We start from the raw sequence: 72,089 nt of genomic DNA on the forward strand, positions 1-72,089 counted from the left end.
GGTCCCAGCAAGTCTTGGTGAGGCTTGTCAACAGGAAGAGGAAGGCAGAAAGAGGGAGAGAGGAAGTTCCTAGAAACTTCAGGAGAAGGCCACACCCACAAGGCAGCAGCATAAGGTTGGGTACTTGATTGATAGGCTACACTCCACCCCATTTACTCCTAATATCCTCAGGCCGACACGGGATTATGTAACTGCCACATGCTCAGTGCTCACCTACGATAATTCAATCAATTTTGTTAATTTTCTTAGTTCAGCTCTATTTACTTACTGATATTTTGCTGATTTTGGTATCAGGCATTGAAAACAAAATGTTAAGTGCTAGGACTATGACTATAGATTTGTACTTCTTTTAATTCTATGAAAATTTAACTAATTTGTGAAACAATGTTAAGTATATATGCAGAATTAGAATAATGGAATTTTCAGTTAAGATGACATACTTCATATGGGAAAAATTTACCTTATGGAATGAAAGAAAGAATTAATTGTGATGTTAGCACAATGAAAATGCCAGTATTAATTCTTTATTGCAAAATAATGTGAATCCTCTCTATTAAAAAAATTACATAGTAGATATGCCATCCTACCAATGTTGCACTGCTAGATAAACATGACCACTTACCCTTAGTGTCCAGTTTATCACGATTCCCCAAAAAGGACCACGACTTTCTTCTTGAAGTAACTCAAGATAATTCTCCAAATTTTGTACTTGAAGAAACAAATCTTTTAGGTAATTTAATGGTGTCAAAGAATGAATAAGCGAACAGGGGAGTTCAAGGTCAAACCATGAATTCTAATCCATGCTCTAACCCAGGTGCAGATTTTCTCCCAGGTTATAAAATATTACTTTCAAGTATAATGGAAATTTCCTCAAGATTCAATACAAAATAAGATCCACTATCTTTCTCTGGATCAAACACAATGAAAAAAATCCTTCTTTATAAATTTGGTAATGACTAAATTGTTTGCTTGCATCTGATTGTTTCTGAACAGATTCACACTGTCCTTTATTAGTGTACATCATGTTTTATCTAAAGAAAGCAACATGATGAACATAATTTAATGTCACTGAATTGTACATGCCAAGAATGTTGAAAAAGTAAATGTTTTGTTATATATGTATCACATTAAGTAAACCATATTTAATTTTTAAAACAGACTTGGTTGTGTTCTTATTAATCTCATTCATATGTCTTCTTTATATTAAGCTTTCAATCTAATTCTTGAGGTAATCTGAAAGGATAAATAAATGATGATAATTAGAAAAATAAACCTAAAAGTCATGTCCAAGGAAGGGTATGACTTAAAATTCATATTACAATGCTTTTGTGTGACAAAGCTGCTTCCTTAATTACATAATTAATCTAGTGTACAGATACCCAAATTAATTAGGTCAGTACAATTTCTAAGCTATGGACATAAATCCTTGTTTCATACCTAATGCCCAGGTACACTGTAATTGCACAAGAACATTAAACAGTTTTCAAATGATGTGTGGAGTCTGTACACTAATGATTTTTCAGTAATGCAAAGTGGCCGAACAGTATGAGGCCAGACCAATAGGGTGAAAACTGATTAAGTGAGTAGCATTGAATAAAAAAAATTATCTGCTATGAAAACTGATCTTACATGAGTCTAGCTTCTTAGAACAGCACAATTAAAATTGGCCCTATATGACCTTTTTAGCCCCTCTTCCCATAAGATGGAATAGAAATTTAAATCCAAAATATCAATGATTAGACAAAATCCATATATAATAAATTCTTTTTAAAAATTCCATCCTTAAATACTAAAGCCTTTTTTTCCCTACAGAGAACCATTATTTACCTTATAGATGAAAAGTGAAGGGGGCTAATTAAGAAAGCTTTAATTGACCTTTACAAATGTGAGGCATATGTGATAATTTTAGAAAGTTCTCCTTAGATAATATGAAAAAGACGTTTCACAATTTTCTACTCAATGTCTATTGATGGGGAAAATATCTTACAGATAGCTAAAGCACCTAAAAGTTAAGCATAACATTTAAATGTCATTAAATATTACAATGGAGGCTTGAGTCAGGTTATAGTATTGTTTTGAGAGAATGTTAAAAGAATATGCCAGATCCTGCAAACATCCAACTTAAAGTTTCTCTCTGTTCTCTTTTAATCACAATTTGCAGATTTTCTGCAAAGTTCTTACCCCACTTTTTTATAGAGTAGTGTGATGATTAAAGTTTTGTATCCACTTAGCTGGTCCAGGATCCTCAGTGGTTTGGCAGTTAAGACCTAGTGATCTGCTATGTTGAGATTTCCTAAAGCTTCTCTGAAGGGTGATGCTGTGGAAGAGCTTGCTTGCTTGCTTTCACTGCATCAAAATACTGCATCTTGCTTAGCATATTGCCTGCTGATTCTGAGAACATTTAGGAGGTTTCCATATTACCTGGATTCATTCTGTTATCCAGCCATATGCCTGTTATTTGACCTCCTGATCTTTGGAGCCTTTGCAGTTATGTGACTCAGGAGGTATCCAACATGACATCTGATCCATAGACTTGGAGCTTACCGGCCTCTAAAATTGAGTAAGCCATTTGCGTAGTGCAAACTGTGGTAGGTACATAACCTGGTGTCAATTGGAGAATTAAGTGTGTGGGGCGTGGGGAGTCTAGCCTGTCAAATAGGATACAGCCAATTAGGCCTCTTTGTGGGCATGGCCTTCTCCTGAGGATCCTGGGAAATCCTGTATTTTTCCTTGGAGAAGGGAGAGACTCTTTCTCTCACCTCAGTCCCTGTGAGACATCTCTGTGGAGAAGACACATGGAGAGAGGCTGATAGAACCAGACCTCTGGAGCCAGAGAAGCCACATGGAGACCCCTGCCAGTGTTGCGATGCTTACAATGCCCCTGGTTCTACACTTCCCACCCACTGGCCTGCGACACATCATTGCATTTGTTTCATGAGTCTGAAGATGACTTGGATTGGTATCAGACATGTGGGTTAATATTGAACTTATGGACTTGATCTGGACTGGGATGTTTTCTCAATATTCAATTTCTCTTGTATGTAAAGCTCTTTCCTATATACATATGAATGTCTATGAATGTGTTTCTCAAATCTCCCCAAACTAATACACTCTCTGTGTACATGCTTTACATATATATAGGTACCACTGGTTTTGTTTCTCTATAGAAACAATCAAAGACAGTTACATAACCATGTTAATTAATTGTATGGGGTGCATTTCCTAGGCTATAGTGCCCAGCTGTTTGGTCAAACACTAGTCTAGATTTTTCCATAAATATATTTTGTATATTTAGGTGACATCCAGTTAATCTTAAGTAAAGGTGACTATATGCCATGATCTGGATGGTACGCATCCTATCATTTGAAGGCTTTAAGGGCAAAATTGTTTCTGGGAAACAAAAATCCTGCCTAACATTTTTCACATAAAAAATCTGACCTGCATTTCTGTCCTCTCAGCCTGTCCTACAGATTCAGACTTGCCTAAATCATGTGATGCTATTCTATTATCTCTCTCTCTCTCTCTAACATATATATACGATTACCTATTATCTATATCTATCTATCTATCTATCTATCTATCTATCTATCTATCTATCTATCTATCTATCTATCATCTATGGAGCCTTAGTAACACACAATGGCTAAACCCTTGATTGCTAACCAAAAGGCCTCCCACAAACTACTGTGTGGTAGAACTATCTGATAGTTAGCCTCTATGGGGCATTTCTATCATATAAATAGAATCATTAATAATTATAATAGAACTCCACATAACCAGTCTCTATCATCTATCTATGGATATAATTAGATTGAGATGTGATATAAATGTGAACACATCATTTTGGTACTCTCAGTAGAGGACTTCACCATAAAAAGACAGAATGATTTGTGCTTCTGTCAACTAGTAGTTGGTTCCTCCAGGAGGATAATTTACCCTAATAAAAATCATATCACAATAATATTAAAAACAAAACTGTGTTGTCATGGTCTTCTATACACATAGTATCATAATTTTTCTTTTCATATGAGTTTTTAAGATATCAATGAAATCTTATCATCAAAGAGCTACTAACAAGTAGCCATAAAAATTTTGTTTCAGAGGATTTGTCTAGGCCAAGAATGGGAGACATGAATTTTCCCTTTTCTTGTCTTGACTCTTTTTTTTTTAACATTTTATTAGGGGCTCATACAACTCTTATCACAATCCATACATACATCAATTGTGTAAAGAACATCTGTACATTCATTGCCCTCATCATTTTCAAAGCATTTGCTCTCCACTTAAGCCCTTGGCATCAGAACTTTTTTTCTTGGTCTTGATTCTACTGAATGGCTGAAACCACTCAGCAATTTTTTTTAAAGATAGTATCATCAGTATAGTTCACATAAACACATACTTAGTTCATTTAGGTGTAAAGCAAATAAAAAAGAGTTTTCTTAAATTATAGATGAAGAGCCACATGAATAAGAAAATAGACATGGGTTTTTATTTTTTGTTATGTTTCTCATAACCAGGTTTTCTATATAGCTTTTGAAAACTTGGTAAATCCAGAGACATATGTACTGTATATACTCAAGTATAAGCTGACCCAAATATCAGCCGAGGCACCTAATTTTACCACAAAATTGCATTAAAATTGTGCTAAGGAACTTGGCTTATACACGAATATAAATATAACATTCTACAAACCTACACCTTAATCCTACAGTTTTATGACTATATTCCAACACCTATGATGCTTTAAGCCTACCACTACATGCCTTTACCCTCCCCATTTGGGGTATTCAATTTCTATACTGCCCACTTACATCAACCCAGTGCTCTTAGGAGACAATCATATCTTTCTACGTGAAGCATCTTCATTCCACTTGGAACCATGTGAAGTACACATCCATAAGCAAAGTCAGATCAGGATAGGTCATCCATAAAGTCAGCAACAATATGCACTAGTGCACAGATTCAAAAATCTTCTCTTCATTTGGTTGTGTTCTGGTCAACTCAATGTGGGCGGTCTCGCTAAGCCTCACCAGGGTGCCAGTTGCTTGCCTCACCTTTAGACCATAGGTCCCACCACAAATTCTCAACAACTCTACCCATCTGGTGCCAGGTCATGCATTTCAGACCAGTCAACCTGCTCTCCTCTTTTCCTCTACTCCCTGTGAACCAGGTCCACAGGGGTCAGTGACCAGACTGAACTCATCTCTTTACTGTTGCAGTTATCTCACTTCCACTCAACAAGTGGATCCAGGTGATCACCTAGCAAATATTACAGCCTGCCCATAGACTCCTTGCATCATTCAGTCCTGGAGAGTCCAGTTTCTTCATGGTTCCTTCTTGTTACAATCAGTTTCCAAACATTCTTTTTATACACAAACTCTTTGACAGCATCTCCCAATTACCCCACTCCTGCCTCTGTATCCTCCTCCCCGAAACCTCTTATTCTACTTGCTGTCCTAAAGATTCATCAATCCTGGGTTTCATAGACTGACAAATTGAAAAACAGGCAACACAGCTTCAAAGGTGCACCTCCACTGACATAACACCTATGAGATACACCCTGATATGAACAAACAAAAAACAAACAAAACTATGTAAACCCAAACCAGAAACTTTTGGAAACCAGTGTAGGTCCAACCCAAGCCTACATGGAAGAAGCACACCATGATCAGTTACCAAAAGCTTGGAATCCATATAATTTGAAGTTGAAGGAGGGATAAGTACCAAAGTCTAAATTGTGAGAATTTGGTGTGTCGAGGCGATGGTTGACAGTGGGAGCTCAAGCATCATCTGTGGAACTACAGAGGGACTAAGCCCTTCTTTCTTGAGGGCCATAAGACTCTTATTTCTGACATGGCTCACTTTTATACCTTGCAGAACTGACAAGTCCGTATTAGAGTTTTCAGAGCTCATGTAGCACGTTACATGCTTGGTTGCTTACCAAACGGTCAGCAGTGGTTGCTCACCAACTGCTGCTGGAAGAAATATGAAGCTGTCTGATCACATCAAGATTTACAGCCAGAGAAAACTATAGGGCCAATTCTACTCTGTCCTTTAGATTGCTAAGAGTTGGAGTTAATGTGATGGCAGTGAGTTTTTCTGTGATATTTTATTTGTATGAATTCAACAATTTGGTCAGAGTTACAAACACTATGTATATACGAACCAGGCCAAATAATTTCACTTCACAGCAAAAGCCAAGTGTTAAGCAGGTATAATGCAAATAGAAAAAGGAGAGTTTCTTTTTTTTAAAATTATAGCTGAAGAGCCGCATGAGTGAGAGAATAGACACTCTGGTTTTTGCTTTTTGTTATGCTACTCTTAACCAGGTTTTCTATTTATAGCTTTAGTACACCTGGCCAGTCCAAAGACAAAGCTATTGAGCCATAAGTAATAAATATTAATTTCTCTGAGTGATTCTCAGAAGAAAATATAAAAAATAAATGAATAAAATAAGAGAAGTTAACCACAATCCATAATGCAGCCATTTCAGGGTAGACCAGTGAAAAGTGCCCTACCTATAGTGGTCAGAAGCAAAGTACAGAAAGCACAGCATGTTTGTTAAGAGCTTGGGTGGGTCTTGCAGCACTATGCCCACTCCCCAGAAGCCCCCCAGCCCCAGCCCTGCTCCTACATCATAGGATAATTTGGGGACTGAGATTGTATAGCTATGTTCTACATCTGGGAAAATGACTGCCATTTGCATAGCAATATCCATGTGCCAATAAAAATTCTTTATCATTTCAAATCAATACAAAATTTCCTCAAATTGATGTGTTAATTCATCAGCTGATGTAACTCAGAAGTAGTCCAGCACTTGCTCTGACACAGATAAAAGTGAATATAAGGTTCAATAATGTTATCATATTATAGATTTCTATCATCCTACATTTCTACTCTCACTCTTATTGGTTTCATAGGGTGCTGTTTATTAATCCCACAACACTCTCCTTCTAATGTCCAATTACTACATCTGCCCCAGTTCACATATCTTCTCCGTTAAAATTTTCTGGGAAAGAGAGATAAATACTGTTTCTCAACAATTATGAAAATTGTTCCAGCCTGATTGCCTTTACCAAAATTGGGGTGGGTGCAGGTAATTCTCTAAATCTGTCTCTAAGAGTAGTAATACCTAAGAGCTGGTAGGCAAAAGGCATTTATAGAGGTCTAGATAAGGACATGTACATATGCAAATATATTTACATATGAGGATGGGGAAATAGATCTATGTGCCTATATTTATAGGTTTAGTATTAAGGTAGCAGAAGGACATTGGGTCTCCACACAAGTATTCCCTCAATGCAAAAATACTTTCTTCTATTAAATTGGCATTATATGATGCTCACCTTCCCGACTCAACCGCTGAAGACAAAGCTGGTGAATAACAAATGTGGTGAAGAAAGCTGATGGTGCCCAGCTATCAAAAGGTTAGCATCTGGGGTCTTAAAGGCTTGAAGATAAGCAAGCTGGCTATCTAGCTCGCAAGAAACAAAGCCCACATGAAGAATCACACCAGCCTGTGTGATCACAAGGTGTCAAAGGGATCAGGTATAAGACATCATCAAAACCAACAAAAATCTTACAATAGTGAATGAGGGGGGAAGGGAGTGCAGAGTGGAGACACAAAGCCCATTTGTGGGCCACTGGAGATCCCCTTGCAGAGGGGTCTAGGGGAGGAGACAAGCCAGTCAAGGTACAATGTAGCAACGATGAAAAATACAACTTTCCTCTAGTTCCTAAATGCCTCCTCCCCCTGTACTATCATGATCCAAATCCTAACTTGCAAGTCTGGCTAGACCAAAGAATGTACATGGTACACATAAGAACTGGAAACACAGGGAACCCAGGGCAAATGATCCCTCCAGGACCAGTTGTGTGAGTGGCGATACTGGGTGGGTAGAGGGAGAGTGGTTTGGAAAGAGGGAACTGATTACAAGGATCTACATGTGACCTCCTCCCTGGAAGATGGGCAGCAGAAAAGTGGGTGAAGGGAGACATTGGACAAAGATATGACAAAATAATAATTTATAAATTATCAAGGGCCCTTGAGGGAGGGAGGAGCAGGGAGGGAGGGGAAAAATGAATACCTGATGCCAGGGACTTAAGTGGAGAGCAAATATTTTGAGAATGATGAGGCAGTGAATGTTCAGATGTGCTTTACACAATTGATGTATATATAGATTGTGACAAGAGTTTTATGAGCCCCTAATAAAACAATTTTAAAAAGAGTAGTAATATAAAAAGACAAAAATAAATAAATGTGTTTTTCATACAGAAATTTGGATAATCATTGAAATAGAAGATGGATTGATATATATAGGAAAGTAAGTAACACAGTAACACTATAAGTCACACAGTGAAGATAAATCATCTAGATATGAAGGAGTACATTACCTTAGTATTCCAAAAGATCCCAACCACTGCCATGTGTGTTTTGATTTCGACTCATAGTGACCCTGCATAAGATTTACAAGGATATAAATCTCTTTATGGGACTAAATAGCTTTTTTGGGGGAAGGGGGTTGTCTGCAGAGCAGTTAGTGATTTTGAACCACATGCTTTAATAACAGAGATCTTTACCTTGGTATTGGTAGGGTATAAATGGAACTTTGGCAGTTAGTACCCCATCTGTCTTCACTACACCTACAAAATGCTTCTCTTCTGTGCTTTAAGATTCTGGAGACAGATATTTAATTCCTTCCAAATAAACAGGCAATTTATGTGGAACGGTAATGTGATTACTTCACAGGGATGACTCATGGTAGACCTGTGATGTGTTATATTTAAAAGTGGGGAGGGGCTCCATAATAGTCACAGAATTAAATGGATAGTCCCCGTGGTACATGAAAGATTCTCCCTCCTCTTACCCAGCCTCTCTATCACTAATCTAGTCTCTGATCACTGACCTTCTCCTTAGTCTTTCAACTTCACAACTCTCTCTGAATAAACTCATTTCTTTGATTAAATATATTTTTGTGTGTATGTAATTCCTCTACCTGATCTTGGGGAACAAATGTACTTAAATTTTCAAGCACTAGATAAAAATTTACTTTATAAATCATGATTTCAACTATATCTAGTCATCCACTCTAGTATTTAAATTTTGCATTTTGTTCATCCCATCTTATACCAATTATTTATTGAATTATAATATATTCCTTTAAATATTCATCATCTAAATTGAACTCAACATCCCTGTCCAAAATACTTTATTCAATTGTGTATCCTTCAAACCAGCACCTGAATGATGTCCATAAATATATATGTAACGAATAAAGACATAAGACCTATGCCAAACACTGGAAATGTTTAGAAGTGTTTGACTAGTGTGGAATCCCTCTACATAGCCAAAAGTAAATAAATGATTCTGGCTTTGTATTATTTGTACTAACCAAGTGGAAAGTTAAAAGTGGTGATATTTTAATTCATGATATTTTTGGAAGCTATATTCCAGCTGTTTCATACATCTCAGACTAAGCTTATCCAGGTAATGGCAATCCCAATTAATATTAACATGACATACATATAATTATTTAAATAAACCCACTGGAAAAATATAAACAGCCTTTGAATTGTCTGGATATTGTCTTCCATATGTTGATATTAAAGTATTATTTGATTAATGCTTAACTAAAATTTCTAAAATATAGGAACATATCATTGCTTAAATTTTTAATAATTTTAGGTGAAGTGTATGTACATATATTTTATTTCCTGTTTGGAAAACTCTTATCAAATATGTTGGGATTATATACCACATGGCTATTTTGAAAGACTGTCCAAGTTAACTTTTCCTCCACTGACAGCTAACTTTCTAATAGCTGCCTTATCTGGAACTCTGTAGTAGCTTAATTTTTGAATATTCAATATAAATGTGATCAAGCTACAGTGGAAAACAGTTCTAGATGTCTTTGTACAATTGTTTGTTTTCAAACCCATTTGGATCAACCTCAACACATTTATTTTTCAAAAATGGGCATTACTGATAGGAATTTAAATAATACATTCTGTAAAATATTTTTCATTTGAATATAGGTTTTCCAAACTCACAATTTTATTTGACATTTTGAGAAATTATTTTGAGCAATAAAAAGGCTAACTAACGAAACAAAATAGTGTAGTCTCAGTATTCCTTGGTTAAAAAGAAAATTTTCTGAAAGAAGACTTGTGTTTTCAATCTTCTTTACCTGAAACATCTGTAGCTTGCAAGCTGTAGTTTCATATTAAGAACTTATTTATTCATTTATGTATCTATTGAGGTATTCATATTATTTCTTTAATCATGCTCAAGAATGGTATCTGTCTATCCAGTGTATAATATGAGATAAAAAACTGGTTTAAGGAAAATCAACATAAACAAAATTGTATATCTTTCCCAACTTCCTTCTTTGTCATATAGATTTTTCCAAATTCTAGGCAACAAATGGTGTAGGTTCTATTCCTAGTTGTGACAAGAATAAATTCTGTGATCTTGCTGAAATTATTTATTTTTGCCTGGATTTAATATCATCAACTGTAATTTTCTGTGACTATACTAGATAATACTAATGCAGTTTAAAATAATATTGTATTTTAAATTAATGTTTTATAATATTACTACAGTGCAAGGCATGAATACACGTACTTCTTTTTTCCAACCATAAAGGGTAAATAATATTACAATTCCCACATTTCAGAGAGAAAACTGAATTTGGAGCTTAAGTAATTTCTTTACAGTACCCAGCTGGTTACTGCTTTAGTTGGGTTTCCTAGTTACATGAGTTCAAAGTTCGTGCCTTTGCCATTGAACCAGAGCCAGAGAAAGCCATTTTCAACAATAAAAATGCATCCATTTTTAAAGTTACTACTTATTTTTCTAGAGTCTATGTCGAAGGTCATAACACAAGCTGAAACTGAAACATTATTTTGTGTGCAAACTAAAATTTAAATTGTCTTATAGCAATCACACAAGGGTTGCAGAGACCACCCACCGAAGATTTTTATTTCAGTGAAATTAATGACAGAGAAACAGGATGATGTTGCAATCTTCTGATAAACTGCCAACGAGCAGCATAATGGCAACTCGGATGGCTTCTGTGATTCTGTTCACTGTTCAGTAAAAGTATGTGGATGAGATTTTGGATATGTGTATGAGTGTAGTTATTATCTCACAATAGAAGCTAATAAGACAAGAATCACTAAACAGTTTTGAAACTTGTTTTCCTGTGTACTAACTCATTGTTTTTAATAAAAGCCACACTTTAATTACTTTGACTTTCTGGATTACAAATTTATAAATAGATGGCACTGGAGCCAGTAATAGTATGCCTTTTTGAATAGGTATATGAAAGACCTACCACCACTTTTATGCAGTTATCTTTTTTCCATTCACATTGATTGCACATTTCCAAATATAAATAAATGGTATATTTACTTGGAAAGAGGAATAATTTAAAGGTAGGAATTAAGGTTAGTGTACCCTTGCTTCTTTCAACACTCTTACTTCTAAGTCTGTCTGCCCCCCTGTCTGCACCCCTCTTTACCATCTTCCACTTGTTTTCTTGTGTTTCCCCATAGCCAACACCTCGGGTTTTTGTAAGTGAAAAAAGGACACTGAATTCTTAATCTATTAAGTTTATAGGCAGCTACAATGGTATCTCTTCACCCTGACTTCTTTTGCCTAAATGAAGTCTGATGAATGTGCTTCAGAGTGATGCTGACTACTTGTAGGAAATCACTATTGGGAAACATGAAGAATTATGCAAGAGATAATTTGTAATACAAATTCTACAAATACAGACTTGCATTCTTGTTTTATATATTTCAACAAACCATGTATAAGATCATGGATCAGGGTCTGTTAAGGGTTGAATCTACAAACATAAGGGTACTGATTCCCTTTTATGTTGTTAGATGCCATTGACTCAATTTTGACTCCTGTTGAGCCCCTATCAATGAACAGAACTGCCCTACAGAGTTTCGAGGCTGTAATCTGTACAGAAGCAGAGCGCCAGGTCTTTCTCCCCCGGGGAGGGCCCGAAAATAGAATGTATTGGTGTGGGGCATAAAGCACATGAAGAAAAATCCACTGTAACAGGTTAAGTAGGATATTTTTGAAGAAAAATAACAATGTGTGTAAGATAGAAATATTTTATATAAAGACTAACATTTTATGTTGAAACAATTGCTTCACGATTAAATTTAGATCACATTTTAAAAATATGGTACAACTTCTATGACAATGGTTCATTGAAGGATCTTACTGTTAGTTGGAATGACAATTATTAAATTATTACTTAGGTACCAAATATTGTATATGTGTTCTGTTTCATATACTATATAATTCTAAGTGCTTTGGGGCAAGAAATAGGGCAGATTTTCAGTAACTTTCTTTACTGTCTATCCTATCTTTGACCATTCATTTTTATAAGCCTAAGTTTAGGAATTATTAATTTTATCTAAAAGCTTAATGAGTTGAATATTCTTATATAAATGGCAATTTTTCTAATAGTTTGTAAAATTTAAACATGAGATGCAAAAGTCTTCATTAAACCAAATTCTGAAAGTCATGAAAGTAAGTAAATTAGAAAGTTATGTCTCCCCCAACAACTGTAACTCAGCTCCAGTGCACAGATGGAACATTTTGGCAATGCATATGCACTATAATGTGTATATCTTTTTTTATCTACTATATGTAGCCTGCCAGAGCTATTTTCACTCTGGGAACCATGAACTGAAATTTTCTGACCCATGTGTATTAATAATCAGTCTTAAAATCACAGTAATATACTTTTTGGCTAACATTTCCTTTTTTGTTTTATTTTCAAAGACTATGAAGAAAAAGTGTTATAAAGAAAAAATGCTATACTGAACGCACAGAGAAATGAATGTTTGAAATTGTTTTGAATAAATGTACATTCATAAACATATCTTCTATCCTGGCATAAGACATATAGTTTCAGTTGGGAGCCCTGTAACTTATCATTTTAATCAATAACAGTAAAAGTATACACTTTATGAAAACAACATTTCCTAGTCATCTAATATTTTGAGCTCTATATTTTCAGAACAATAATGATCCTTACTTGTTATCTAAAAGAAGATAATAAAATTTGAGGTTCACAAATATTCATTCCTGCTTCTCCCCATTCTTCTTTACTTTCTCTCATAATGAATCTGAAGTAGAAAGATCATTCATCTGACTGAATGTGGATGAAAGGGATACTTTTATTTTTTGAAGGTTTTCTACAAAGGCATTCTACTGTACAGACCAAGATAAAGTATGGATTGATAAGGATGGAAATTCCAGAATACTTCTTTGTGCTCCTGCGAAACTTAATATGGACTAAGAGGCAGTTGTTTGAATAGAACAAGGAAATATTGAGTGGATTAAAATAAGGAGGGTATGATAGGAAGGTTGGTCTAGAAAAATAAAACCAGGGCATTTGTGATTATATATATATATATATATATATATATATATATATATATATATATAATCACAAATGCCCTGGTTTTATTTATAAATGTGGATATATATATATATCCACACAGAAGAACAGAGGGCTCAATTCTACTCACTTTCATGGAACAGTTAATCTACAGGAAGTCCTTGAATACATGTGGGCTGCCAGGCCAGGTCCAAGGTCAAGGAAGTAGATGGTGGAGTCTTAACCTCAGGCAAAGCAGGCAGAGTAAGCCCACAGGCAGTGGAAAGCAGAGTGGATCAACAACAGTCAGTAGCATTAGTTGGGTAGACTAGAAAACAGATTCATAGACACTCATATGTGTACAAGAATGAGGTTTACATACGAGAGCAATAGAATATTGAGAAAACATACCAGCCCAGTCCCAATCAAGTCCATAAGTCCAATATTAGCCCATATGTCTGATACCAATCTATAAATTTCTCTTCAGACTCATGAAACACCTGCAATGATGTCAAATGCAGGAAGATCACAGGCCAAAGGGTGGAAAGTCTTGTGGACCCAGAGGCATCTCAGCACTGGCAGGGGTCTCCACATGACTCTGTCTGCTCCAGGGCCCTAGTGTAGCACCAACCTCAAGCTCAAGTAATGTACACACAAGCAGCATGGTGAAGCAGGTCTCAAAGGAGCCTCAAGCTCTAGTGACATGATCCACAGGATGACTTGGACCACAAGTAGTGTAGCACTGAGGTTGAGGCAGAGAACTAACTAAAGTGGGTCTTGCAGAGCCATTTATCTCTTTGTCTTCCAATCAAACTGCTACCTGATTAATCTCTACCCACATATTCCTATTGGCCAGGTTGGCACAATGAACCTAACTATTATGGAAGGATATGTGTCAGAATTTTATCCTTTTAACAGATTTATTACATCTGTATGCTAAACAGATAATCTGAGAAGATAAACTATATGAAGAAGAAGGTGCATTTAAGATGGAATAAAGACTTATTTAAAACCTCTGATATGCCGATAACACAAGTTTTCTTGCTGAAAGCCAGAGAGGCTTGAAAAACTTCCTGGTGAAGATCAAGGACCACAGCTGACGGTCTGGATTGAAATGTAATGTAAAACAAACAAAACTTTCACAAGTGAACTGATAGATACCATTATGATAAAAGGAGAAGATATTGAAGTTACCAAATAATTTTTTTTCTGGACTCTGCAATCAAGGCTTATGGAAGCAGCATTCAAGAAATCAAACACATTATTGCAGTGGGCAAATCAACACAAGATATCTTTAAAGTATTGAAGAGCAAGAATGTCATTTTGAGGACCAAGGCGCTCCTGCCCCAAGTCTCATGGCATTTTCAATGGCTTCTTATGTGTGTGAAAGTTGGGTATAGAGTGAGGAAGACCAGCAAGAACCAACACACTTGAGCTGCCTTGCTGGTAAAGTTTACTGGAAATATCATGGATTTCTAGAAGAACAAACAAATCTCTCTTGGAAAAAGTAGAACCAGAATGTTCCTTGGAATTGAGGATGGCAAGACTTCCACTCAAACTTCAGTGATTTTATGAGGAGATGCCAATCCCTGGAGAAAGGAGCGGGTCCTTGAAAAATAGGAAGCCATTCAGAAGATGGATGGACACAATGATGGTAACAACGGGCTCAAACATAGCAATTGTGAGGAGGAAGCTGGACTGGGCTGTGCTTCGTTTAGTTCATGCTTGTTTGTTTTGTTTTGTTTGTGTGTGTTTGTTTTGTTGTGCATAGGGTCACTGTTGGAACCTGCTTGAGGGCATCTAACAATAGCATATCTCTTCCCCACTTGCAGAACCTGGACAATGTTGAAAAATGTTGTTCCTGGGTATGAAACCTGGCCAAGATTATAATCCTACCATGAAGCACAAGAAAATGCTATTGACTGTCACACTAGAATAGTCTTATTTGGTCACTAATATAAAGCTAGAATTGGCTGCAATGGTGTGCTGGGAAATGCTTAGCAATCAGCTCTTGATGTGGAATTTTTTTCAAAAGTCCCTGGTTCAGTGATTTTCATTAGGTAAATATGCACATCAAGGTAAATATTAAGCTCAAATAGCATGACATTTCACTTTATTGTGAGTGGTGCCTTAGTACTGACTTTAGCTCACCACTGATTTTTTGTCCCTTAAAACCAAATGAAAAACTCAATTTTGAACAATATCATTTTAAAGCAACTTACTGCTTATATCCACTAAAAACCCCAAAACACGGTAACACTTGATTTGGCCTACACATGCACTGTCAATGAGGCCTTAGCTGCCGCTTTTCATGGACCTTCATTCTTACAGCGTTGAAAGCATTCTGAGAGCTGGTAATGGAGGGGGTGATGTTGCGCTGCTGACCGCTAGGTCAACTGTGTGAAGCCACGAGTGGCTCAGCATAAGGACGAGACTGTCTACTCCCATAAACAGCCATCCACAGGCATGATGCTGCTCTGGCCTCGCAGGATCACTCGGAGTTGGAGTCATTTTATGCCAGTGATTTTTGTTGTTGCTGCTTTTTGTGAAATTTAAGAAAATTTCAATTCTATCTCTAGTTGAACATTCAGAATATATGATAGCTGAGAAATGTTTTAAGATACATTTTACTTGAGCCAGACATTGATAAAAATTATTCCCTTTCATCATGGCGAGTTGTAGACTTCCTTTATATAATACACCCCTTGAGTGCAGGAGCCAGATCAGATTTATCTCTATTGTTCTTGGTATCTCATATATGCTTCTAAAACAGTGCGCTCCATGAACTCACTCAATTTTGAATAAATGAACAGATAAATGGATAAATAAACAATTGATTGAACTTTTTGGCATTCTTAAAGCAAATGTACAACAAAGAATAAGATTTGTTCCTTGAGCAATGAATCTGAAATAATTGACTTTTATCTTTCTCAGAGTAAAGCAAATTTAATCTCTGATCTTTTATTTGTTTTAAAATTAAGAACTATTTGAAGTCGGTAGACTCTGCAGTTGTAAAGACATTTATAAATATAAGTTGAACAGGCAAAGGACTTATTGATTTAGTGATCATTGCTTTGTTACAGTTAGTTGAATTGCGGGGTTCCACACTAATGCTGTTTGATGAAGAAGAATGGGGAAATGGACACAAACATTGCTATCTTGGAATATATATCTTTAAGCCCTCCGTGTGTAGGGTATTCCATTACAAATTCAGTGAGCTGTGTGCATAATCAGACATTCCTGCTTTCACAATGATTCACCTTTAGGACCACGCGGATGCACCTTGATGTGGGTAGCTCAAGCTGGCTGGTTGGCCTCTAAAGAAGGATTTGCTGACTCACTCGCAAACTTCTCTTGCATTTCTGATAGATTCAGAGGGACACCTTTTTCACAAACAGGCGCTGTAAATAAGAAATGCCTTTCGTTCAGCTATATTGCTTCTCATTGTAGGGATTCCAGAAATGGAAGGGTCATTTTTGTTTCAAAAATGACTGGGATTTAGTTTTGTGGGCAAAACCCAGGCGAGGAGGTGGAGAGAGATGCCTCATACCCTCATATATACACGAGCCCCCACATTCTCTCACTGCTCTGGAGTGCTTTCCTACTCCGTATAGAGGAGTTCTGATACTTTGTACAGATAGCTTTATCTGCCTCCCAGGGAAAGGCTGGCGGGTTTTGAACATCTAGCCTTGCTGTTAGGAGGCTAATGACTCCCCAAAAAGCACCACCAGGGCCCTTCAGTCCTGCTCAATCCGAACTTTTCTGTTCAAACTGCAAATAATGACTGTAATCGTCAGCTTCCAAAATGGCCCTCAATTGTCTCAACATCTGCATGTGTTCAATTTTGTGGGGCTCCTGTATGATGTGAGGGCAAGTCAGAATTGACTTGAGGGCAGTGAACTTTTGGGAGAGGGTGGTAAGTTTTGGGGGGTGGTAGGTGCTAATTTTCATCCTGGTAGAGAAATTATTAAGTTTTCTTCCACTAACAAAAAGGTCAGCAATCTCAACTCACCAGCCTCTTTTGGGGGAAGTATATGTTAATCTGCTTCTGTAATGATTTACTCCCGTGGAAAACCTTTGGGATCATTCTCTGTCAGGTTTCATTATTAATTTTTTTATTTGCATCCCACACTTCTCTCTCTCTCTCTCTCTCTCTCTCTCTCTCTCTCTCTCTCTCTCTCTCTCTCTCTCTCTCTCTCTCTCTCTCAAGCCAGCATCCCTACCATAAGGACATGCAAGGTGCCTAAGGAAAGATCCACATACCAAAGAATGAAGATCTTTGGGCAACAAACCTACGGGAAGTCATCTGGTATTGGAAAAGCTGAACCGATAACTCTAGTTGTCCAGGACTGGGAAAGCCACCTGACCACCTAACTGATAAGGCACCATGTACCTGAAACTGGGAGACTGGAGGTCAAGAGTCTGACCACTCAGGATATTGGTTCTTAACAAACCAGGGACAGCCACCATTTTTTCTGAAAGTCGCCAGCCCTGAGCTTGAGGGCCCGTGCCAAACTTATAAAAGAGCTTGCCAGCTGTGGGCTCGGTCTCACTCCCTTCCCCCTTTTGATAGGGCAGACCTGCTGGGGGACTGTCCCAAGTGAATCCTTATTGCACTACTCAATACACCTGCTGTGCTGCTGCCTCCCACCTGTTTGCCTGATCTCGGCATGGCTGTCCTGCTGCTGCTCCTTTCTAGAAGCCCATGGAGTCGGGATCTGCCCAGAAAAGGGGCCATGTACTCTAACTCAATTGAGTATTCCTATGACTCTCTAAGACCCCAGTCCTGACCAGAGTCTCATGAGGCCCTGAGCCAGAACCACCCAACTGAAGTGCCAATCTTTTTTTTTTTTTCCAGTCTCCCAACAGTTCTAATTGCAAGTTTTTTCAAATGTAAATGTTTGGCACTCAAAACATTGAAGGTCCCTAACCTTTTCAAACAAAAAGTCTCCTTTATCAGTGGATTCCTAATAACTGATCCAATTGTAAAGGCTGAAGGCAAGGGCCTTATAAACTTTCTCCAATCTCCGATATGCATTTCTCCAATATTAATATTCATTAATCTCCAATTATGTGTTTCCATCACACATTATGTTGACGGCAGTAGGTACGAAAAATCAGTATAACCCTACTACAGCCAGATTCTAAACCTATTCTTCTTAGAACACTCAAATTGAATCATTGCAGTGGTCCTCAAACTTCCTAATGTGTACAATTCCTAATGGAGGGACCCCCAACCATAACATTATTTTCATTGCTTGTTCATCACTATAATTTTACTGCTGGTGTGAATCGGGGCCCCTGTGAAAGGTTGAGAACCTCTGATCTAGATGATCCCATTCATTTGCAGTATGGCCTTAAACCCCAGGCAAGATCAAACCAGTCCCTATATTTTTGTCAACCATTTTGACTAGTGTAAAAACTTTCCTTGGATTTTACAATATTGGTCTCATGCCATTTTTATTGTGATCTTTTATTAGGAGATCACTGCTGTAAACATTCAGATAAAATACCTTTAAAAAGAAAAAAATTCTTTTTTAAAAATAGATAAATAGACATGTCTATTTTCACACACACACAAAGAAAGGGTTAAAATTTCAGGGAAATGGATTTAAAAGACAAAAATGTCCACATATTATTTGGAGTTCCCTTGTATTTTATATGTCTGTGTGCATATACATTCAAGGATAATTAAAAAAAAGTATTGGCTACCTATAGTCCATACCTGCACAGATTGAGTCTACATAAAATGTGTTGGATAATCTCCCTGTAATCAATAAAATGCTCCATAATGCATATCATAGTCTTGTTAGGTTTTGTCAGCATAATATCCTATCAAAATAGTAGATTTTGAGGGAATCCGTTGAACCCATTAAATTCAAGGCAGAGAGATTGAATTTGGGGATGACAAAGGGGTAATACTGAAAGATTTTCTGGAGGGACACAATGTGATCCAGGGATTTATTAGGGAAAACACTCAAGACCATTGAAATCCTCATTGATTAGAAACAGGCCAGGAAAATTGTACTGATGAATGGCTCTTCCCTCTCAGCAAGATGGCTGCACCTTCCTGGATGGGGGGGGGGGTAATCAGGCTGAAGATTTCATTGGAAACCTCACCCTATCCACCATACAGCCCTGTCCACCATATCGCCCTAATCTTGCCACGATTCATCTTTCTCTTCCCCATTTCAAAGACACGTCGACAGAGATTACAATTGGAGGCCCTCACTGGTGCCATATCTGCTGTTTAGATACGTTGTGAATCAAAGAGCCCAGAATTCTTCTGGGAAAGGTTGTTGGATCACTGGAAAGACAGCCTCTAGAAGTATGCAGGTTTAGGGAGATTTTACATATGGAGACATCTAATTTTGGTTTGAATTTTGAAATCCTTGGTATTTGATCTGTAAAATAGGATTAAGAAAATATTTCCTGCAGGGTTATACCTAGGTCTTTGGAATATTAAATGAATTCACTTATTAATGCTTCCAGAACTCAGGTTTTAGATTAAAAAAACTGGCTTTTCAATTATGGGCAAGTGATAGGGGTGTTGAAAAAATCTTGTAAATGATGGGAAACTGGTTGCAGGGGCATCTCTCCTTCTTTCCCTCCTGCCTTCTCTCTCTCTGAGTACATGTGTGTAAGAGTGTGCTTAATGTGTTCGTAAGATGATATGCCAGCGAAGGCTGCCAAAGCTTGAAGCACTTACTGTCGCTAGGTCTCTACAGTTAGACCCATGAGCCCCCTGACAACAGCAGCAGGGACAAATGCGGAGGGCAGTGATTGAGTGGGGGATCTCAGGCAAGAGGACCTGCACTGGGGCCAGAGCCTGCACATGGCTTTGGTCTTAATAACTTTCCATTATACACACTTCCTTTGGCACCGGTTGAACAAGGTTTGATTTATTTTTGATGGATCTTCTCCATATTGGAACTCTATTGCTTTCAAAGCTGTTGCTGCAGCAACACCGGAAGTGATTTTTATCACTGCCATAAAAACGTTAAATGATTTCAGGTACCAGAGACCTTTTTCAGGTTCCGCTGTTTGATAAGTGAAGTCAGTTGTTAAAAAAATGTTTTTCTGCTATTTTAACTTTTGACATGACCCTAGAAAAATCTATATTCTGCATCCAATAGGCTGATACTTTATAAATGTGGAGAACTACTGACAGATTAAGATTTGTGAGGTATTTGTTATCTCCTATGAAAAATACAAAGGGCCTATAAGCCAAATTATGTTGATAAATTGTTATTGTTATTTTCTTGTTGTTTTTGTTTTATTTTTTTTTTTTTTTTGCTCATAGGTGGTTTTAATGGTCTGAGTCTTTTGGGAAGGAGGTTGTGGGAGGAAAAGTGTGCTTTTAATCTTACTCCCAATTTAGAGAAATCTATTATAGTATATCTCTCCGTAATTAGGATAACTATACCTAAACAAATAAGGAGCAATTTTTCATGGAATTTACTATAATGTTTCCTGGTGTTGGCTATTTAATTTATCTCAAAAATAGATATTAATGCCTTTGCATATCAGATCAACTTATAGGAAGTAATAGTACAAATTAAAGAGTGTGAGGATAGAGAAACCTAATTCATAAACACCAGGAAAGAATTAATGGAGGCACCTTTAACCACAGCGAAAACAAATTCAAGACATTGAAAGTTAATATTTAAAGAATCTCTCTAAAATGGAATTGTGTAATCAACTCTAACTTTAGTAACTTTTCCAGAGGATGGTATGTCTCTATCTCCAACAAACCATAAATGATGCTCTGATGTCTCTTAAAGGCAAAAACGAATGATTCTGTGGACGTTTCCTAATCTTGTGTCATTTTGGGACTTGAGAGAATGAACTGTGAAGGGGTGGAGTCTAGTCTGTCAAGCGGATCATAGCCAACGAGACCTCTGTGTGGGCGTGGCCTTCTCCTGAGAATTCAATTCTGGGAACTCTGAATTTTCCTCCTTGGAAGTGGAGACACACACTCTGCTCACTCCCTGAGAGATTCTCTACTTGCATGACACATGAAGCTATGCGGATGGCAGTGAGAGCTTGGGAGTTGGAGAAGCCACTTAGAGCTCCCTGCCAGTGCTGAGATGCTTACAGCACCACTGGATCTACAAGACTTTCAACCCACTAGTCTGTGATCCTCCTGTATTCAGCATAATTGCATGTATTCTGTGAATCTGAAGAGGTCTTTATAGATTGGTATTGGACAGATGACTAATATTGGACTTATGGACTTGATCTGGACTGGGCTGGGACATTTTCTCAATATTAAAATGCTCTTGTATGTAAACCTCTTCCCTATATACCATATATTCTCAAATATAAGCCAACCTGAATATCAGCCAAGACATGTAATTTTACCACAAAAACTGCATAAAAATGTGCTGAAAAACTTGGATTATACACAAGTATATATGGTACATATAAGTGTCTATGAATTTGGCTCACTAGTCTACCCAGACTAACACAGACTCCAAATAATCCAAACATACATTTTAAACACCATATTGTATGCAAACAACAGACATTGGCAAATATTTGGATATTGTGACATTTCTGGTCATAGAAGCTCCAAATTTGTTCCAGCAATCATTACTACTATATAGATCCGGAGGATGTACATTGGTACATATAAGAGCTCACACACAGAATCCAGGACAGATTAACCCCCACCCCCAGGAACAGGAATGGGAGTAGCAATACCATGAGGGTAGGAGAAAGGTGGGGAGGGGTGTGAAAGAGGAATCTGATTGCAATGATCAATGTATAATGCCCCCCACCCCAGGGGGACAAACAACAGAAACGTGGATTAAGGGAGACAGCAGATGATGTGAGATAGGAAAATAATAATCTATAATTTCTCAAGGGTTCACGAGGAGAGGAGTGTGGGGGAAAAGTGGAACTGATACCAAGGGATCAAGTTGAAAGAAAATGTTTTGAAAATGATGATGGCAACATATGTACAAATGTACTTGATACAATTGATGTATTAATTTTTATAAGAGCTGCAAAAGCCACCAATAAAATGATTTACTTCAAAATTGTAGATCCATAGTAACGAAGTATTTATATTTTCACCTCATTGCACAATGTATTTCTGTTTTGGGGTTTTGTTGTTGGAAGAGACTTTACTTAACACGGTATTTCATTGACTTTTGGTTTTGATGCCAATAAAAGCTTGGTTTAGACAGGATTTGTTAATAATCCCATGACAGCAAACAAAGAGTGACCCACATTTGTAAGTTGAAATAACACCTGTAGTTAGAAGCCAGCCCAAGAAAGCAAACCAAGACGTTCTTGGGATTAAGCGTTGAGGCAATACTAGAATAGTGTTTAATAAGTATAGGTATGCAAAGTTAGATTTTACTTTTATGCTTTATTTAAATATTTGTCAGTTAAAAGTGTGTAGCACGTACCTGCTGAGGGAAAAGATTTGTACACCAGTTATTACTTTTGGCCTACTATACATATAAAACAGAGCTGGCCAGATTTATCATTGTGTACTTAATAAAATGTATTATGTGCTGCATTAATGTATATGATTTCTAAAAATTAATGTCAGTATCACTTTTTCTTATTGTAAGTCTATGAGAAAAGAGATCCATCTTCTTGCCCCCACATAATGATTCTAACACATACCAGTACCTGCCTTTTAATATGCTCTCAATAAAGTAATATTTTAAATGAAGTTCAAAACAAAAATCCTTAGTCCTTGAGTGCAGACAATAAGTTTCTGTAACTATAGAAAAATACCATTACCAAAGCTTAATTATTTTATGTACCTATTTTATAATTATTTTATGTTATAACGAAAACCCTATATTCAAGCCCTGGTGGTGTAGTGGTTACACATTGGGCTGCAACCTGTAGTGTTGGCAGTTCAAAACCACCAGAAACAGTTATAGTCTCTTCTGACACTCACAGAGGAATCACTGTAAATCAATATTTACTTAAAGGCAGTGTGTTTGGATGATTCTCTATTTACACTTGACTCAAAATCATTAGCAACAAAGCAAATGCTCTCTTTGTATTGCCAATTTGTATCAGAAATCATAAACAAATGTAATCTGACATCATGATCACGTGTGTAAAAGTATTAACATATTTTAAAAGCATTAAGTGAAAAAATTATCGTATATTGTTAACATCAAAAGGAAGAGGACTCTCAATTAAATGGATTGACACAGTGACTGAGACCATGGGCTCAAACATATGACCAATTGTGAGGGTGGTCGGACTAGGCAGTGTTTGGTGCTGGTGAATATAGGATAATTATGAGTGAGACCTGACTCAAGACACCTAACAATAACATGGGTGTCTTTTTTGGTTTTTAATATGAAGCTTTTTTCATTAGTTTTTATAAGTGGACTAAATATCTTTATATGTATTATATCTTGGGATCAACTTTCCTAAGAATATCCTTAGAATATTCTGAGTTAATGACAAAGTGAGATTCATAGGATGATAATCTTGACAGCATTACTGTACACAGAGAACAGAGTTCAGCATTATATAGCCACTATGGGAAACTTTTTTGCAGTTTCTGATAAATTCAAATACATGCAATACAACATACCAATTGCATTCATTTTCATTTATCGAAATGGAAAATTATGTCCAGTCATTTCATTTTATTCATTTCAAGAGTCCATTTAAGGTTTGATGATCGTCTCTCCCCTTCTGACGCAAAGGAAAGTGAAGAAAATCAGACACCTAGAACAGTTGGTCAAAAGAATTAACGGCCCATTTGAACCTCAGCAAACATGAACCTGAGAACAGAAGAACTAGATGGTGCCCAGTTAACCCTGCTGGCTGCTCTGAGAGGAATCACAAATGAGATACCCGGCTATTTAAGATTATTCAAAAAAATTAAAGCCCCTACTGGTCGTTTAAAAGGCTTACTGGTATAACAGAGGCTTCTGAAACCTCTGAATCACTTATCCTGAAATAAAGTTCTGAAAGCAGGAATATATAGTAAACAAATGGGGCTAAAGATGAAAACATAAAAGGAAGTGGGAAAGGCTCATTAAGGAATTACAATTAATATCATGAAACAGAATAAGTATATGGTATTGAATAGAAAACCCATTTGCTCTGTACATTTTCTCATTGATCACAATAAAAAGGTGAGTGTTTTCTTTTAACCAAGTGTTTGAAGACAAACCAAACCAAAAAAAGCATTTAATGTTTTCAAAAACAACACTCAAATGTTTACAGTAGTTTTATAATCTAGCCAATAACAAGAAAACCAAATCAAACTTTTTCAGTGGGTGAATGGTTAAATACACTGCATTGCATCTCTAGAATGGAAACACCACTCAATAATAAAAATAGTTAAACAATAATAAGAAAGGTAAGTGCAGCAACTTGGATGCATTTCCAGAGAATTATGCTGAGTGAAAAAATACTAAAAGCTTATTAACAGCATGATTACATGAATATAACATTCTTCTAATGATAAAATTTGAGGAATGGAGATTAGATTAGTAGTTAATTAAGGATACTGGAGGGAAAGTATGTGTGGTTAAAGAAGATTAACTTGAAAGATATCTATGGTAATGGAAGTGTTCTGTATCTTAGCTAGAGTCGTGAATTCATGAATCTACATTTGCAATAAAATTGCAGAGAACAAAATATGCACAAAGACCTACAAATGAATACAAGTAAAATGGAGGAGTCTGATAAAGAACAGTAGACTGTCTTGTTCAATTAATATATTAGTTTATATCAACCAATATATCAGTTTATTCATATCCTGATTATAATGTTGTACTAGAATTTTGCAAGATATAATCATTGAAGATAATTTGGTAATGGAAATCTCTATTGCTTATTACTACCATGTATACATGTACTGCTATCTTAAAATAAAGAACCTATTTTAAATAATTCACTCCAAAGTGTGATTTTTGAGCTTATCTTGTTACCATCTAAAATTCGGGATTTATTTTCTCCCCACTATTTAATGTAAACTTATAGTTTATACATACATATACATACAGTTTATGCATATATAGTTTAGATATAGTTAAAAACACAGAACTCTCTCAATTTAAAATTATTTCCTAGAAAGCTTACCATAGATCAACACTGTATTTTTATATGGTCTTTGAAATGTATGTATTACTGATTTCTCTCTTGGATCAGAGTGCTCTCTCTTCTCCCACTCTTAAAACTAGTTTTTGATCATTTGCAGAATAAAACTTTTGACATTTCACTTTGAACATTTTGAAATCCCTTTCAGTGCATTTCAGAATGTTTCTTTCTTAAGAAAAATAAAGATGGGTCAAACATGTATTTTAAATTTTTAGTTCACATTGTGAAATAAATTGTTTGCAATGTTTTCTCTATGCTTGACACTTATTGCAGAATTGGGTAGTCAGATCTGAATGAAAAATCTCATTTGTACAAAGAGGATGTGAGTTGTAAAAATAAGAATATATGAGGGAGTACCCACCTAAAATCGGAATTTTTTCAAAGCTATTTATTTAAATATATTTACAAAACAACTTATCACCCTCAAAGTACTCTCCATTAAACTTAGTAAAGTCTGTGATTCCATTATTGGAATCAGTTTTCAAATTCATCACTTTGGATGGCTGACAGCACCTCCCTCATTTTTTCCACCTCTTTTTTGTAGTCAAACCACTGTCCTTTCATGTCCCTCCTCATCCATGTAAACAAAAAGAAATAGTAAGAGTGAGGTCAGGTGAGTCAGGCTCATGGGGCAGGAGAGGCATGCTGTATTTTGCCAAAAAAACTGGTGCACAGAGATGGCTGAACAGGTGCGTTGTCAGGTGACAGAGTCAGTCTCCCATCTACCACAAATAACTGTTAGGTTATCTTTTCAGAATCTTTAAATGGAAAACTTCATTAACAGTCTGACCTGCTGGAATGAACTCCAAACAAACTAAGATCTGACATTTTCTTCTGTTCGGGAAGTTGATGAACATCCAGAATGAGGTTTGTCATCAATGGACATTTCACTTTTTTGAAATATCCTTGTTTTCCCATACTGCTGTCCTTGTAAGCCATGTTCAGCATCACAATGGATTCTGCGGCACTTTTCCTGAGAGGGAAACAAAATTTCACAGCCACATGCTGTTCTCTTAAACCAGACATCAAAAATAATGAGGTTCAAGTGAAAGTACTTTCATGAAAAAATTCACTGTGACCAGAAGGGAGCTTACGGGCAACGTCACTGGATGCACTACCTCAGAGAGAGTTGCTGGATGATTGCCTAGAGGGATAATTGTGTAGTAATAAAGCTCCATCCAGTGGAACTTTTTTCTGGTGTGTGTGTGTGTGTGTGTGTGTGTGTGTGTGTGTGTACTGCCTCATAAGGTAAATAACTGAATAAAAATGTTATTGCAACTCAGTCATGTACTGGAGCCTCTTGGAGGTGCAAACATTTAACACACTACTTTGCTAAACTGAAATTTGGTGGTTTGAGTCTACACAGAAGTTTTACCACCATCTAGTAGCTGGTCATACATACACTTACTTCTTGCTACATTTTTATACTCTAATCCCCAACTTCAAAAGTAAACTCAGATAATCAGAGTATTTGCAACTTCTTAGTTTGTATATTACAGAGTATGATCTTGAGTTTGGGTGTAGGTATTGTTGGGGTTCTGTGTGTGTGTACAGCAATCACTTATGTATGTATACTTGAACCCTAATACAAACTCAGAACATTAAGAATCAAGTGAACTTGTCCGATTGACAACACTCTATTCATATTGTCATACGTTATTCGACAGGCACTTTTTTATGACTTCAAGGGGAGACAAAAACAGAAAGTCCATATTTTGAAATTCTGTGGATCCTATCTTACGCATTTCTTGGCTTGGCTATTTTTCATCTGGATCCTCTATCTACAGTGAGCCACAACTGTAAGCATAAGAGCTTTTAAAAGTTCTATGAGTCCTTTGAGATAATGGTAAAGCCTGACTATAGTTTTGAGAATCTCAAAGCTGGCAATTCCCATTAGAAATGAAGCTTGTCTTAGGGATCACTCAAAGAAGCCAGCTTCTCTGATTATTTGTTCAACATACAGATTGCACGAGTGTGATGAGCAAATACACCCAGACACATCCCTTTCACGATTTTAAATCATGCAGCATTCCTTTGTTGCTCCTTGTCCCAGTTCTGAAAGTGCACAATGAAGTGTTGTGGAATCCCCATACTCCTCAAGGGTATCCACAGTTTGTTATGGTCTCCACAGTCCAAAGCTTTAACCTAGTCAAACACAGGTAGACATCTTTCTGGTTTTCTCTGCTTTGCTCCACGGTCATCTGACATCAGTGACACTCCTTGTTTCACATCCTCTTCTGAATCCAGCTTGAATTTGTGGCAACTCCCTGTCAATACACGTATACAACTGTTGTTGGATGATCTTCAAAAAAAATACTTGTATGATTTTGATCTACAATTTGCACATTTTGCTGGGTCACTTTTCTTTGGAATGGATCTCTTATAGTCAATTGGCCAAGCAGTTGTCTTCCAAATTTCCTGCCTTAGATGAATACGTACTCTCGCTGGTTTAGCAGCTTGTTGCAATATTTCAGTTGGTATTTCATCCTTTCCTGGAACCTGGCTTTTGGCTGATGCTTTCAGTGAAACTTGGCCTTCATTCACCAACACCATCGTTCTCTAGCCTCAGAAATGGTTGGATATTGACCACTTCCTTTTGACTACAGTGACTCCATAAGCTTTTTATATTCCCTTTATGCTTCCTGTTTCACCTAACGTCTCCATCTCACATGTCCAAAAACATATGAGCTGAAATCTCTCCATCTTCACTGACAAGGAGAATTCTGTCTGTACCTATTTTTAAAAGGATATTTCATTTATTTGTGAAGTCAATGATATAGCCAATATTCTTTGGCAAAGCCATAATTAAAAGGCTTTAGTTCTTTTTGAATCATCCTTAATCATTGTTCAGATCTTGCTTGTATGTTACAGCCAAAGAACTCATGCAATGGTGAATTCTGACACATAAAAACCAGTATGAATGCCTATGAGATATTTCAAAATATCCCACCACAATTGAAGGGAAACTTAACTGTCAGAAAACTAACATACTTACTTTGTAATATTTAAATTTAATGTAAAATATATTGTAGGAGATTTGTCCATCCTTTTATCTTCCATGGTATTGATTGTTGATGATAGTTGATTCCATGGGTATTGATTGTTGATCAAGTAAAATGAAATTCTTGATGACTTCAATATTTTTTCTGCTTATCAGTAGGTTGCCTATTGGTTCAATTGTAGGTAGTTTTGTTTTCTCCATGTTGAGATGTAGTTCAATCTGAAGGTTGTAGTGCTTTTTATTTTTATGAAAAAATGCGTCAACTCCTCTTCAGGTTTGGCAAGCAAGTTTGTTTCATTTGCATATCTCTGTTGGTAGACCTCCAATTGTGGTCTTTATTCTTCATGTAGCACAAGGTCTCAAATTGTTTGCTCAGCATAGAGATGACATATGAAGGTGAATAGATATAACCCTCGTGCACATGTTTCCTTATTTTAAAGCAGGCAGTATCTCTTTGTTCTATTTGAATAACTGCCTGTTGGTTTATGTATAAGCTCTGCAAGAGGATAATGACGTGTTCTGACACTCCCATGCCTTTTCATGTTATCCATAATTTGTTATGGTCAACATACGTGAATATTTTTGAATAGTAAATAAAACACTGATAAATATCATTGTTGCATTTTCTGCTGTCACGTATGACCCACCTGACATCAGCAAAACTATTCTTCATTCCAGGGTGGCCTTTTAATCATTTTAATTTTGATAATTCTTTGTTGATGTAGTGCTATGACCAGTCGTCAGGAAAATTTTACTTGTGTGTGATATCAATGTGCCTCTTCATGTCTCTTCTTCTTGGTGTTTTTTAAATATCTCCTTGCCACCTCTGAGATAGCTCATTTTAAGTCTGGTGGGATGGAAAAATTGAGCAATTCCCTTGTAGTGTTTTATATACCTCATTTACATGGTACTCACGTTGTGCCGTGCACTTTTTATTGTTAGTTAGCTATCTAATCCCCTGAATGGGTCACAGAAACCTCATTTTCTGAGTCTTTCTCTTTTAATCATAATCCCACCACTCATCTGCCACATTTTTGTGGAGGTTTGCCAGTTGCTGTAATGCTGAGTCTACTGTTTTGTGTATTCAACTACTTACTATGTGTAATAAACTCATTTATTTACTCAACTCCATGTACTACTTGAGGAGCCCTTGCGTTAGTGGGTTATGTGTTGGGCTGATGACTGCAAAGTCAGGGGTTCAAAACCAACAGCCACTGTCTAAAGATGAGGCTGTCAATTCCCATAAAGAGTTACAGTCTCAGAAAGCCACAGGGACGTTTCAACCGTGTCTGGAGGGGCCCTGCACGTTGGGATTGACTCTATGGCAGTGTGTGTGTGTGTGTGTGTGTGTGTGTGTGTGTGTGTGTGTGTGTGATTCCAGAACGTATATCACCAGTATTTCAAATGCTGACACAGCCACCCATGGTGGAGAGATCTCAGAGGAGCTTTTAGACTGAGACCGAGAATGAAAGCAGGAAAAGCAGTCCATTCCTGAGGGATTATTTACTGAACATTTGATGAATAACAGAACATTTTCAGATAGAATGCAGCAGGGTGAGGCCCTCAGCTCACAGATATTCAAAAGATGACCAGAGAAGAGCTGCCTGCCCCTTTTTAGAAGGGAGTCAACCTCGATGATTCGGCGAGAGCAATGATCCATTTACTGATGGGGCATGACTCAATATTATAAAAATAGCTGCAAACAACTATTAGCAATCTTCTCATGGAAGGCACAAAGCAAGTCTCTAGGGAAATTCAAGATTTAAAACAAAGAAATGGGAAGTATAAAGATTGATATCCTATGCATTAGGGTGTAGAAATGAACTGGCATTGGACATTCATACCTTTCACTTTGGTAAAATTGACAGAGCAAGGAGGAATGGTATCACAGACATTCTTAGAAGGAACATGTCAAGATTTGTTTAAAGTACGAAGCTCTCTAAGATAGGATAATATTCTTATGCATATAAGCAAGATTTGTTCATATGACTTTTCCATCAACTACTAAGAGTAATTTAACACTTTCTTCAGTATGAAACTGATCAATCATACAATCAAGATAGAACATTATAATTAGTATTCTATATTTTATTTCTCTAGGTTTTAAAATCTTTCACAATGACTACACAGAACTCACAAACAGATACATGATTCATTTATTAAAGAAGTTAAGTTGTAATGCTAGCAAGAAATGTTCAGGTTTGAGTTGTTTTTTCAGGACATGTTACAAACTTAGTTCAAGTCTGCTAAAACATGTCCAAAGGGCATACCACTCTGCTATAAGCCTCAGTCTGGAGACTTCAGCTTAAATTCCATGGGTCACCAAACCCAACTCCCTGAATTAAATGCCCAGAGGCATCCAACTACAGTAAGCCTCAGCCCCAGGCACTCAATTCCACGTCAATGGGTCAGAAATCCAGCACCCAGCTCGACTTATATTGGTTAGAAATCCAATTAAATGCTCGAGGTACCCCAGTACGCAAGCCCGTCTTCTGTACAAAAGCACTGTTTTACTTGCTCTTTAGGTTGGGAAGTCCATTCTCTGCTACATCATCTGGCTCTTGGTTCTGCTGCTGATCCTCTGACGTAGCAGTCATCTGGATCCAGGAGGGTCACTGTGTAGGAATCCCAGGTCTGGAGGACCTACTCCATTCCTGGCTCTTGTAATGAGATTCCTCCTACTGCTGCTCAGAAGGTTCACATCCGGCACCATAGGATAGCCCTCCAGGGAATCCTTGCCACATTATTCATAAGTCCTATCAGTATCTTCTCCAAAATTTCTTACCAGATCCATGCAGGGAAAGATTGTTTGATGGGATTTAGAGGCTTTGTCTAGAAGAGCCATATTAAATATTCCAATGATTACTGGTGATTGGAAAGTAAAAGCTGGAAAGAGCAAGGCAGGATCAGTAACATGAAAATATGGTCTGGGTGATAGAAATGTGACAAACGGTGACATAGTGGTTACAAGTTGGACTGCTAATTGCTTATTCCAAAAGCTGTTTAAATCCACTAACTGTAGGGGAGATGAGGCTTCCTAAGCCTGTAAGGAGTTACTGTGTCTGAAACCCACAAGATCAGGTCTACCCTGTACTTTAGGGTCTCTACAGTGGGGGATTAACTCATTAGCACTGAATTTGATTTTGAACTTTGAGATAGAAATAAAACTGGTGACATGACATACTTTTCAAGATTAATGACCTCATTGAAATATCTCTTTTTCAACAATATGAACAATAACTGTGCACATGTACATCTTTCTGTGGCCTGTGCAATAATCAAATGGAAAGAGATGATGGAGAAGCTCAATATCAGCAAAAACAAAGCCCTGGGGTAACTGTGGAGCACATCCTCAATTACTCATATACAAGCTCAGGTAGAAGGTGAAGAAAATTTAAGCAACCTTCCATTAGCCAAACTACAAACTTAAGTATAGCTTTAAAACCTTTTCAAGAAAAGATTTGACACATTGGGTAATAATAACCAAAGATTTGAGGAGCTCTGGGATGATTTCAACAGCATCAGACACGAAGAGAGCAAGAGGTCCTTAACAAGACAGGAAAAAGAGAGATGACCAACGTTGATGTCAGAAAAGACTCTGCAAAGTTGCTCTTCAATGTAGATGGAGTGATGGTTAGGTTTTGTGTCAAGGTGACAATGCCAGGGTGCTCAATAGTTTGACAGCAATTACCCATGGTGAGACCTTAAACAATCAAATCTATGATGAGCTCTGTCTAACATAATGCAATCGGTTCTGAACAGCTTGCACTAGGGACGTGATAGAGACTCCTTTAATAGGCCACAGCCTTGTTGCAATTGAGAAAAGACTCTTTGGGGGTGTGGACTGCTCCTTTTTAATCAGACTCTTTGGAGAAGCTTTACTTTTGCTACATCTGGTTTGTTGACTTCCTGCTATATTACTGTCCATTCCAGGAGCCATCAGCAGACTGCTGACCTGGGATTCACTTAGCTTTTCCTCTACCAGCCTGTGGTCTTCCTGCTGTTTGGTTTATCCGCCCTTGCAGCTAAATGACTCAGAAGATGCTGCTTGCTTATTATCTGACTCATGAACTTGAACTGGACTGTACTTACCCATTCTTAAAACGTATGAACCCTTTCTTGCTTATCTTTTTCTATATGTGTTCAACATATATGTTTCATTGGTTTTCCTTCTGTAGAGAATCCAGCCTAAGAGAAGCAGCTAAACCTCATAGAATGGATGAAGTAAAGATGCTTAACAAATATCAGCGGCCAGCTTGTGATAATAAAGTAAAGCCTTAGAATGCAAAAACCTAGAGCTAGAAAACCAAAAGGGAAAGACATACTCAGCATAGCTTAAGCTGAAAGGCCTAAAGGGAAAAAATCAAGTCTCAAATAGAAACACTGAAAGATTCTATGGGCAAAATATTAAATGATACAGAAAGCATCAAAAGAAAATGGAAGGAGAGCCACTATCCAAATTATTTGACCAACATTCAAAATTTTAAAGAGGTAATGTCTGATTTAAAAGCTCTCATATTTGTATTAGAACGTATTTTCTAAAAAATTAGTTTGCAGAAGTCCTAATTCCATTTAATGCCTTGATATGAATGAATTCAGTTCTTTATGACTATTAACCAGCAATGTAAAGAGTGTTTGAAAGTGCAGTAGGAGAACTCCTCTAGCCCCCATGGAGTGAAACAATCTCTCCCCCAGGGATTTAGCTGCCTGTACCCTTCAGTGAACTCGTGGTCCCCAAGCAGCATCGTTTGAGTCATATCCTGATCTGGTTGGAGCCAAACCTAGAGCCAAACTTGTCATCTTTTCCAACAGTCAATAGTGTACACATCCCTATCGTGGTCTGTTGGCCATTGGTTGATCCTCCTTGTAGCAGGGCTGAGTTGACTGGCCACCAGTTTGGGTTTTGTGATGATTCCTTTGTTCTCTGTTTCTATCATTACTCAAATATCTAAGAAATCTTCAGGCATCATCATGGCTTCTTACTGATGATCTACCTCACCCAGATGATTTATCTTTGTCTTGTCCAGGTCCTGTCTGAGAAGTCCAGCTTGCACTCTGAGATAAATTTTGGTTGACAACTTGCAGGGTTGATGACTGAAACCACTAGCAGCTTTATCAGAGATAGATGAAGCTGTCTGTCCCTGTAAAGATACACAAACTCAGAAAGTCTATATGGCACCTGCGAGTCAGTATCAGCTCTATGGCAGTGAGAGTTTGTTTGGAAAAGACTCTCTGTATAGATTTGGATTTGGGGTCTTTTTTCCTCTAAACTATTTTAGCATCGTGAGGATGATCCAAAGCTGGGACCTTGCATTTCACTGGGACCTGTAAACAGGATCAGGCAGATGTTTAAGAAAGGGGTGCCTCTAATATTCTGTGGACCCCAGGGAAGGAGATTTAGATCAAGAAAGAGCTCATACCATTTTAGAAATGGGTAAGTGCAGAAATTAAAGAGCTACAATAAGCACTTTTGGATATTTGAGCCCATGCTTCAGGACTTTCCAAGAGTCTTTCATAGTAAATCTTATTTTTAAAAGTTAAAGTTTTCTTTTGTTTTTCTGTAAAAAACTATTTCCAGGAAAATATGGAAATGCCTTTGATGGTTTCCTAAAGTATCTGAAACAAACATATGAACATTGAAAGTAGATTCTAGGATAAGGTCCTTGAATCTGTCTAAAGACTGTGTATTGACACCAGTAGGAGTGTTTGGCTGTATCTGTAAAATGATACATGTTAATGGAAATTGCATGTGGTTCCCATTGGCATAATACATTTTCTTTGCCATTTTCGCACCTCTTTAAGTTCTTTTTCAACCCGTACTGAGTAACAGTCATGAGAGGTCTGATTCTATCTCTTTCAAGGTTTTTCTTTGTTTTTTGACTCTGAATCACAATTTTGTATCTGGTTGGTTTGTGTAGCACAGTAATATTTTTGTGTCAATTACTGCGTCAAAAGTTTATAAACCAGTCGGAAGATTGATTGCCAGCCATGAAAAAGGATTAAAGACAACGAGGTGAGGAATAAGTCAGTGTGGAGGGTCAGCAAACAGCTCATGGGGTCTTTCAGCATTACTGCCTCTGCACCTCTTGGCATACTTCAAACCTTATGGCCCATCACCATTAAGATGTATTGAGCTGCGTTCCCAAATTCTGTGCTTTCAGCAAACACAAACCTCTGAAATATGGCTGGTTAGAGTATGAGTTTTCATTGTGAGACTCCTATCCAATCTATTACTGTACCAGAAAGAAGTAGTAAACAGTTTACCATTTCAGGAGATAACATATGATCGAGGCCCACTGGCGCGGACGGAAGATGTTCAAGCTGCACTGAACGCATTCGCCAAAAACAAGGCTACAGGCATGGACGGAATACCCATTGAAATGTTTCAGAAAGCTGAAGACGCCCTGGAAGCACTCACCCTTCTATGTTAGAAAATTTGAAAGACAGCTCCCTAATCCTAATCTGGCCAACTGACTGGAAGAGATCCACAGTCAGACCCAATCCAAAGAAAGGTGACCCAACAGAATGCTCAAACTATAGAACGGTGCTGTTGATACAGCATACAAGTAAAATTTTACTTAAGATCTTCCAACAATGTTTGCGGCAACATATTGACAGGGAACTGCCAGAAGTTCAGGCTGATTCAGGAGAGGACATTGAACTAGGGATATCTTTGCTGATGTCAGACGGACATTGGCTCAAAATAGAGAAAACCAAAAAGATGCTCACTTGTGTTTCATTGACTATTCAAAGGCATTGAACTGTGTGGACCATAAAACAACTGTGGATAACATTGAGAAGTATGATATTTCCCAAACTCTTCAGTGTGCTGATTGAGAGTGTGTGCATGGTTCGAGAAGTAGCAGTACACGCAGAACAAGGGAATTCTGTGGGGTGTGAAATCAGGAAAGGTGTGGGTCAGGGTTGTATCCTCTCATCATAGTTGTTCAACCTGTATGTTGATCAAATAATTGGAGAAGCTGGATTATATAAAGAAGAATGTGGTTTCCGGGTCGGAGGAAGCCTTATTAGCAAGCTTTGATGTACACATGACACAACCCTGCTTGCCGAAAGTTGGGAATTGAAGGATTGCTGAGCAAGATAAAAAATTGTAGCCTTCAGGATGAATTACAGCACAGTATAAAGAAAACAAAAACCTCATAACCGGACCAATAGGAAACATCATGATGGTGGAGAAAAGTTTAAAGTTGGCAAGGATTTTGTCTTACTTGAATCCACACTCAATGGTCATGGAAGCAGCAGTCAGGAGATCAAAATACACATAGCATTAAGTAAATCTGGTTTCCAATGCCTCCTTGGAGTCTGGAAGAGCAAAGAATTGTTTTTAAGGACTAAGGTGAGCCTAACCTAAGCCATAGTATTCTTCATTGCCTCATATGCGTGTGAGAGTTGACTGTTGAAAAAGGAAGACTGTAGAAGAATGGATGCTGCGTTTGATGAATGGATGAACTGTGGTTCTGGAGAAAAATATTGTAATTATCATGGCCAGCTAAAAAAACAAAGAGATCTTTATTGGAAGGAGTAAGGTTAGGGTGCTCCTTGGAGGCCAGGATGGCAGGACTTCACCTGACATACTTTGGGCATATTGTTGGGTGAGATCGGTCCCCAGAAGAGGAAAGCTTGTTTGGCAAGCTGGAGGGACAGCTAAAAAGAAGGCCCTCATGAGAAGTTTTGGCATGGTGGTTGTCTCAATGGGTTCAGACACATCGGAACATTGTGAGGATGGCACAGGACCACACAGTGTTTCATTTTGTTGCTGCTATGGGTAAAAGCTGACTCGATGGCGCCTAACAGCAACAGCATCCATTATGTAGACCAGCAAGGGCCCTGCCAAATGCTTGTACCTGTCTTCTTAGCACAGTCTCATTGGGAGCATCTAGAAAAAGCAATGTGGGTGTTTTGAAGTTCTCTACACAGTGGATTAGGGCCTCACATGAACTCATTGCAAGGCGTTTTTCTTTCTCCTGTGTGACAGGTTTCTATCTAATTTTTAACACCATTAATCAGTGAAATCTAACCCCCTCTCTCCCACAGCAGGATGATAGCATATCGGGTGAGGGTTCATGCTATAAATTGTATGTACTAGAACTAATTTGCAATTTTAGTGATAATTTTGAGAAAAGGCGTTTCCATTTGTGTTGTCACTTTTCCCAAATATCACATATGATTGTGAAGTTGTCTCCCTATTCTGTTTGTGAACCTTTGTCTTGCTCTCATGCAGATTTAGCCCAGGTTTCCAGTTTTGCGTGTCTATTTTTTTGTGTGTGTGACTCCAACAAAGTCTGGAAATTAGTGTTCCAATTCAGCAGCTAATAGGGATGGCTTTTGTAGAGACCTGGGTCACTATGACCTTCTGCAAATGGTGGTGAGAGGTGCTATAGAGAATCTTAGTCTTTTAACCAACATTCTGAGAAAAAATGCATCAGTTCACTGTTGCCAAAAGTGGATAAGTTATGCTATGTCGGATTTCTTGTGTCTGTGATTTGGGTGAAATCACCAAATTTTGCAAGAATTTTGCAGGGAAACAAAAAATGGGTCCCTACTTCTTTGGAAACACATGTTCACTGGTAAGTGGAAAACTCGCCTACACAGGTCAAGCAGAGCTTAGTTATGCAGTAGGTGGTGAAATGTGAGTATCAAGAATTTGTTAGAAAATTGGTGACCACCTTTTATACAACTCTTCTGGGACTGGATCCAGAAGAGATGTTTAATAATTGTGTTTATGAGTTGCTCTGTTTTGTGCTGTTTTGAAAATGTTAAGCTATTGTTAATAGTAACAGAATATCATGGTCTCCATCATAAAAAACTATTGTGAGGATGGCATAGGACTGCGTGGTGTGTCTTTCTGTGTCACTAGGGTCCCTCTGAGTTAGACTGGAGGCCACTTAACATCAACATTACGTGCAAAAATTGTCTATATTATCAAACAGTAGCGGGATTTTAAAAAGTAGTTCATTTTCTCAATTTTTTTTGGTGAGAATATTTTCTCACAATGTTGAAAGTTCAGAATAGTGTCTCAGACATATAAAGTTCTTTTGAATTTAAAGATGTGAGAGAGGAGTTTTGCCCTACCTAACTTCGATTTTCTGGTAGTTGCCAGTATACCTTTGCATTTCACTAAGACCTGAATCATCAAACTGTCATTTGTGGAGTAATAATATTTAAATATCCTTTACTTGATTCTACTTGGTTCATATTTGCACTCAGAGGCAGAAGTAATATGTCTAAAACTGCTAATAAATTAGCACAAATCAAGGCAGTGCCCTTCACCCCACTGTAGTGGTACCACTGTATGTTCCATTATTGAAAACTTATTATAAAGAATAAAATAATACAAAACCTCCATTTCACTTGAGTGCTCTTGAAGAAGCAATGAAATATTAATTTGCCTGATTTTGTAATACTTGGGTTCATGTTTTCCATTTCTTGTGTGTGACAAATGCAACATTTGTTTAAAGTGTTTCTAGTTCTTACTGAACTATGATTGGCGTTTCTAGAAAAGCACTGCTTGATTGGGTGTGTGTGTGCTACTGTCAGATCTAATGGAGTTCAATTGTTGAATAGCATTTTCCTTAAAGAAAATATAAATGGTAAATTTTGTTTTCAAACCTGAGTATTTGGTACATATATTCTGAACAATAAGTAAAATAAGCTATTACTCCAGGTTTTTTTTTTTTTGCTCATGATAAAATTTAGCACTTCCTGTGAAAATTAGTATTTCTGACTTCTTGTTTTTGTTACTGTGAATTTGACAACTACCCAAGGTTTAAAGTGTTTTCTGATGAGAAAGACAGCCATATTTAAACATATGCATTTTAAAGGTTGCATTAGTCAACAAAGCAATAATTTCCAATGCTTATTCTTATATTATAATGAATTTATATGGATAAGAGAGCTAGACAGTGTAAGGTAGATAAATGGAGTTGATGAAGTACAATGAATTTATTGGCTGTTTTAGATTCTGCATTGGGACTAACTTTTGCGAAATTACCATTTGTTGATCTTTGCTGTAATGTCAATTATCACATTTTCATTCCACTATGTATCACCCCATTATCACATTTCTAATTACGTGGTGATCTGATGATAAGCAATTTACCTTCACCTTATTTAATTTAACTAAAATGATCCATTGGAACATGGCTTCCAACTTATTAGACCCTCTTTAAAAGAAAAACAAAATAGCACCTGCCGGCAATTAAACCTTTTGTATTAGAGCCTATACTGTAGGTTAAAGTGAGGGTATCTGCTTTTGTAGCCCCCTCAGTTGGACCCAGAACCCACAAGGGGGCAGCATTGCCTACATTAGGAAACACATTGGCCCTACAGAGATGAGAAGCATGCATGATCAACCAGCTGTGTTGTATAAAATCAGTTATTATAAAGATTGGAAAATGTATAAAACTATGCCATTTTATCAATAAAATATGAATAGTAAATAGTTATTTTTATTTAAGAAGTTATGTATGTTAGTGTATAATAAGTTTGTTTTTAATGACTTTTTAGGTAATTTTTTTCTTTTCTCAATTTAATTTTAATATGGTAAGTGAGAATGATAGAACACACAGATAGTGCTATTTTAGGTTCTTCAATATTTTTATAGACTTTAATTTGCTTCCATGACCAAGATACTTGAGAATTACTACACTAAGTTTTTATTAGTAGTGTTATCAGTGGATTATAGAATTAATATTTGCCATGATTAGAAGTTTTTAACAAGTTTAGTTTGTGAAGTTTCCCATGAAAAGAATACTACATATTATCTATGTGTGTTTGCTAAACAATAGAGTCATAGTTTGTCATTTCATAGGTGGAATAACATAATTGTTCCTTTAAAAAAATTAAAAGACTACAACTCTATTGAGTTTCAAAAGACTTCAAGGCAAGGTACTAATTTAAATCAAGAACTAGTTTCCTCTAATTCCATTCCAATCATTTCTATTTTGTCCCTTTTTATAGCCTTGTTTTTCATCTTTTATATTTTTAAACTTTAATTCGTGGCAATTCTCTTTGTTCTCACCTAACACCTTGATGACAGTGAATATACACGATGGATCTTATATTACTGTTGTTGGATAACATGAAGTTGACTTTCAACCATTAGCGACCTCGTGTGGCGGAGTAGAACTGCCCCCAGAGGACTTCTTAGGCTGCCGTCTTTGCAGGTTAAGAAGTCCTGGTAGTAAAGTGGCTAAAGGTCTCGGATGGAAATTGAAAGGTTGCTGGTTTGGCTCCTGTAAAGATTTCCAAAGATTCTGATCTTGGGAAAACCTGCGCAGCTGTTCTCCTCTACCTGGTGTGAGGAAGAATGGACTCCACGGACATTAATTTTTGTTGTGGTTTTAAGTCTTTTTCATCTGCAACGTTCCTGGGTAGCGTTGCACTCCCCACCGTTTGTTGAGCAGCTGAGCGCTAAACCATTGCACTATCGGGGCTCTTTTATGAGGCGCTCTAAATAATTGTCCTTTAATCCTCAGTCAAAGAAAATGTTTAGTTGCCCTTGGCTGCCATATTGAGGTGCCCTAAATTAAAAGCACACGTTGATTCACTCACAGTTTTAGACGGTGGAAGTCCAAATTCAAGGTGTCAGCAAGATCAAACTCTCACGTAGCTCTAGCTAAATATCCTCCCTTATTTCTTCCAGATTCTGTAGTTTCAGGCTCTCCTTTTTCGGCAGTGTCGTTTCAATCTCTTCACTCTGTCTCTACATAGCCGTATTTCCTCTGTTTCTGTTTATCTCTATGTCTCTTCTCCTCTCTTCTTCTTGTAAGGACACCAGTCATATTGGATTAAAGAAAAAAATCTACCTACTCCATTGAACCTGATACTACAGAGTTTCACTTGTAAAGACACTAGTTCCAAATAGTGTCCCATTCACTGGACACACAAAGGAACCCATAACAGCCATGGAGTACAGTACTCGAATTATATTCATATTCATTTTATGAAAGAAATGAAGATGATGGTGGCTAAATAATTTGTTTAAAAAAAGAATAACTGGAAATAAAACTACCCTTGCTTAATTATGTATTTACATATGAAACCAGAATTTAATTTCAAATGTTTTTCCATCTACTTGTTTCAAGCCCCTGCATGTTAGATTCAAACTATCCTACAGAGAAATTATGAATATCAGGTAACAAAGAAAGCAGCTGTTGACACCTTTAGAAAAACAACCTATTTTGAATAGATAAATTCTGGCACTTCTTTAAGTAATTCATTAAAGTCGTTTCAGATGAAGAGTAATAAGTGAATGGAGTAGAGCAGATTTCTTTTAAAGTCCTGGTTTTGCAAGGAATATAAATATCATGAGACTGAATATTTTTTAAATACTAGGACTAGATCAACAAACAGCACAAAGTGAAAAAACAATAACAGAAACCTTTACAGAAAATCACTTACTTGTATTTTTATGTTATTTCCATTTGTTTAGGAAAAATATACATTTGCATAATATATCAATACCACAGACATCTTGATGTAGGGATCCCTGCCAGGATGACTTCAAGGTCATCCCAAAGCAAGTCTGACCTTGTTTATACTCGAGATGAGTTTTAAATGAGAACTTAGTGATTTGTAAAAGCAGTGGCTTGCCCGAGTGAGGCATAGATATTAATCGATAGAATTCTAACAGTGGGTTTAGGTTTTGCTTGTACTAAATGCATTGACGGCATTTATATGGGCTTTACATATGATAAGCCCACTGGTGCTCCGAAGGCATCAAGGTACTCGATACTTCCAGTCTCCCCAACAGGCATTTCTCCCCACCAGCTCTCACCGCTTTACACCTCCATAAACTAGGGTGGTTTCCCTTTTTCGTTTTTCAAAGTTTAATGACTTAAAATCTTTTGGCACACCCTGAAGACTCTGTGTCCCTGGTATGATAATGTGAAATAGAACCTTAATGCAAATCAGTCACCCCCAAATATCATGAGGGAAGACATTATAACCAGGTAATCTTTATTTAGTGCCATTCCACACTGTTACTTGTGCTGGTTTCTTGTTCAGGGTCTAGCTGTCAACAATAAATAAATTACTCCCCAGCTAGTAAATCACAGAAATCTCCTGAGTTTCTCAGAGAAACAAAGAAAATGATGAATCTATAGCCCAAAGAGGTTTATTCATACATATCCATTTTGTTTCAGGCATTTTGGGTCTCCTGGATGGGAGATCAGTTTTGTTCCATAAACCCAAGGAAAAGTGTTTATCTGGAAAGAAACAATGAAATCGTGTTCACTCCACAATCCCTATAGCATTTCAAGGTTTCCTTGTGAAATTATCAGTGGGGGGGGAGGGCTGGCGAGTAGGGAAAGAAGTGTGACTTGTTTATGAGTGGACATTTTAAATGAGAGGAGATGTTTACAAATTAGGGGGAAAAAATAACCCTCTCATAAACACACCCACTGAGAGATCGTTGATATTCTCTCTCTCTCTCTCTCTCTCTCTCTCTCTCTCTCTCTCTCTCTCTCTCTCTCTCTCTCTCTCTCTCTCTCTCTCTCTCTCTCTGCTGTTTCCACCTTTCAGAAGCCTTCCCAGGGTTGCTGAGAGAGGCAGGGCTCTCATTTGTTCAGGTTTGCAGTGAAAAATTGAGAAAGCACAGGTGGTGAGGGCCATAGATTTCAAGTGACTCGGATAATAGTTTCAGTAAGTGCCTTTTTCTTTAGAGATTCAAGCGGAGACTGGAAGCAACTGAAAACCTTTCCTCACTGACAATGGCTGGACTTGCAAGGGAGAGACCGTCTGTCACTGTGAACTTATTCCTCAGTGGGATACAATTTTCTGACTCACTGCTTAAAATTCAGTTGACTAGCTACAATATTTTATGATTGCAAAGCATAAATCATGTCAGTGTGGCAGCCTTACTATTACTATATTAACTATTTTCTAAATTTTAGGGAGGTTCTCCTAAATGGAAAGCAGGCAAGACAAAATAACAGCACTCTAAAACCCTGAGCAAAATGAATTGACCCAGCGACTACAGCCATAGTCTCAAACATCTCAATGGCTGTGAGCATGTTGGTGTAGGATCAGGCAGTGTGAGTTGTGTGTGGGGTCGCTATGAGCCCTAACCTATGAGGGGTGATCCGCTTATAATAATAACAATGTTGTTTTCTTCTGGTTTGTTCTAAAGGCTGTAGTATTGATATGTATGGATAGTTAGAGTTGTGTTATGTAAGCATCATATGAATCAATTTATATACTACATGACATAGTAATAATCTAAAATATTCCTGGGTTTGTGCTCTGGGAGCCCTGGTGGTGTCATGGAACGGCTAACCACAAGATCAGTAGTTCAAATCCACTGATTGCTTCAATGAAGAAATAAGAGGCTTTCTACTCCTATAAGGATGTATAGTCTTAGCAACCAGTAAAGGGCAGTTCTGCCCTGTCCTGTAGAGTCACTAAGAATCAGAATCGACTTACAGTAATGTTAGTGATGTTTTAGGGTTAGGGTCTATGCTTGGCTATGAACTCAAAGGTTAGTGGTTCAAGTCTTCCCAGAGGAAGGAAGATTAGCACACTGCTTCCATAAAGATTACTTCCAATAAAACTTATGGAACTCAGTTCTACTCTGTAACCCATGGCGTCGCCATCAATAGAATTAACTCAGTGACAATGGGGTTTGGTTGTTTAAAAGTGGCAATTTAGAGCTAGCAATTTTCATTCTGAGCACTATTTTCTCCAAGAAGATTTAACTTAATTAAAACCAATATATTTCATAGGTGATTTCTAAAATTACCAATGTTAATATTTTAAATTTTCGGTGTGAGTTGATTGATTATTTATTGCACATGATACTGTTGCAGAGAAAGGAAACAAAGAAACCCATGAGACTTCTGTGGTGCATGTTGGAACTACTCTGACTTTAATCACAAAGGGAATCTTGGTTTAGGGCCTTACGGGCATATATCTCAGGGCTTTTTAGTTTCTATTTTCTCTTGTCAGAATATGCTTTGTTCAGTAGAACAATATTGAGTTTTTTCTTATATAAAAAGCATTTTATATTTTCTGAACTCTTGGTTATTTATTTGTTCATTCTGCCTCATGAAGTGAGTGACAAAAGCTATTATTTTCATAAAGCAAAGGCCACTGTCATATTTAACTCAAGGTCAGCATACTTTATTCATGGCCACTGAGCTTTATGTTTCCTGTACAGCATCTGCCTGAGAAGGTAACTAAGGAAGGCATTTCAGAATTGAAGTTTGGAAATTCAGTAAACACTAGTAATTCATGTGAGTTTAAGCCATTTTTTAAAGGAGTATAGGGAATGTTATTCTGGGTCTGATAAAGGACTATTAACTCATATCAGAACACTTTATTGTATCATTGGAAACATAATAAACTTAACTGAGAAATGGTTCTACGTAAGGGGTTTGCCACCTTCAGTGGGTTTTTCCACTTAGTGTTATTAGAATTACCCAAGGAACTTAAACAATTTACTCATATTGAAGTACTAATCAGGGTTCTGAGTCATCAATTCTCTCCAGCTGGGTTGAGAGTCATAAATTTTACTGCACACAAGAATCATGTAGTGATCTTGTTAAAATGGGCAATCTTCCAGTAGATCTGGTTAGGGACTGAGGTTTACATTTCTAACAGATTTCCAGATGAGGTCGATGACCACCAATTGAATATCAAGGATCTAAGAACAATAGACTCAGCGCATTCGTGGCACAGTGGGGATGAATTGGCAGCTAGCCATGAGGTCTGCAGTTTAAAACCACTAGCTTCTCCTCAGGAGAAAGATGAGGCTTTTCATTCCGTAAAGGGTTGAGTCTCAGAAGTCCACAGGTCAGTTGTACCCTGTCCTAAAAGGTCACTTTGTGTCGGAGATGATGCCATGGCAGTGAGGTTTTTTACAGTTTGGACAGAACAGATACTGCATTAAGTGACTATCAGATAAGCGCTCAAGAATGGCAAATGTAAATTTAAGTTACAAGACAACAATAACAAAAAATAGGAACATTGATGCAAGTAAATGGTAGTTCAAGGTTTTCGTTACCAGTACATATAAACAAACATACATCACAAGTAATTAGGTCCTTACATGGTTTTATTTAAAATATATATACCTATATAAAATGTGGTGAAGAGATCAGACTTTGCCCAGCTATCAAAAATAACAGTGTCTGGGGCCTTCACCAGGCAGTGACCTGTGTGAAGTGTCAGCTCACCTCCCATAGAAGAAGCACACCAGCCTGTGTGATGCAAGGATTGTAAATTATAAAATCCACCATTGGAGGATGGAATGGTATTAGAGCTGAAATTCTGAACACCAAGGTTACAGAAGACTATAAATGAGAGTGACAGCCCAAAGTCCCTACTTGGATTCAACCTCCAATTAATTAATCACCTATGACCTTTGACTAGCGGTGTGAGTAACTTCACCGTCAGACAGTGTACACTGAAAAGTGAGCTAATGCATGTGCAGTTAGGGGAAAATCTAACACCTCATCATTTATTTTCCATTTTTAACTGTTTACAATGTGTTCTAGCTTTTATTATTTTCTGTTACATTTTCATTTGAGGGTTTTCTATTTTGCCATTTTTACTAGTTTTGTGTTTTTTTTTTCCTTTTTGTTTGTGCATGTTTTTCGCTATATGAAATCCAGGAGAGGGAAATCTGTAAAGGTAATAACTGGATTAGCAGTTTGTTAGGGAAGTGGGGGTGGAAAGCGAGCTAATATTAATGAATACAAGAAAGAAGAAAGTGTCCTAGAATTGATTGTCGAGATGATTGTACAACTCTTTTTCATATGTTCAATCTATTGGACATATATATGTGAATCGCATGTCAAAAAAACTGTTGAAATTTAAAAATAAGCAAAGGGATAAAATAGGTTATTTTATTGCCTGGTAATTAGTATCAAAATAAAAATCACATAAAGTGTCTAAAGTTATATCAAATAACCAGGTACTTAAAAAGACAGAATTAAAATAATAAGATAGAAAATAAACAAATAGAAATTTTAAACTACTGTAATTTAAAATTAGAAAAAACACAAAATGTTATAAGTAAAAGCATTTTACTCGAATAATAATAATGCTTATCTTTAATACAAAGAGTACACTAAATGTAGATATTTTTCCTTATATTTTCTTGACAAAATTTTTATGGTCAGATAATAAAAATAATAAACTGGACAGCTGGATTTTATGGAATCGCGTTAGGAAAATCAACAGTGCACAATTAATTTAACAATTTCTAAGTCATCTAATCTTTCTCGTAGGCTGTCATCTTTCAAAGAGCTCATCACGTTCTAATATATATTCACCACTTCCCACTTCAATTCTTAGCTGGCGTATTGCCTCATTCTTCATTTGCTAAAACCTCTCTGGTGGTATCGTCTGTTCTCGGAGACCACTTGAGTGAATTTCAAGTTATCCCAACAATTTGCAGAATTTGCTATTTTATCATACAGCTGTATCTGTTTTTTAATATTTCATATTTCTGCAAGTTTTCCATATCCTCTGGAGAATGACCTACATCAAGGTTATTTGACACTGTGGGGAGACTTCAGTAGGAAGTGGATGACATCTCAAAGAGAGAACAGCCATTTCACAGGCAGTCTGGCCCCCACTGAGTATTACATTATATGACATCGGTACTTGCCTGTGACAATGTATGTAATAAAGACTCCCCCCACCCCACCCCTAGTTCTTTTGTTCACATTAACCATTCAACAAACAGTCCTGTGGGCCCATCATGGCACTGATTCACATGGAAATAATGGGTGCATTAAGACTCTGACATGGGGAATCTAGGATAGAGGAACCCCTCAGACCAGTGGTGAGAGTGGTGATGCCGGGAGGGAGGAGAAAAGGTGGGTAGAACAGGGGAACTGATTACAAAGATCTACATATAACCCCCTCCCTGGGGACAGACAACAGAAATGTGGGTGAAGGGAGACGTCGGATAGTGTAAGACATGACAAAAAAATAATTTATAAATTATCAAGGGTTCATGGGAGAGGTTGGCGATGAAGGGGAAAAAACGAGGAGCTGATACCAAGGGCTCGAGTAGACAGCAAATGTTTTGAGAATGATGAGGGCCACAAATGTAAAAATGTTCTTGACACAATGGATGGATGGATAAATTGTGATAAGAGTTGTAAGAGGCCCCAATAAAAGGATTTTAAAAAAAAAGACTCTGACTAATAAACTTGAGGAAAAAGGAAGCGCATGCCCTTGAACTAATGTAAAGATCTTGATTCTGTTTCTTTCAAAACATTTGAGCTTCTTTCTGGAACTTACTTTTATCTGTTTACTCCATCTTAGTTGATGTCTTTGCATGCTGGGTAAACTTCATCCTTCATTCTGCACATGTGACTCGCTGCTCTGCCTGTGAGCACACGGGGGCCCTTTAGGGCTGCTGGTGTCATCATGAGAACAGGACCATGCCCACTTCCTCGTACACTAAGTGAGACTCCCAAAGTTCTCCACACTTGCATTTTTACATAACTGACAATTGTCGGGTACTATCTGCTTCCTTGAAGCATAGGGATCTGCAGCTTTATCCAAAATTGTATAACATAAATTCTGTGTCATAGCCTTAAAAACTTTCTAATTGTATCAGAAAAAGGATGACTGAAAGCAGCAGAATTATTTTAACCGTTGTTTTGCTTTCTGACCAATGTATGCATCTTTGTGTCATAAAAACATAATTTTCACTTTTCTCTGAGGACTAACAAAGTCCAACTTATGAACCAAAGTACTTATATATAATTTTATAAATATAGCTTGTTGTTTATCAATGCATTTATGGAGGAAAATGTACTTAGCTAAGTATCTAAAGTTTTCTCTTTTTTTCTGAGCTACTCAATAAGACACTGTATATGGTTGGACATTTTGGTTATAACTCTTGATTTTAATTATTGTGGACATTTAGAAAAAAGTAATCACAGTATCAAGATGTTTTTAGTTATTTCAAACTCCATATTGTATTTATTTTCATTTAAAACTTTAAACAACCCCCTAAAGATTATTTTCTTTCAAATTATCTAGATCATTTCCCTATATTTCCGTGTCTTTAAAATAAATTTGGGAAGTGAAAATACAGTAAATTTGGGAAGTGAAAATACATTCTGGAATTTCAGAATGACATAAATAATACTTTATATTATACTTAAAGGCAGTAGAATATGAGGAAATTAATTATCATCATTTCTTGCCCTAAATTTCAATTTTCAATATACCAGGAATACTAAATAAGTATCATTTTAATAAACTATAACTAAAATAAAAATTAGAATTATACATATGTACAAATATAATACACAATGCAACATTAAAATATTGGTTACTTATAGAATCATTTCATATTGTCCAGTGCTTTTGTTTTTTCTTCATTCTATTAGAGAAGATTTAATTCCTTTTTAAATTATTTATAATTTCTTTCAAGTTCTACATATACAATGGTAAAAGTTAAAAATATCTAAAGCTGATGCTTTTTAACATTATTATTTGTCCAAATTTAATATATTTTGCTGTATATCATTTCTTTTATTAGCTAAGATGGCTGCAAAATTTCCTAAGCTCATTCTTTGGACATTCCCCCACTGTACCACTAGTCATCATTTAATTGAGGAAAACCCCGCAAATCTTGCAAGTTTCTATATTACTATATTAAACGCACATCCACATTTGGCTTCCTAACACATCAATGTTAGCTTTCATAGAATACCTCAGGGAACTTTGATCCCGCTATCTTTGGTTTCCTTGCATCGTAGCTTAAGTCAGACGTGAGCGAGATGCCAAAGCACATCGTGGGTTCTCAGAGACCGTGACGAGTGGGTGTGTCTGGGGGAAGCAAACGACTGTGGTGTTAATTTCCAGTTTGTCTCTTCGCACAGACTTGTTTGTGATGCGTGGATTAACTATAAAGCTACCAATTATATATAGATTTTCCTTCTTTAAAGTTATAAAAGGTAGATTTAGTGCCCTAGAACCATGGTTAGCTTCAGTATTTGGGAAGCAGAAGACAAAAATAGAGTTCGTACAGTGAAAGGCATGTGCAGACTCATTCACAATCCTTGCACTTTCTCTGTATGGTCTCATCTCGCCATTTAGCTTGGGCACAAAAGGATCGCCTTTAAGTGGACAGTTGGAGTAGTGAAGTCTCTTTATTATTTTCAACCTAACTATGTACTAGGAAATAAGCCAAGATGATAGAGGTTATATTTCATTTCAAGCTTTTAATAACTAGCTGTATTGTTTTCCATTTGTGTGGCCAGAGTTAGATTTGAACTATGTCTGATGGGGCTGTATAGTCAAGATAGATTTGTGAAACTGGTTTCCTTTCTGCCCCAGTCCTCTGCGTATTAAGCAATGCTAAGACTAAAAATATTGACAAGAGTAAAATTAGTACTGAAATCTAGTTCAATATTATTTTAAGAAAAATTGATTCTATTTTCTAAAAGTATGGGGTTTCAATCCAAATAACAATATGAATCTTTACTCAGTGAAAAACTGATCAGTTGAATTTAAAGTAATCGGTGGCTGAAACACAATTACTGCCCTTTAGAGGGTGGGGAAAGCAAATGACAGCAACAACTCTGATTGCACCCAAGTTTCTGTTGATAAGTGGTAGATTTTGTCTCAGATTATTTGTCATTAGGTAATAATATCATGGAACATTTTCTTTGAACACTGAAATAAAAACCATATACTATTATTTTCAGTGGGGGTAAAATGAAAATGTTTCACCAAATATACTGAAGAATAAAACATATTGTTTCCTAGGACTACAGTGACAAAATATCAGCTATGTGATTCTCTCTCTCTCTCTCTTTCTGTCTCTCGCTCTCTCTCTCTCCTCTCTCTGCTATAAGGGAAGACTCTTCTCTGTCTTGTCTATATATTGATTCATCTTGAGGCCTTTAAGATATTAACTATTTCCTGTCTGTCTTGTAACTTCTAGTAGCTGCTGGCAACCATTTGGGATTCCTTTGCGGTTGTAGATGCTTCTTTAAAAAGGTATCTTCGCCTTGTGTGTGTCTCTCTGCATGTTTGTTCTCCTTTATAAGACACCACTTAAAAGGGACCTACCCTAAACCAGTCATAGTTGATGGATGGTATATTCAAAGAAATACCCTATTTCTGTGATGTATATAACTATTTATATAAACTACTAGACATATAAATAGTTCTTGACATGAAGCTCTTTCTTACACATATATTAGAGTCCCTGGATTTGTTTCACTAGACAGCCCGGCCACACCGTAGATTTTTATTGTTGGCATTGATGTGAAACAAAATAGTTGATAAGTAAGGAGAAGATGTGTATACAAAAGGGCTTCAAAATATTTGTGGAAATATTCCAAGTATTCACATTCACAGCTATGGGAACTATAATTTCAGCATATCTTTCTGGAAAGCACACACTATTCTATAGCAGTGGTGTTTCTCTCAATAGTACCTAAGTAGATTTTTCTTAATATTATTTTTCTACATACCAAGATCATTTTCTCCTGATGTTAAGTTTTTCCAAATGTTCAAAGTGGATTACAATCACTTTTAGGCAAGCTTACTATTATACATACTATGTGCTTGAATATAAAATGTTTTGTTGTTGTTGTTGTTGTTGCTAAAAACATACTGTCATACACACCTTACAAATCTAGATAAACAAAAGTATAATTCCTTAGAAAATACGTAGTCATATGATCCATCATTGTCTGTTGAGAGCACGTAGACAATCCGAAGTGCTGGGTCAATTTTCCATTAAAAAAAGATTACTTTCTTTGGGAAGATATTCTACAACTGTCCACCAAATTGATTTCATTCAGAAAATATAATAATTCTTCTTTGGAGGCATTTTTAAGGCTGCTGTATTAAAACGCAAATTTTAGCTGAGTGTTAGGGTAGAAGTGAGAATCAGTTTTAGGGTGAGAGGATTGATTTAGTGAAATAGCCTTTTTCTGGGAGTGTTCTCTGCCTTTTCTACATCACACTGCACCACAGGGCCTCCTCTTCTTTCTCCATTTGTGCTGCTTGTTTATGCTCTGAACCTCAGTGGCATATCTGACTTCTCTAAATCTCCTCAATCTCGCCTTTAAGAATGAGGATGACAAACCAGCTTTAAACACTACTTTCTGAAGTTTACACCATAAGTATATTTGACACTGTTTTATACAATTTAAGGTTCATTCAGGTTCCACTTAGCTTTACTGAAATTTTACCACATGGGTAACATTTTTCATTATATTAACTAAAACTCATCTTTATAGAATACTAAAGTTAGATCAATTTAGTTTGAGGAAAGAGAAACAAACAAAAATCAACAGTAAATGGTATATAAGGGATAAGAGTGAGTATATATGATTGATGGAATATTTTAAGTATTAATTTCTATGTCAGTTTTAATGTTACCTCTTTCACAAGTTCTTTGGCTGCTAAAGCAACCTCACATATTGGTAATTTGTAGCTGAATTAGAATATTTTTCTACACATTTGCGTACCTAGTGAACTTAATACACCTACTTCTGACATATTGACATTAAACAAAGAACTAGTTTATTTTGTGTAACTCAGCAGTATATAAAAATGTAGGATATCCAGAGCAAATAACCAAATGGAAGATGACTATGTCAGTACATTGTTGTCACATCACGTCATGGCATATCTACCATCCCGCTGAGAATCATGGACCAGCCAAGGTGACACAGAACCAGAACCACCACGACTAGCAGCATTCTCATCAGGCACCACACACCTCAGCATTCATGACTGGAGATCCACACTATTATTGCGAAAAATAGGCATAGAGTAGATGTTGTAGTTACATAGTTTCATGTCATCTTGAAAGTATATAAAAGTGTTGGGTTGGTAGTCAACCTGTCATTCATGGCACAGCCAGATGATGCCTTTCTGTGGGCATGACCTTCTCTTAAAAAGGGCTTAGGGAACCTCCTCCTCTTTCTCTGCCTTCACCTTCATGCTGGCTGACCCTCATGGCTGCCAGAGCCCTGGAGATGTGTCTACCACAATTGAATCCACAGACTTTGCACCCATTGGCCTATTATCTTCCTGCATGCTGAATCGTTGCATGTGGCTGACTAGTAGCAGACAGGGCTGTGTTTTCCTAGTATCTATTTCTAGATATAAAGTTATTTCTTACACAAATATGAGGGGGTAACCCCGCCCAAATAGAATTTTTTCAAAGATAAGCATTTTTTTAAACAAATCAACCTTATTACCTTCAAAGTACTCTCTATTACACTTAGTACATTTATCAAGTCTGTGACTTTATTCTTGGAAACATTTTTCAAACTCATCTGTATGGATGGCTGACAACGTCTTCCTCATTTTTTCTTCACCTCTTCTAAGTCATCAGATCACTGCCCTTTCATATTCCTGTTCATTTTCAGAAACAAAAGAAGTTGCATGAAGCAAGGTCAGGTGAGTCAGGTGTGTGGGGAGTGCTGTTTTTGCCCCAAACTGCTGCACTGAGATGGCAGTATGAGCAGGTGCATTGTGATGCTGGCGATGTCCGTCCCCTATCTGCCACAAAGCAGGCCTTTTTTCGTTGCATACAGTTATTAATCTTCTCAGAACCTCTAAATAGAAAGCTAGATTAACAGTCTGACCTTATAGAACCAGCTCCAAAAGTACTATCCATTTCCCTCCCCGCCCCCCCGAAAACCAGCATCATCTTGATCACTGATTTCACTTGATGAGAATTTTTGGGGGTGGGGTGACGATGCCGTCTTCCACTGGCTTTATTGATGTTTGCTTTCAGGGTCATAAGAAAACCACCATGTCTCCTGACCAGTGATGACCTTGATAAAAAGTCTGGGTCACTTTGGAGCTATTCTTTCAAAACACGGCATGTATCCACTCAAAGCTCCTTTTCCTGGCCAGTCAGAACCCAAGGCACAAATTTCAAAGAGACCATTCTCAGTCCCAAATATTGCATTAAAATTCACATAACTAATCTCCAAGATAATCCAGATAATTTCCCCATCTCTTCAATGGTCTGTCATCAGTTTTTGAGCAAAAGTCAATTAATTTTGTTGACATTTTCATCTGTTTGGGACATTGACACATGTGTAAAACAAGGTTTGGCATCAATCGATATTTCACCTTTTCTGAAACAAGAAGACCACTCATACACTTGCGTTTTCCCCATAGCGCTGTCCTTGTAAACTGTGTTCAACACCACAAGAGTTTCCGTAGCATTATTTTTAAATCATTTTATGGGGGGAGGGCTTGTACAATTCTTATCATAATCTGTACATACATCCATTAGATCAAGTACTTTTGTACATTTGTGTCCCTCATCATTCGCAAAACATTTGTTTTCTACTTGAGCCCTTACTATCAGCTCTTCATTTTGCCTCCTTCCTTCCCCACTCCGCCCCCCATGAACCCTGGATAATTTATAAATTATTATTATTTTGTCATACCTTACACCATCTGATATTGCCCTTCACATACTTCTCCACTGTCTGTCCCTCAGGAAAGAGGTTATATGTAGATCCTTGTAATCTATTCTCCCTTTCTCCCTCACCTTCCCTCCACTCTCTCAGTATTGCCACTCTCACCACTTGTCCTGAGGGGGTTCATCTGTTCTGGATCCCCTGTATTTCCAGTTCCTATCTTTACCAGTGTACATCCTCCTGGTCCAGCCAGATTTGTAAAGTAGAATTGGGATCATGATAATGAGGGTGGGGGGGAGGAAGCATTCAAGATCTAGAGGAAAACTGTATGTTTCATCATTGCTACACTGCACCCTGACTGGCTCATCTCCTCCCAGCGGTCCTTATGCAAGGGGATGTCCAATTTCCCACAGGTGGGCCCTGGGTTCCCACTCTGCACTGCCCCTCATTCACAATACTATGATTTTGGTGGGGTATTTGATGCCTGATACCTGATCCCTTTGCTGCCTTGTGATCTCACAGACTGGTGTGCTTTTTCCATATGGCCTTTGTTGTGTCTCAGTTAGATAGCCATTTGTTTATCTTCCAGTCTGTAGGGCCCCAGACGCTATATTTTTTGATAGCCGGGCACCATCAGCTTTCTTCACCACATTTGTTTATGTACTTGCTTTGCCTTCAGCGATTGAGTCGGGACAGGCTAGTGTGCTTCTTCTATATGGGCTTTGTTGTTTCTCTTCAGGAAGCTTGTTTATCTTCAGGCCTTTAAGATCTCAGATCCTATATCTTTTGATAGCCAGGCACTATCAGCTTTCTTCACCACATTTGCTCGTGTACCCATTGTCTTCAGAGATCCTGCCAGGAAGGTGAGCATCTCAGAATGCCGAATTATTAGAACAAAGTGTTCTTGTGTTGAGACAGCACTTGAGTAGGGGCCCACTGTCCATCTGTTTCCTTAATACTAAACCTATAAATATCTGTACATAGATATAATTTCCTCTCGTATATAAATATATGTGTATATGCCTGTATTTAGATCTCTATAACTTCCCTTTGCATCCTAGTTCTTTCCTCTATTTCTTTGTACATCCCTCTTGCTCCACTATCATGTTCAGCCTTCATCTGGGTTTCAGGAATTCCTCTCAGTTACATTGTCCTTGATTCAGCCCTGCTAGACCTTCTACGTCCTCTTTGCCACTGATTTTGGAACACTTGTTGGTCCCTTGTCCCTGGGTTTGTTAACAGGCACTTCATTTACCCCTGCCTCCACTTCTCCCATGTTCCCCCAGAACTGTCATCCCATAATTCTCCCTTCTGGCTTGTTTATCCTGCCTAGCCCTTCCAGGTAGACATGGAGTGCCAACAATAAGTACCATCACCATCACAAGACTGAGTACAATGAAGCAACAATAGAAAGTAAAACAATAACTACAACAGAAACAACAAAAATGCCTATAAATAGTTCAGGGTTTACTTGTTGTCCTTTATGAATGCTTTCCAGTCGAGTCTGATGGGGTGCCATGCCCTGGCCCCACATCTATCCCTGGGACTTCATTGTTCCACAGCATATTTCCTGAGCAGGAAACACAATTTAACAGCTGCATGCTGTTCTCTTAATTTGGCCAACACAAAAACCGAGGTTCGAGCAAAACTGCTTTTACAAAAAAAAAATTCACTGTGACCAGAGAGAACTTTCCCAGACAAGGCCACTGGGTGTACTTACTCAGAGCAAGCTGCTTGATGCCTGCCTAGTGGGGAAAATGTGTATTACAAAAGATGAGCTCAGAGCAGCTTTTCCTTTCTTTCTTTTTTTTTTTGGGGGGGGGGGTATCCACCCACCCTAACACAGTAGATTGTTACTATTGACCTATTTTACTATTTACTATTTACTAATGTGAAACAAAATAGTTGATAAGAAAAGAGAAGGGGTATATACAAAGGGACTTCAAATATTTTTTGAAATATTCCATTATTTTTTAATTCTATTTTTCCATGAACTTTTTGAAGCACTCTTGTACATTATAAAGATTATACTTTTTTCAATATGTATTGGACACAGCTGCATCTAAACCAAAACATATCTTTCAACACAGAATGAATAGTATTACTTGTATGTCTTTACTATTACTCATCAGGGTGTGAAATAGTCCATAAACTCTAGTATGAATACATAATAGGGGGGGTCTTCAAAAGCTTGTGGAAAATGAAATTAAAAATAATGGAAATTCTCCATAAATTTTGAAGCCCCCTAAGATATGTGTACAATATGAAAGCAGGAACTGTGTGACAAAGCACTGATTAATGCCAAATATATTTTTATTTTACATTGTCTTTTATCCCAACTGCTTGCCAGAAACATAAGTCAGAGTAAAGAATTTCTTGAGCCTTGGATAACAGAACCCGTAGGACATAAGAGACATTGGTCCCTGCCTTCATTAAAACTTCCTTTGATTCAGAAATAATCACATTAGACTTTTTATAATATTGAGATAAAATATTGTATTAAACAATTGGCAATTGGGGCTTTGTTTGTTATTTATGACAAATTCCTTTTTAAAATTTTCAGTTGGATGTCAAAGGCAACAGAGATTATTAGATGTGTTCAAATTCACTGCCTCAATCCTAGACCTTCCTCACTTTGAAAAACATATTTCCCTGGGCTTCAATGTCTTTTAGTCATAAGACAAAAGGATTATTTTAGATGAGATAAATGTCTGCTTCCTGGGTTAATCTATAGTGATTCAATTATTTAGATATAAATAATATTAGTTTAACAAATAGAGTGAGAACACAGAAGGACATTCAATATTATTATCTGATTTCCATATTTAAATTCCTTATTCAAATATGGCATTCATTGTTTTTAGTATTTACAAAGCTATTGAGTGAATTCTTGCCATTGCATAGATAAATCTTCCTGGTAGGAAAGATACAAGGGGCTTCAAAAATTGGTGGAAAAATCCAACGGGAAGATAATAGAATTTTTCTGTATATATTTTTTACTTCAGGAAAGAGAAATCCCACGTCTATATATAAAAATAAAGGAATAAAAATAACATGTAACTAAACCACATAAGCAAAGTGATTGCATGTCTCTTAACTAAAATCACCCAGTTTTTGAATATCCAACACAGATTATATGATTTTTTTCTTAAGTGGTGAATGAATAATACAGTGTAATTATTAAAAATCAAGTGTCTAATTTTAAGAAGCAGAGGTATAGGCAAACATAAGGGAATTTGAAAAAAATGAAAGGTTGTGGAGAGATTTCATTATCTTTTAATTCAACATTCCCATGAACTCTTTGACATAATCTATATTCAAAGTATATAGATTAAGCAGTTTTGTCAGAAAACTTTTAAATATATAATTATATTTTTATAGCATTTCAATCCTGACAACAGAATAAAACAAAGCACTAAACATTTTATATTGCTTTGGAACTAAGAAGTAGAATACAATGAATTGTGACGTTAGATGAGCTGCACATTTTGCTCATGTATTGTGAATAACTAAAACAAAGAAACAAAGAAAAAGAAAAGAAAGGGAAACAAAAGATATAGAAAGATCAAAAGCTCTTTTGTGTGCATGCCAGCTTCCAGGCTTCCCACTTTATTGTAATATTGCTATTGCAAGTTTCTTAAGAATTAAATAGGAAAAAGAACATCTCATTTCTTAGGAAAAATTGCCTCATTAATTCATAGGAAAAAATTAGCTTTGTATTAGTTATTAATTTATCACTTTTCAGCTTCATATGCCCCCTTCATTGCCTGCACTAAGACCCTTAAAATGAATCCTTACATTTTTAACATTTCTTTTTAACATTATGAGAATATTTCTCAGTAGAAAGCACTAAGGAGACATTTGAAGATTGTCTTTCTTTGTTTCAGTGTTGTCTCTCTCTCTTTTTAGTCCCTAGTTCCTGCAGTGTTAGCATCTCCGTCATTCAAATCCTCCAGGTCTTATGACTGCCCAAACACCCGAGAACACAGATGTCCTCTCATCACCAAGCTAATAATGTAGAAGCAGCTTTTTCAGCCTCCAGAGTATGCAGTGTATGTGTTCTCCCCAGAGTCCAGTTCCTACCGGACAGGACACTTCTCCATCAATCAGTTTCTGTAGTGTGTGGAGAACAGCCACAGTTGCCCACATCTTCCACCATCATGATTCTGCTACGCCTCTAAGAAGACATTTCTTCACGAGCACATTTTCAAAGGACCCAAGAAGTTTTTTGTTTTTTTTTAATTCTGGAAGGGAGCTTTCCACCAAGGTCTAGAAGCACAGCACCACAGTTAATTCTGTGCCAATCCATGTACCACAGTCATGCCATCTATAACAAGACGTGGAGCTCTGCTGTGCAGAAGCACTTTGGCTCTCTATCTCAGCTCTCGAGCACTGGGGGATTTTTCCTTGTTACTCCCTAATTTTAAAATACTCTCTGTACTTCTCACTAGACAATATTAATTTACCTAATCCTCTGTGAAAGTTAAGAAGTATCTATGAAATTATTAAAAGCAATAATTAACTTTCCTTGTTAAAATTGTTTTCAGTCTCTTTTCCCTCACTGGACCTTAAGTGATAGAACCTGATAGTAAATATGTACATTAATTTGATTCTGTAAAACATCAAAACCATGCATTTTTACAACAATATCTATTCAGAAATATTTTAAGACTTCAAAGGATGAAATACTGATGGGATACACTTGCAATTGCAAAAATTGAATATTTACTTGTCATAATGTCTCTAGTTAATACTGTATTTATAATTATTAGATTAAATGCAATGTCTACAAATTCCCAAACATTATCTAAAGTTCTTTTATTAATAAACCCCTTGCAAGTTCTGCTAACAAAAAGCAAAGTAGTCATATGAGAAAATGTTTTCTTCTTACAATATCTGAGATTAAGATTCATTAGAGAAATTGCCACTTATTCAACACCAACTGTGTGACAGACCTGAAAAAAATTGCATAATAGTTCATTTACAGGAGCTGAGTCAACACTTTTATTAACTACCAAGTAATCCAAACTCGCAATTATTTTGGTGCAAATTACATTGGCTAAACAGCTCTTAGATTAGCGACCAAAATTAGATTTTTATTATATTTTCAAAAAGATACTATGAAATCCAAGATGGTGTCAACTTTTAGCACTTTGGCATTGTAAAAGGACTGTGCTGATGGTGCTTGAATTCCTGAGTTCACAAGGGGAAAAGAGAATCAAAATCCTCAACTCAAGTCTGATTCGGGTGAGTCAGAGCTCAGGCATCCATCCACTTTCCAGCGTTCTTTAGCAAGTCTGGCATCAATGGCATCTGCCATGGTGCTCTAATTCTCTGAGGTTGTTAACTCATTACAGTAGTCACTCCGGACTCACACACTACTGAAGACTGTGGGATGGATAAGGGGAATGAACAGTCTATGTTTTTCAACAGTTTTATTGGCATATAATTTATACCATACAATTTAATAGTTCAATAACATCAATAAATGTTGTACAATCATCACCACAATCAATTTTAGAAGATTCTCTTCATTTCGGTGGTCATAGTTATTAGCTCGCCATTTCCTCCCAACCTCCCCTGCCAGACCGCCAAGGAATTATTAATCCAGTTACTGTCTCGAAAGATTTACCTATCCTGAATTTCATATAAAAGCATTTTTAAACAAAGAAACACAAGAATAACAAAGTAAAGCACATAAAGACTTCAATCAAAAAGAAAGCAGAAAATATTAAAGACCAGAACGAATGTAAACAGATCGTAAGGGAGATCAAATGATACAGTACCACATTTCCACCTAATTGCATCTTCACAATCACTCTCCAGTGCATTGTTGTGCTAGCAAGGCTACTGACATTCTTGATCCACGCTCAGAGGGGATTCGACAGGGACTCAATCCACGTGCAGTTCTCTTCCCCCTCCCCTGCCCCTTTTAAACTGAAACAGCCTTAAAATGGGTCAAGAGGGAGATCAAATTATATTACATTTTGACCTACACCTTTCATAATTGACTTTGCAATTCTGTCTGATAACAGGGCTATTCACATCCCTCCACTCTGATCAGAGGAGAATTTCCAGAGTTTTCATGCATGTATGGACCATGAAGAGAATTTTTTTTCTTCCACTGTCATCCATACCTTCTACCAAACAGATGTTCACCATTTAAACTGACACCATTTCCTGCTTTAGACTTACATTATATTAGTTACAGTCCTTGGATTACACAGGCTGGTGTGCTCTTTCTATGTGGACTTAGTTTTTATGTCTCACTTAGATGTGATCTTATTTGAAAACAAACCTTTAAGATCCAATATGCTATTCTTTCTGATACCTAGGCACCATCTAGTTCTTCACCACAGTTTGCTATAGCACCTGTATCTTAAGGGTGCCCAATTAATGGTGGCCCAGAACCACCATGTACGTAATATTTTATTGTGAATGACTATTATTTTTATGCCTTTGTGTTTTTTAATCATTTTAGTGGGGCTCATACAACTCTTACCACAATCCACACATACATCAATTATGTAAAGCACACTTATACATTCGTTGCCCTCATCATTCTCCAAACTAGCCTTCCGCTTGGGTTCCTGGGATTAGCTGCTCATTTTACTTTTTCCCCTTCCACTCCCTCTCCACTTCCCCCTCCCTCATGAACCCTTGATAATTAACAAATTATTATTTTATCTTATCTTACACTACCTGGCATCTTCCTTCATCCACTTTTCAGTTGCCCGTCCCCCAGGCAAGAGGTTGTATGTTGATCTTTGTGATTGGTTCCCCTTTCTACCCCCATTTCCCTCCCAGTATCGCCACTCTCACCACTGGTCCTGAGGGGTTCACCTGTCCTGGATTCCCTGTGTTGCCAGTTCCCATCTGTACCACTGCGCATCCTCTGGTCTCACCAGGTTTTCAGGGTATTATTGGGACCATGATAGTGGGGGTAGGAAGCATTTAAGAACTAGAGGAAGGTTGTGAGTTTCATTGTTGCTACATTGAACCATGAGTGACTCATGTCCTCCACACTACCCCTCTGCAAGAGATGTCCAGTTGTCTACAGATGGGCATTGGGTCCCCATCATGTGCTACCCTCATTCACAATTATATGATTTCCCCATCCCCACCCGCCTTTGGTGCTTGAAACCTGGTCCCCTCGGCCCTTCATGATCTCACATGTTGGTGTGCTGCTTCCATGTGAGTTTTGTTACTTCTGGACTAGATGGCCGCTTGTTTATTTTCAAGCCTTTAAGACTCCAGGCACTATATCTCTCGATAGCCAGGCACCATCAGTCTTCTTCACCACACTTACTTATGCACACATTCGTCTTCAGCAATTATGCGGAGAAGGTGATCACACAATGATGATTTTTATTCTTTGATGTCTGCTACCTGATCCCTTCAACACCTCATGATCACAAAGGCTTGTGTGCTTCTTCTCTGTGGGCCTTGTGGCTTCTGAGCTAGATGGCCGCTTGTTTGCCTTCAAGCCTTTAAGACCAAAAGATAGCCGGGCACCATCAGCTTTCTTCACCACTTTTGCTTATGCATATTTTTGCAATGGTCTCTGAGGGACATGAGAATGTGGGAGTGAGGGGAAGGGAGGAGATGTTGGCCAACCCAGGAACAAGGGAACAATAAGTGGTTCAAAACCAGTGGCAGGGAGTGGATGGGAGGACTGGTAGGGACTGACCAAGGGCAAGGTAACTGAGAAGAATTACTGAAACCAGAATGAAGAGTGTACATGGGCACTTTTCACATTGTTTGTTGAGCCTATCTTATCTAGGTCGACCTGCAGAGATAATAATATTTGCATAAAATTGTGGATGGCTTCGTCAGCACCAAGGTGGTGCATAAGAACATGGCGACAACAATGGCAGCAACACTGACAAGTTAACCAACATAAAGCCACGGATATACAAAATTTAAAAGAAGAGGGGAAAAAAAGAAAAAAACAAAACAACCAGAAAAAAAAAAAAACAGAAAAAGAAAAAAAAAGCCTGTCCAAGGTCTCTGTTGAACTTTAGGAGTGTTTTCTGGCCAAGTCTGATGGGGTGCCACTTTGTACTCCCTTAGGACATCCTTGTTCAGCCTACCCCGCTGTTCAATTGTACGCCCCCAGTGTTTTGCCTCAGTGTGGTGGGGTCAGCTCAGTCACACATCCTACACTGTGTCCCTGGTACTGTCCCATGTAGGGCCATGGGTCAGTGCAGGATGTCGCATCTTGCCGTGGCGCCGACTATATGATCCTCTCTGTACATTGGGCCCTCTGAGATGGCCTATCGTTCTTTGAGTTTGGTGGACCCAGGTGTGCTCTGCTACGTTCCTCCTCCTTCCTTTGCTTCAGCTTCCTTCTGGGTGTGGTAGATCAGTTCCTTTCCCACACCATATGATTTATTTTCATTTTCTGTGGCACTCCCTTCTATGGTGGGGGTTGGGCTGATTCTGGTTAGGGCCAGGATATGGTCCAGTCTTTTTATGGATTCCTCTGAAGTTACGTTGCTCTCCTGGTTTGGTGCGTCATGGTGGGATCTATATGCACATTCCAGTTCTGTGGGGACACAACCAATACTCTCCCCGTAAGTGGGTTAGTGCCCTGTTCCCCCCGTGCCATCAACTCAGCTTCCCCCCTTCTTTATATTGGACTCTCATGTACCTCCCTAGGTGTGGCCTTCCCTCCCTCCAACTAGCTATGCTTCCACCGTTTATTGCAAGGTAGGTGTTTATACTTCTAATCCTGCAGTGCTGATTGAATTCACCTCAGGAAACTCATGTTAAACCTGTCCTTTTGAGTTTGGCTTACCTTGCTTAACATGATTCCTTCCAGCTCTTCCCATGAAATGATGTGTTTCATGTGATCATATTTCATGTGCTGCATTGTGTATATGTGCCAGAGTTTACTAATCCACTCATCTATCAATGGAAACTTAGACTGTTTCCAAGTCTTTGCGATTGTGAATTGTCCTGCAATAAAGATTGGAGCGCAGATGACTGGTCGTGATTTATTTGTTGCTTCCACTGGGTATATGCCCAGTAGAGGGATGACTGGGTCATAAGGTAGTTCAATTTCCATTTTCTTTAAGTATCTCCAGATTGCTTTCCATATTGACTATACAAATCTACATGACCACCAGCAGTGGAGGAGGGTTCCTACTTCACCACAGCCCCTCCAACACTTGTTGCTTTCTAATTTGGGCTAGCCTCAGAGGTGTTAGATGGTATCTCATGGTTGTTTTGATTTGCATTTATCTATGGCTAATAACCAGGAACACTTTCTCATATGCTTGTTGGCCATATGGGTCTCCTCGCTAGTGAAAGTTCTTTTCAGTTCTCTTGCCCACTTCCTTAGACGGGTTAACTCTTTTCCTCTTTTTGCAGCTCATGATGGTGTTGTAGATTTTAGTAATTAGTCCTTTGTCTGACATGTCATTTTTAAAAATTCTCTTCCAGTCTGTGGGTTGTCTTGTCACCCTCTTGGTGAAGTTTTTGGAGGTACACAGGTGCTTTATTCTTATTAAATACCATTTGTCAATTGCCAGTTCACCTGCATGTGTACCCTTCTCTATTGCAGTGAGCCTATGAGTTCCCTGGGCCAATGCTCTCAGGTTAGTCTCAATTCCCTTCCTGATGGTCCTGATGGTCCTGATGGTTTGGGCTTTAACTTCTAGGTCTGTGATCCACCATGAGTATATTCTTGTGCATGGGGTGAGGTAAATGTCTTGATTCATTTTTTTACATGTGGATATCCATTGTTTCCAGCGCCACTTATTAAAAAGGGTATCCACTTCCTACTTGATGGTTTTGGGACCCTTGTCGAAGATCAGTTGTCTATATGCTAATGGCGTTATTCTTGGGCTTTCTATTCTTTTCCAGTGGTTTGAGTGTCTGTTGTTGTGCCAGCACCATGCAGTTTTGAACACTGTAGCTGTGTAATAGGCATTAAAATCAAGTAAGGTGTGTCCTCCAACTGTGTCCTTCTTCTTGAGGAGTTCTCTGCTAATTCTGGGTTTCTTCCAACTCCATATGAAATTGGTGATCAGTTTTTCCAATTCTTTGAAGAAGGTTGATGGTATTTGAATTGATATAGCATTGAACTTGTAAATTGCTTTAGGTAAGATTGTCATCTTTACTGTGTTAAGCCTTCCAATGCATGAGTAGGGGATATTCTTCCAATTTTGGAGGTCGCTTTTGGTTTCCTGTAGTAGGGTTTATAGTTTTCCTTGTATGGGTCTTTCTTTTTTTGGTTAAATATATTCCTACCTATTTCAGTTTGTTCTTAGCCACTGTGAAGGGTACTTCCTTCTTAATCCCCTCTTCCATGGCCATGTCCAATGTGTACAGAAAACCTACCGACTTCTGTTTATTGTTCTTGTAACCTGCCACTCTTCCATATTCCTCTATCTTTATAAGTACTCTTGTTGGGGAACTTTTGGAGTATTCAATGTACAGGATGTCGTCTGCAAATCGTGATAGTTTCACCTCCTCCTCTCCCATTTGGATCCCTTTGATGTCCTTTGCTGTGTTATGTTGTTAGCCAGAACATCCAGGACAATATTGAATAGATGTGGGAACAGGCGCCATCTGCCGCGGCCCAGCTGCAGCGGGTTTGGGTCTCCCGCTAGGTGGGTAAGGAGTCGACGAGTGGGAGACAGAAACCACACGACTCAAAGGTTGCGGTGACTGTTCCAATTTTATTCATGCAAAGCTTCAGCTTATATATTCTTTTTCTTGGCTTAAAGCTTATGGCCTGAAATCATATATTAGGAAATTCTCAGGCCACAAGACTGTAACAAGTTACATCAATCACATCATGATTCGTGGTTAAAAATTAGTACATCTTGAAACTAAAACTTTCTCATACAAGGGTGATAGACATAAACCTTCTAACAATAACTGAGCACACGTCATCCAATTAGGGCACATTGTTCTAACTATGAAATCAATAAAGCATTAATACATTTCATTATCAAAAATTACTTGACAGGCTTTGGCTATTCTTTCTGTTCTTTCTTGGGCTGTTCCTCTAGGGCTTTCATTTCTTGTTCTTACTTTTCCACTAAGTTCCCATAAATTAAACTCCCCAAGGTATGAGTTGCCTCACAATAGGTAGCTTTGCTTCAGTGGACTTCAAACATCATGGAGGCCCTCTTCTTGCTAACCGTTCCACAAAACTTAATCTACTAAAAGGAACTTGTACACCTTTATTTGTTAACTATTCTTATGCCATTTTAATTGTAAGTCCCTGTATAAGATAAATCAGGACCAGGAACTCTATTTCTCTTTGGGTTATTTCCTGGAGGGGGATGCCATATTTTGCCCCCTATGCGGTAACCAAGATAAGGAAAGGGAAAAACTGTGGAAAGAGGGTGATAAACTTTTTTAGAATCTTGCATAAAAGCACTCCAAATAATTATGGCAAGGCCAATAAAACAAGTCCAAATACATATCGAGAGTGGGTTTGGGCAGCCAACTCCTACCATCCAGCTTCTTTGAAGCCGGGCCAGGCGTCGTTCGACTCTGTCTTCGACGTCATGCGGCAGGACTGGTCCCCTCAGCCATCCTTGCCTTGTACCCTTTTCCAGTGGAATTGTTTTTATCTTTTCTCCTCTGACTGATGTTGGCCTTTGTATACATAGCTTGTATCAGCTTGAAAACTTACCTTCCAATCTTATCTTCATGACTGTATTAATTATGAATGGATGTTGGATGTTGAAAAAATGCCTTTTCTGCTTCTATGGATATTATCATATGGTTTTTATCCCTTTTCTTCTCGATGTGGTGTATAATATTGATAGATTTTCGGATGTTAAACCCTGGGATGAATCCTACCTGGTCATGGTGGATGATGGGTATTATATACTTTTGTATTCTATTGGCCAATATTTTGTTAAGGATCTTGGCATCTATGTTCTTTAGAGATATTGGTCTGAAATGCTCTATACCTGTGGGGTATTTTCCCTGTTTGGGTATCAAAGTTATGCTGGCCTCATAATATGAATTTTGGACTTTGCCATTCTCTTCTATGTTATGGAATACTTTGTGGAGGATCGGCGTCAACTCTTCCCTGAATGTTTGGTAGAATTGTGCTGTGTAGCCATCTAGCCCTCAGGCGTTTTTGTTGGTAGGTTTTTAATGACTCTTTCTCTTTCTTCTTTCGCTATGGGCTTTTTGAGGCACTTGATCTCTGTTTGATATAACCTAGGGAGATACTATTTTTCCAAATATTTATCCATCTCTTCCATGTTTCTGAATTCATTAGGATACAGACCTTCACAGTACTTTGTGATTATCCTTTTAATATCATTGGGGTCTGTTGTTTTTGCCCCTGTTCCATTCCTCATCCTGGCTATTTATATTTGTTCCTTTTTATCCTTGTTAAACTTTGGTAGCAAACTGTCAATTTTGTTAATCCTTTCAAAGAATGAGCTTTTAGCTGCATTTATCTTTTGCATTGTTCTCTTGTCTTCCCACTGGGTTAACTCTGCCCTGAATTTTATTATTTCTTTTCTCTTGCTATTGGGGGGAGGGGGGTTTGTTCTGCTGACCCTGTTCTAGTTGTTGGAGGTTTTGCATTAACGTATCTGTCATAAGTCTCTCTTTATTCAAAGATGCATTTAATGATATCAAGCTACCTTTGATAACTGACTTCGCAGTGTCCCACAAATTTTGATACGTTGTATTCTCGTTCTCATCAGTTTCTAGAAACTTCCTAATATCCTCTCTAATCTGGGCCTGTACCCATTCATGTCGCAGGAGATCGTTGTTCATCCTCCAATTGATTGCCCTTGCTTTTCCGGGCATCCTCTTATTAATCTCCAGCTTTATGGCATGGTGATCTGCGAAAGACATCTGGATAATATCTGAATTCACTCAGGCTTGACTTGTGTCCCAGCATTTGGTCTATTCTGGAAAAAGATCCATGTGGATCTGAGAAGAGTGTGAATTCTCTTATATTTGGATGGAAAGGTCTATAAATGTCTATCAGGCCCTGTTACCTAATTACAATGTTTAGCTCTATGGCCTCTTTGCTGAGTTTCTTTCCTAATGATCTGTTTTTCTCTGATCGTGGAGTGTTAAAGTCATCTACTATGATTGTTGAGTTGTTGATTTCTTTTTTCATCTTTTTAATAGTTTGTTTGAAAAAAATTGCCACACCATTATTAGGAACATAAAGATTCAATATGCTACGGATTCTTGGTTACTGGACTATGAGCATTATGTAGTGTCCCTCTTTGTCTCTTTTTGTGGTTTGGATCATGAGGTCCATTTTGTTCGATATTAAGATAGCTACCCCTGCTTTTCTTGATTTACTGTTTGATTGGTAAACTTTCTGCCAGCCTTTTATTCTTAGCATATTGTTGTCTGTGCACGGAAGATGTTTCTCTTGCAGGCAACAGGTTGATGGATTGTGTTTTCTGAGCCAGTCCACAAGCCTTTTTCTTTTAATGTATGAATTTAGTCCATTGGTATCCAGAGTTATTATCACCATCTGTGGATTCATAATTTTCATACCCTGTTTCATGTTTCGGGTGTTTATGTATCTCACTTCATAGCAGTGTGCTGTGTTTGAGTGGAGTCTTTCTATCTTGCCTTATTTTCCATCTGAGGCCCTGTTGTCCTGGTAATTGTTTCTGGCACATAGGCTTCTAGATGGAGATGGGCTATATGGTGGTCTCCTGTTTGTTCTTGGTGGAGGTTGATCCTCTGGTCATATTTAGTCAGCCAGTATTTTTTGCACGGTCGGGTGACTTGCAGCATATTCTTTGAGTCTTTCCTTGTGCTGAAAGACCTTTATCTCACCATATATCACAACAGATACATTGACAGGGTACAGGATTCTGGGGGAGGCTTTTTTTCTGTCAGCTTTTGTAAGATGTTGCTCCATTCTATCCTCCTCTTCATGGTATCTCTTGATAGGTCTGAGCATACTCTTACATGTACTCCTTTGTATGTGACTGTCTTCATTTCTCTTGATGTTCTTAAAATTGTCTTTTTCCTCAAAGTTGGATATTTTAACTATTATATGTCTTGGCGTGTTCTTCTTGGGGTCTAGTCCAGCTGGCGTCCTTTATGCTTCCTGTATGAGTGTCTGGTTCTCTCTTGTTAGGGTGGGAAAGTTTTCTTCCAGAAATTCCTTTGCTATCTTGGCTGTTGGTCTATGTGTTTTATTGTGCTCTGGTAGACCGAGTATGCGAGTATTATTCCTCTTCATAGCATCTGCCATTGATCTCAGGTTATCTTCTGCTTCTTTATTTTTCCTATCTGACTGCCTTTCTTGCTTGCTTAGGTCTGTTTGAATGTCCATGAGATCACTGATACGATTCTCTGCCACCTCTAGACTAATCGTAAATTCTGTGACCTAGTGTGTGGCTTCTGGTACCTCCTCTTTTAGCTCCTGCAGTTCCTTTTGGTGGGTGGTCTTGGTCCCTTCTATTGTGAACTTGATCCCTTCTATTGTGGACTTCATCTCTTCTATCCTTGCATCCTTATTCTGGGATGCTTCCCTTAGTTCCTGTATTACTGCGAGCAGACGTCTGAAGATTTCCTTCTGTGGCAGACCTGTATTTGTTTCTTCTGAGAGACCTTATCTCTGCTACTATGTTTTGTCTCTCTGGGTTTTTTTTTTTTGTTGGGAGTGATGTGGTCTGTAGGTTTTTTTCTTGATCCTTTTGTAGTCCCCATGTTTTTGGGAGGCCAGGGGGCTCTTATCTGTGTTACTGTTAAGGATTCTTTCAGGTGGCTTCTTATGACCTAACATAAGGATGGGTCAGACTGCTGTGCAGGCAGAGTTCGCCGAAGGCTTAGCAACCAGCAGTAGTGAGATGTTTCAGCGACTGCAGTGGAGGCTGTAGCCTCAATGAGTGCCCCAAGGCTGCTTTGACCTGGTCTGTCAGGGTACCCTTAGCAGCTGTTTTTTTATATTTAATTAAAAAGTTAAAATATTGAAAATTAAAAATAATTATTTTTTAAATTTGGGGAACAAAAGGAAAAAACGGAGATAAAGAAGAATCTATAAAAGAGGAGAGAAAAGAAGTTATAATAGTAAAATGGATAAAGAAAAAAGAGGTAGAAGGAAAACCTGTAGAAAAAGGACATAAGAGAAGCAATAGTAATCATGAAAAAGGAGGAGGAGGAGAGAAAAGAAAACTCAGAAAGTAAAAGAGAAAAAAGAGAAAAACCAGCACTAGGTTAAAAATATATAAATATATGCATATATATTTAAATTTCCCCCCGTTCTTTTCCCTCCAAGTTCTAGCAATGCCCAATAGAAGGCAGAGGTGGCCGAGGCCTCGCTGCCATAGGACTTCGTGCTGATGTGGACTCCAGAGCCAGGCCATGTGAGGGAAAATGCTCTTCAGATCAGCAAGCACTCCCTATAGTCCTGTGGAGTTAAGCCTGTGGGCAGAGGCTACACAGGCTGGAGCAGCACCACAGGGGTGAGCCTCCTGCACGGGGTAGAAAAGGCTGGAGCCACAAGGGATAGTGAGAGTGGCACTGGCTGCAGCGCCAACCTCCTATGCTGGCTGGCAAGGGCTGGAGCAGGATTAGAAGCTGGCACTGGGGACATTGAAGGATACAGCAGTGGTGAGAGCCAGCCGGAGCACACAGACGGCTCCAGCAGTGACAATGAAGCCGCATTCTAGGCTCCCTAGCAGGTGGCGCTTACCCCTTCAGCCACTGGCCCTGTGAGCGGCACAGGCTCCTTAGCGACATGGTCTGAGCGGTATCAGACAGCGACTGCTCTGGCGGGAAACAGCGGGCAATGGTGCCTGTCCTCGGCTCTGAGAGGGATGTGCAGCAGTGGGCAGGCTTGTCACTCAGAGCTGCTGGCTGCTGGACACCCCACAGTGCTTGGGGGTGTGCAAAGATACTCCGCTGGGAATGCAAAACCCTGTCACTGACCCTCCATCCTGGGATGAACTTGCCACGGCTGGCTCAGAGCTTGGAGCGGCAGCTGCTGGAAACCTCACAGTGCACCGTGGTGGGCAAAGCCACTGCAGCGGGAGCACCAAATAGGAGTGTTAAGCCCTGTCGCTCGCCCTCCGTCCATGGTTGGCTCAGAGCTTGGAGATGGCGGCTTCTGGGAACCCCGCAGTGCACTGGGCTCACAAAGCTGCTCTGGCAGAGCGCAAAGCCTTGTCGCTCTTGCTCCCAATAGGCAGGAGCTCCCAGTGCTGTCAGCGCTGGAAGGAACGCCACGCAGCAGGCAGGTGGAGCAATATGGGCTAAGGCTACAGGGCTCTGAGGTGACGCAGGCCAGCCTGAAGTGACTCTAGCGTAAATGCAGTGAAGTAGGATGCGCTCTGGGTGTAGGTTCATGCCTGCAGGAAGTACGCAGCGCAGCTTCCTGAGTCAGGAGTGGATCCGGAGCTAAGCTGACGAGGGCGGGTGTCCCGGCAAATCGGGTGCCAGTGGAGAGGTCCCAGGCAGCAATGCGGGTGGATGGTCAGTCATGGACACAGCCACCGGTAGTTTGCATGTCAGTTACCAGGGCCATGGGTGAATGGAGGGAGGGACAGAGGCCCAAGGGCAGATTGCTGCCACGTGGGGAGAGGGGAACCGCGGGGAAGGGGAGCTTCTCCCCTAGTGGGCACCCACGAGTGGGCAGCTGCTGTAGGGGGTCCCACCACTGCTGCGTGTCTCAGCAGAGCAGGCAAGCAACTCCGGTTTCAGGTCCCAGTCTGGGGATGAAGTGGGGCTATAGCTAGTCGTGGCCGTGGTGGTGGCGACCTAATGAGCCTAGATGTCCCAAGAATCAGATCCTGGATCACCGAGACTCTGGATCAGGACAAATGCATGGGGTGGGGATGGAGTGCTGTCCCAGGGGCATATTTCACTCACCAGACTCCTTCCACTTGGCTACCTGAACACCAAACCCACCTTGTTCGAAAGAGCGCTCAAAGTATGCGGGTCCGCCATCTTCCCAGACGTGAATGACTATTATTGGACATTTTTTGTGTGTGTAAATATTGTGCACTTAGGTCTTTAATCTGTACAAGTCAACATTTCATGTACTGTGATTCATAATCCTGTTTTCAGGACTGTTTAAATTCGGTACCATTGACTGACCTAATGACACGATCACTGTGCACTGTTTAGACTGTGTGCTGCCAACCTTAAGATCAGCCTTTCTCAAAGAACAAAAAAATCATATCATTGTTTGCTCACCTCCCTGATACGTCCACGGAAGACAAATGGGTGCATAAGCAAATGTGGCGAAGAACACTGATGGTGCCTGGCTGAGATATAGTGTCTGGGGTCTTAAAGGCTTGAAGGTAAACAAAGGGCCATCTAGCTCAGAAGCAACAAAGCCCACATGAAAGAAGCACACCAGCCTGTGTGATCACAAGTTGTCAAAGGGATCAGGTATTAGCCATCATCAGAATAAAAAATCCTACCATAGTGAATGAAGGGGGGAGTGCGGAGTGGAGACCCAAAGCCCATTTGTAGGCCACTGGACATCCCCTTACAGAAAAGTATTGGGGAGGGACAAGCCAATTAGGGTGTGATGTAGCAACAATTAGAAATACAACTTTCCTCTAGTTCCTAAATGCTCCCCCTCCTACTCACCCCCCTCCCCCACTGTCATGATCCGAATCCTACCTTGCAAATCTGGCTAGACCAGAGGATGTAAACTGGTACAGATGGGAACTGGAAACACAGGGAATCCAGGGCGGATGATCCTCTCAGGACCAGTGGAGTATGGGAGGGTATAGGGAGGGTGGGTTGGAAAGGGGAAACTGATTCCAAGGATCTACATGTGACCTCCTCCCTGGGAGACGGACAACAGAAGAGTGGGTGAGGGAGACGTAGGACAGAGCAAGATATGACAAAATAATAATTTATAAATTATCAAGAGTTCATGAGGGAGGGGGGAGTGAGGAAGGAGGGGAAAAAATGAGAACCTGATGCCAGGGGCTTGGATGGAGAGCAAATGTTTTGAAAATGATGAGGGTAACAGATGTAGAAATGTAGTTTACACAATTGATGTATATGGATTGTGATAAGAGTTGTATGAGCCTCTAATAAAATTATTTGGGGAAAAAAATCAGCCTTTCAAAAGTACCAGCCAGCTCCATAGGGGTAGGATGAAGCTTTCACCCCTGTGAAGGCTGCAGGCTCAGAGACTCACTGGAATAGTTCTAACTTGCCCTATCTGCTATGAGTCAGCACTGACTTGATGGCAGTATAAGTTATGTGACAGAGGGATGATTTATAATGTTCTCTGACACAGATGACAAGGCTGTCTCTAGGCAAACCAGGGACACAAGTGCCTCTTGATTCATGTACCTATTCCACATGAGCACAATAAATTGCTCTGGAACTCCCATGCTTCTCAGTGCAATCTTCATGGTTTGTTATGGTACTACCCACAGTCAAATGCCTTCACATAGTCAATGAAACACAAGTACACATCTTTCTGATATTCTCTGCTTTCAACCAAGGTCTATTTGACATCAGTAAGTATATCTCTTGTTTCTCATTATCTTCTGGATCTGGCCTGAATTTCTGGCCACTCCCTCTCTATCAACTGCTACAACCTTTGTTGGATGATGGCACCAAAATTTTCATTGCATGCTTTATAATTGATATTCTTCTATAATTTCTTTATTCTGTTGGTTTGGTTTTCTTTAGAAGGGTACAAATTGGGTGTCTTTTGGCCAGTCAATTGGCCCAATCACTGTTTTCTAAACTTCTTGCCATAGATGTGTGAGTGCTTCCAGTGCTCAATGGAAACATTTCAATTGAGATTCCATTAATTTCTGAAGCCTTGTTTTTTTGCTGATGCCCTCAGTGCATCTTGGACTTTGTCAATACCATTTGTTCTTGATCATATAGTATTTACTGAAAGAGTTGAGTGTCAACTATTTTTCTGTGTATTCTATCCATCTTCTTCTGTTACTTCCTGCCCTGGTCAACATTTTGCCCATAGAATGTTTCAATATTGTCACTTAAGGCTTGAAGGTTTTCTTGAATTATTTCCTTTTTAGATATATTAGGTGTGTTCTTCATTTTAGGTTTTCTAACTCTGGATGTTTGAACATTAATTTAGAATATTTACTTTGTCTTGTCAAGGTGCCTTTGAAATTTAGTTCCTCAATTAAGTGCCTGGATGAACCCCATTCTGCCATTGAGCCTCCTATCAGAATGCATTAAACTTTGTTCCCTCCTTGCGCTTGG

The sequence above is a fragment of the Tenrec ecaudatus genome, chromosome 6, assembly GCF_050624435.1.
Source record: "Tenrec ecaudatus isolate mTenEca1 chromosome 6, mTenEca1.hap1, whole genome shotgun sequence".
Taxonomy (NCBI): Eukaryota; Metazoa; Chordata; class Mammalia; order Afrosoricida; family Tenrecidae; genus Tenrec; species Tenrec ecaudatus.